The sequence below is a fragment of the Giraffa tippelskirchi genome, chromosome 2 (assembly GCF_054371585.1).
Source record: "Giraffa tippelskirchi isolate mGirTip1 chromosome 2, T2T-mGirTip1v1.2.pri, whole genome shotgun sequence".
Lineage (NCBI taxonomy): Eukaryota > Metazoa > Chordata > Mammalia > Artiodactyla > Giraffidae > Giraffa > Giraffa tippelskirchi.
In genome coordinates, this window is record NC_137276.1 from 30,029,198 (window position 1) to 30,087,961 (window position 58,764).

The 58,764-nt window shown below is 39.5% G+C and overlaps 2 protein-coding genes across 13 annotated transcripts; one reads left to right on the forward strand and one right to left on the reverse strand.

Annotated features, from left to right (window-relative positions):
- Window positions 1-5,079: 5,079 nt before the first annotated feature.
- On the reverse strand, window positions 5,080-39,079 carry CUTC (cutC copper transporter). Of its 7 annotated transcripts, none has more exons than XR_014071040.1 (9): window positions 38,905-39,079; window positions 35,011-35,082; window positions 27,839-27,898; window positions 20,263-20,472; window positions 19,577-19,612; window positions 16,689-16,822; window positions 10,220-10,247; window positions 6,370-6,589; window positions 5,080-5,578 (listed from the first exon to the last, which is right to left on the reverse strand). XR_014071040.1 is itself a non-coding variant. In XM_081549139.1 (9 exons), the coding sequence occupies exons 1-9, from the start codon at window positions 38,963-38,965 to the stop codon at window positions 5,464-5,466; spliced, it is 678 nt and encodes a 225-aa protein (XP_081405265.1). In that variant the 5' UTR covers window positions 38,966-39,079; the 3' UTR covers window positions 5,080-5,463. The 7 variants fall into 7 exon arrangements, 5 of the variants coding, with proteins under 5 accessions (XP_081405265.1, XP_081405224.1, XP_081405253.1 ...); XR_014071039.1 differs by having other exon boundaries at window positions 38,896-39,079; XM_081549139.1 differs by having other exon boundaries at window positions 6,484-6,589; window positions 20,407-20,472.
- Window positions 39,080-39,178: 99 nt separating this feature from the next.
- COX15 (cytochrome c oxidase assembly factor COX15) lies at window positions 39,179-58,222 on the forward strand. Of its 6 annotated transcripts, none has more exons than XM_081549001.1 (9): window positions 39,179-39,357; window positions 40,503-40,693; window positions 43,258-43,380; window positions 43,491-43,847; window positions 48,864-49,031; window positions 51,068-51,149; window positions 52,896-53,050; window positions 54,544-54,657; window positions 55,590-58,222. In XM_081549001.1, the coding sequence occupies exons 4-9, from the start codon at window positions 43,674-43,676 to the stop codon at window positions 55,719-55,721; spliced, it is 825 nt and encodes a 274-aa protein (XP_081405127.1). In that variant the 5' UTR covers window positions 39,179-39,357; window positions 40,503-40,693; window positions 43,258-43,380; window positions 43,491-43,673; the 3' UTR covers window positions 55,722-58,222. The 6 variants fall into 6 exon arrangements, with proteins under 6 accessions (XP_081405127.1, XP_081405102.1, XP_081405131.1 ...); XM_081548976.1 differs by having other exon boundaries at window positions 43,661-43,847; XM_081549005.1 differs by lacking the exon at window positions 40,503-40,693.
- The last annotated feature ends 542 nt before the right edge of the window (window positions 58,223-58,764 follow it).

Below are 58,764 nucleotides of genomic sequence, written 5' to 3' on the forward strand. Positions count from 1 at the left end.
AGAGTGTTTTCCAGCACAATTTGAAAGCATCGATTCTTTGGTGCTCAGCCTTCTTGATAGTCCAACTCTCACATTCATATATGACTACTGGAAAAACCACAGTTTGACTATATGGACCTTTGTTGGCAAAATGATATCTCTCCTTCCTAATATGCTGTCTAGGTTTGTCATGGCTTTTCTTCTAAGGAGCAAGAGTTTTAATTTCGTGACTGTAGCCACCATCCGCAGTGATTCTGGAGCCCAGTGAAATAAAATCTGTCACAGTTTCCACTTTTGCCCTATTTTCCATGAAGTGATGGGACAATGGCTGTCTGAGGAGGCCTTACAAATAGCTGGGAAAAGAAGAGAAGTGAAAAGCAAAGGAGAAAAGGAAAGATATTCCCATCTGAATGCAGAGTTCCAAAGAATAGCAAGGAGAGATAAGAAAGCCTTCCTCAGCGATCAATGCAAAGAAATAGAGGAAAACAACAGATTGGGAAAGACTAGAGATCTCTTCAAGAAAATTAGAGATACCAAGGGAACATTTCATACAAAGATGGGCTCGATAAAGGACAGAAATGGTATGGACCTAATAGAAGCAGAAGATATTAAGAAGAGATGGCAAGAATACACAGAAGAACTGTACCAAAAAGATCTTCATGACCCAGATAATCACGATGGTGTGATTACTCACCTAGAGCCAGACATCCTGGAATGTGAAGTTAAGTGGGCCTTAGAAAGCATCACTACGAACAAAGCTAGTGGAGGTGATGGAATGCCAGTTGAGCTATTTCAAATCCTCAAAGATGATGCTGTGAAAGTGCTGCACTCGATATGCCAGCAAATTTGGAAAACACAGCAGTGGCCACAGGACTGGAAAAGGCCAGTTTTCATTCCAATCCCAAAGAAAGGCCGTGCCAAAGGATGCTGAAACTACCGCACAATTGCACTCATCTCACACGCTAGTAAAGTAATGCTCAAAACTCTCCAAGCCAGGCTTCAGCAATACGTGAACCATGAACTTCCAGATGTTCAAGCTGGTTTTAGAAAAGGCAGAGGAACCAGAGATCAAATTGCCAACATCCGGTGGATCATCGAAAAAGCAAGAGAGTTCCAGAAAAACATCTATTTCTGCTTTATTGACTATGCCAAAGCCTTTGACTGTGTGGATCACAGTAAACTGTGGAAAATTCTGAAAGAGATGGGAATACCAGACCATCTGACCTGTCTCTTGAGAAACCTGTATGCAGGTCAGGAAGCAACAGTTAGAACTGGACATGGAACAACAGACTGGTTCCAAATAGGAAAAGGAGTACGTCAAGGCTGTGTATTGTCACCCTGCTTATTTAACTTCTATGCAGAGTACATCATGAGAAACGCTGGGCTGGAAGAAACACAAGCTGGAATCAAGATTGCCGGGAGAAATATCAATAACCTCAGATATGCGGATGACACCACCCTTATGGCAGAAAGTGAAGAAGAACTAAAGAGCCTCTTGATGAAGGTGAAAGAGGAGAGTGAAAAAGTTGGCTTAAAGCTCAACGTTCAGAAAACTAAGATCATGGCATCTGGTCCCATCACTTCATGGGAAATAGATGGGGAAACAGTGGAAACAGTGTCAGACTTTATTTTGGGGGGCTCCAAAATCACTGCTGATGGTGATTGCAGCCATGAAATTAAAAGACGCTTACTCCTTGGAAAGAAAGTTATGACCAACCTAGACAGCTTATTTAAAAGCAGAGACATTACTTTGCCAACAAAGGTACGTCTAGTCAAGGCTATGGTTTTTCCAGTGGTCACGTATGGATGTGAGAGTTGGATGGTGAAGAAAGCTGAGCGCCGAAGAATTGATGCTTTTAAACTGTGGTGTTGGAGAAGACTCTTGAGAGTCCCTTGGACTGCAAGGAGATCCAACCAGCCCATCCTAAAGGAGATCAGTCCTGGGTGTTCACTGGAAGGACTGATGTTGAAGCTGAAACTCCAATACTTTGGCCACCTCATGCGAAGAGTTGACTCATTGGAAAAGACCCTAATGTTGGGAAGAACTGGGGGCAGGAGGAGAAGGGGACGACAGAGGATAAGATGGTTGGATGGCATCACTAACTCGATGGACATGGGTTTGGGTAAACCCCGAGGGTTGGTGATGGACCGGGAGGCCTGGCATGCTGCGATTCATGGGGTCGCAAAGAGTCGGACACGACTGAGCGACTGAACTGAACTGATGGGACTGGATGCCATGATCTTAGTTTTTTGAATGTTGAGTTTTAAGTCCATTTTTTCACTCTCCTCTTTAACTCTCATCAAAAGGCTCTTTAGTTCCTCTTTGCTTTATGCCTTAGAGCGGTCTCATTCACATGTCTGAGGTTGCTGATATTCCTCTAGACAATCTTGATTCCAGGTTGTGAGTCATTCAGCCCAGCATGTCCTATGATGTACTCTGCATACAAGTTAAATAAGCAAGGTGACAAGATATAGTCTTGATGTACTCCTTTCCCAATTTTGAACCAGTCTGTTGTTCCATGTCTGGTTCTAACTGTTGCTTCTTGACCTGAATTCCAAAAACAACATCTACTCCTTCACTGACTATACTAAAGCCTTTGACTGTGCGGATCACAACAAGCTGTGGAAAATTCTTAGAGAGATAGGAATACCAGACCACCTTATCTGTCTCCTAAGAAACCTGTATGCAACTATATAGAAGATGTTTTCTTTCTTTTTTTTTTAATCTGGATGCTTATTTCTTTTTCTTGCCTAACTGCCCTGGCTATGGGCCTGCAGTACAATGTCGAGGAGAAGTGGTGAAAGTGGACATCCTGTCTTGTTCCTGATCTTAAGAAGAAAGTATTAAGTTTGATGTTAGCTATATGTTCTGCTTTTGTTTTGTTTTGTTTTTTTATAGTTGCTCTTTACCAGGTTGAGGAAGTTCCTTTCTATTCCAAGTTTGCTGAATGTTTTATTATGAAAAGGTGTTAGATTTTGTCAAATGCTTTTTCCACATTGAGATGACCATGTGATTTTTGTGCTTTATTCTATCAATGGCATATTACACCATTGATTCTTGAGTGTTATACTAGCCTTGCATTCCTGGTATAAATCCTATCAGGTCACAGTGTATAATCTCTTTTATGTTGCTGGACTCAGTTTACAGAAAAGAGTGGATCTTGATGGGGCAAACTGAAGATAAGCAGCATAGTAACCAAAGTCAGTAAGTCCTGACTCTGAAGCCAGTGCTCTTTTTCCACTAGAAAGTAAATCAATACGGATATGCAATTTGATGGTTTAAATGAGAAATGCATAAAAATATGAAGGCATGGTTCCCTAGTCACAAATTACTTGTAATATTGATGAGAGGACATATACACATAAAATAATGAGTAAATATTTTAAAATAGGACTAGGTGTAGAAAATAAAATCAAGGTAAGACGTTACCTTGGGCTTCCCTGGTGGTTCAGACAGTGAAGAATTCGCCTGCAATGCAGGAGACCTGGGTTCAGTCCCTGAGTTGGGAAGACTCCCTGGAGAGGGGAATGGCAACCGACTCCAATATTCTTGCCTAGAGAATTCCATGGTCAGAGGAGACTGGTGGGCTACAGTCCATGAGGTCGCAAAGAGTGGGACACGACTGAGTGACTAACACTTTCATTTTCACAAGTGGTTACCTTGTGCTTCATTTATATTCACGAAGTGGAGGGCACAAAATATTGGCTTCAGTACTCAATGCCTAGCTTCTTGGGAAAAACTTTTAAACTATCAAAGATTGATACTAGAAAGCTAACCTAGAAAAAAAAAACATTTAATGGGCACATACTATGTACTTGGTGTTTTAATATATTCTTAAACTAGAAACCGTAATTATTACTCCTGATTTACAAATAAAGGAATTACAGTTCAAAAAATTAAGTTAACTTAAACTGGAAGCCAGGAAATGATTTCAAGTGTGTCTGATTTGTCCAGGAATACAGCTCGCTGTGCTACATCCACATTCTAGAAGCATCCTAAAGCAGAAGACTTGGAGGTTAATAGTCTAGCATTTAAGTCTCATAAATAACATTAATTGGTTATTAAATTTTGAGCAATTCATAGCACCTCTCATATGCCTAGTTACTCTGTTTAAATAAAATAGAGATAACATACCCTGCTCTTATATCTGAAGGATCATAGAGTAAAATCCAAGCATGGCAGAGGGTTAGGCCAAAATATTAAACATGACTATGTGTGCATGTGTATGTGATACTTACATATCTGTATCTATACTCCAAAGCCAATATTAAAACTGTTAACAGAAATCACTACTAATGGAAAACACTGAGGTTACTGTTAGTTTTTAAATAGTTTATCTTTCATTTCTTATAAATTCCTTGGCAAATACTCTATGTTGACATGGTATCTGAAAAAGTGAGGAAAGGAGTTAAGATTTAAAAGTGAGGGAAACAACACATTAATAAAAAGGCAAGGTTTTCAGTATATAGTCATTAGTATCCAAATCTATGCATGCTATTTAAAGAGGCTCCATTAACTAGTTTCATGACCAAGGCCAAGTTCTCTACATTATGATTCAGTTAATCTCCTAATACAGAAACATCAGTTCTATTACCAGAGGGGTGTTGTGTAGAATGATATTATAATATGAAAGTCACAAAAAAGCTAGCAATGAATTTCACCATTTAGGACCTGTTCATAGGAAAAACATCTTTCATCACTAGAATCCATTCTCCATATCTATGGCCTCAGCTGAAAGAAACTGTTATTCTGATAACCTCCCTAACCTCCCCAGTTCTCACTACAGGTCTTTCTAAATTGTCAGATGAACCTTATGGTTAAGCCATTTCTCTTTCTGGTGACAGAGACAGAAGTAACCTGATGAACAACATGATCACTTCTGGCCTTTATAAGTCTAGGAACTTTTACATCCTACTTCCCAAGGCTGAAAATTTTTATGCTATACCATTTACTTATATCCTTTGCATCTTGCCCAGGGTAACACATCCAAAAAGTACATAATAAAAAGAGAAAATAAAATTAAAAAACAACAAAAATTCCTCCCTCTAATACTTGGCTACATATTGTATTCAGGGTATGAATAAGAGATGCTACCATAATAGAATGGCAATTTTTATTTTACAATGACAAGGCAAAATAATCGCTACTGAGTTGACCATGAAGTCATATTTGAGTTCATACCTTGCAGCTGAACTTTCCCAGTTCATCAATTAATTCCACTGAAAACAGACTTAAACCTCTGTCTGTAGAAGAAGCGTAGGCCAGATTTAACCATGATGATGGAGATGGCTGACAAAATTAAGCAAAGAAAATGACTGTACTCTGTTTCAAGTTCTTTTTCTTCTTGGAAACATTCTCCATGGTAATATAAGACTCAAAATAAAGACAGACTGTCCTGGCCAGAGGTTAAAGCTGTCATAGAGAACTGTAGACTATTCTTCTATCTTTGTCCGGTGATATCCGTGTCTCTTAGAGAGGTCTGGCTAAACGAGAATATTCTTTGCAATAGCATTCAAAGTCCTTACTTGGGTCACATCTGTAACCTTTAGAGAATATTCTGAGTTAGAAAGAGAGGCTCCCATAGCAACAGAGGAATTTCTGCAATGGAAATAATAAAGAAACAGATAATTACATAAGTTGTTAAATGAACCCTCCTACTGGCACTTCATTTTAGGGTAGATTTCATGGCTCAAGAACAAGGACCCTGAACTAACATATTTCATAAATTTTACTAATTACTTGAAACACCTAGTGTCTAAATATACCAGATAGTATATTTGATTTTATATCTGGAATTATAAAACTAAGGCTCTTGCTTCTTTTATATCTCATTTTCCCCAACTTATAAACAGAAATAATCAATTAACTATTAAATTATAGGAGTCCTCTCAAGTATGATAGAAAACACATGACAGTTTAAATTCCTTAAAAGTGATAAAATGACTAAAAATAGGGAATTCCTTGGTGGTTCAGTGGTTAGGACTCTGCTTTCATCGCCAAGGGTGTGGGTTGAATCCTTGGTCAGGGAAGTAAGATTCCTCAAGCCGTGAGGCATGGTCAAAAACAATAAAATTTTAAAAAAAAGAGAGAGTAAAAGTGAGGAAATATTCAAGTATTAACAGTAGGAAAGATAAAAAGGACTACAGCTCTTCCATCCTTATTACCATAGTTATTAACTTTGCTAAAGGAAATCATAGGTGAATGGGCACACATACATATCTACTTCATCTGAAGCTTAGTTGCTGAATTAGAGTTTACTATTAACTGGTCTAAGTTCAGAAAAGCCTTAAAGATTTGGAGGTTAGCCTATGTTCGGAAGAGCCTCCTTATTTAAGGCAGGATAAGAGCCACTATGCAGTTAAAAAACTTTAAAAATGACTAATACTTACACGCTAATCACAACATTCTATTCATTAATCATGCCATCAACTAAGGTTTTCCTATTTGGAGAAGTAAAAATTAATCCCATTCCTTTTAGTAGGAGTCAAAGGAGTCATTTTTACCGAAACTTCATTCCTGAATCTCTAGCCGACCGAGCAGAACAGTGGAATTCTGTAGCACCTGAACCCTCAAGGATCCTTTGCAGATTTCTATCTGTTATGCCACCCCCTGTTGGAAAGAATAAGTAATATAGTAAATAGAATAGATTTTCAATAAAATTTAGTGACTAATATGACTGCTAGCTCTACTTGGAATCTTCATACTGAAATTCCTCATTGATATTCTCTCCTTACTCAGCTAAAATGAATTTAGAAACAAATGATGAAAGACAAGACTGCAGACTCTGGAGAACAAAAGATAAGATCAAAGAACCTTTATGACAGAACATGCCCATTGGTTTGTATAACAACGCTCTATGTTACTGATTTTAAATCCAAAAAGATTACTCTGGGGCAAGGAAAATCATTGAGTACTCAAGTGCTGCTTCCCTTTAATTAAAGCAAAATCAAATTAAAAGGAAAGGAGGAAGGAGTCACAAAAACAAAGACTCAGAAATGTATCTCAAAGAGAAATCCTCAAAACAAAATCAAAAACAAAAACAGAACATCTCCAAGGTTCTTTCTCTGGCCCATAACACATGGATTTCACTGGAAATGGGAACAATGCAAGGTGTTACAGAGTTTATTATAATGCCAATTTTTAAATTTCATTTTACAGAATTTGATTCTACTTTAGTTTATTAAAATTGCATAATCAAGGATTTTATGACTCATCTGTTTTAAGGAACAATCTTTTAAATGTCTATATATAAAGGATTATATTCTGAACTGATATCAGATTAGATGACTGTTAAAATATGTATTTTTTACCTCAAGCTATTAAAGTTGCTTGAGATCAACTTTATTATGACCAACCTAGACAGCATATTAAAAAGCAGGGACATTACTTTGCCAACAAAGGTCCATCTAGACAAGGCTATGGTTTTTCCAGTAGTCATGTATGGATGTGAGAGTTGGAAAATAAAAAAGCTGAGAGCCAAAGAATTGATGCTTTTGAACTGTGGTGTTGGAGAAGACTCTTGAGAGTCCCTTGGACTGCAAGGAGATCCAACCAGTCCATCCTAAAGGAAATCAGTCCCGAATATTCATTGGAAGGACTGATGCTAAAGCTGAAACTCCAATACTTTGGCCACCTGATCCAAAGAACTGACTCACTGGAAAAGACTCTGATGCTGGGAAAGATTGAAGGCAGGAGGAGAAGGGGATGACAGAGGATGAGATGGTTGGATGGCATCACCGACTCGATGGACATGAGTTTGAGTAAGCTCCGGGAGTTGGTGATGGACAGGGAAGCCAGGTGTGCTGCAGTCCATGGGGTTGTAAAGAGTTGGACATGACTGAGCGACTGAACTGAACTGACTCATTAAAGTTGCTGAAATAACTTGACTTACACACTCTTTCAGACTCATTAACTTTTTTTTTTTTTTTAGTCATACAGTACAACAACAACAAATACCACTGAATCCTAAGAAAGAACAGACTGAGAGGTCAGATTTAGATTAGAATCCTGGCTTTACCACTGTGGCCCTTCACAGCTACGTGGCCTTGGATAAATTACTCAAGTCCACTGAGCCTCAATTTTTTTCATCAAAGAGGGATAATATTGCCTACTTCACAAACTTGTTGTAAGGATTAAAAGACAAATATTTGTTTTTTCCTTCTAACAAATAACAGAATATCTGGTCACTGAAATACATGTTACTCAGTTATCAGAACATAAGTAATACATTTCCCAAACATAGGTTAACAGTTGGGACTTGAAAGAACAACTAGTTCAATACCTTCTCTTTATAAAGATAAGGGAACTGGAGCCTAAATTATAAGCTTCATTATGAAAATCCCCTAGAGGGAAACTGCTATGTTTTATCTTTATATTTCCCAGAGGTGGACACTTATTAGGCATTCAGGCTGATTTACCCAGGAATTTTTACTTGGTGGTATTTATTTACATGAAATTATTGTAATTTGTTTATAGATCTACTCAGTAAGCTCCTCAAGTAGAAGGATTACTTCATATACATTTCTGTGTTTTTACATCTACCACAGAACCTGGCATATAATCAGCATTTTCTTGGGAAGGTTTGTTAAATAATCACAAATACTTTTGGATATAACATCATCTCACTTAAGACTATAAGCCTCTTGAGGAAGTAGTTTCTTATGTAATTCTGTATCCCAAGTAGTGCCTTGCACATAGCACATAACTTAATAATTATATATAATTCAAAAGCAATCTTAAGTTAACAGCTGTCTAAGTGTGGGTATTAGTCGTCAAGACTAAATACATTTAGTCTTAATGGAAATGCATCAGACACAATTAAGTCTCTTTAAGATTCCCTGATTAATCTGTTAAGGGTCTCAATTTAACAGATAATGCATGCTTTCTGTCTGCTTATGTTTCAGGAACTTGCTACAAGTCAAAGCTTTCCTAAAATTCTGACACTATACCTCTATTTGGCCTTTTTTAAAAGTTTTCTTATATCTAACCATCACCATTTTGACTCCTGGTCAGTCTTGGCATTACTGGTATTAAGCCAACCAGACATTATATGCCTTCTGATGAAACGTGAAGTATACAGAATTACTGCGAACTATTTCTACCAAAAATATTTAACCAGAATCTAATCAAGCCTGATGATCTAACTACCAGTTTATAGGAAATACAGAGACTAGGAAATACATGCTAAACAATATTGAAAGGAAACAATCCAATAAAACCAGAAATTAGGACATTTTATAGCGTAAGTGGTTCAAACTTTTTAAATGTCTTTTTTTTTAAGCAGAAAAAGAAAACTTCTAATTAAAAGATATTAAGAAAGATAACAATCAAGTGCAATCCTCATTCCTTGATTGGATCCTGGTTTGAACATATCAGCTATAAAAAACATTCTGGGAACCATTAATATTGGCTGAGTATTAAATGGTATTTTAGGGAATTAGTGTTTATTCTGATAGATGTGATACTGATATTGTTGTTAGATGCCCACGATGTGGTTAAAATGCTCCCCCCCACCCCTGGCCACCTTTTAAGAGAAGTATAAAGTGTCACAATGCCTTTAATTTAATTTAAGATGCCTCAAGATAAAAAAAGATGACACAAATGTGACAAGATGTTAAATACAGAAATTGAGTACATGAGTATTTATATGCTATTTTCTACTTTTTTTTATCTGTTTGAGAAATTTAGTAAGAAAAAATTAAGACTGTCTTTATATTCATTTCATTCTGGATCTAGGTCTGCTTATCTAATTCTTTAAAAACGACTGACTTCTAATGAGCCATTATGTACTTAATTGACCTTACAGTTATCATTAGGAGTATGTGATCCAACTGTCTGACTACAAGAATTTACTCATCAGAGATTTTTTAAAAATTGAGTATTACATTATTCAGGGATATTACCTAAACGTTTACTTATACTTTGTCACCAACTAGGACATGTGGCCCTAATCCAGTGTAGCAGCATCAAACTTGGTAAGTAAGCATCACCAGAAATGAACACCTACATTCACAAGACTGTATACTATGGGAAAGCAAATGTGGAGAAATCCCAATCTTTATCTGCTCTTCTCTGAGCTAAACCTCACACAAAGTTCTAAACTGCAGTCAGGATCTCCCAATCTTAAACATTTTAATAAAATTAAACACCATGTGCTAATACTTCTCCCCATATTGTCCTGCCTCTTTTGCTCTTCCTTCGCATTTTCAGTGTTACACTAATAAATGGATAGATACATACCTGGCATTACCACAATCCTGCCTTTGGCCTGAAAAAATAAAAAAAATTAAACAAGTAAATTTTAATATCTTTCTCTTACATGGGATAGTAAGGCAGCAAAACAGAAAAATAACTATACTAAATTACTACTAATATCTAATTTCAATAGATCTTTTCTAATTCTTTGGAATCATGCATAAGTAAAATGCTCAGCATACTAATTCCTTCTATCCAGAAAGGTTATTTTATTGTATTGCTTTAAAGACTTGTACTGTTATGAACATAAGAATAGAAGAACTAAATATAAATACTAAATAATCACATCACCTTAAGAAAAGCTATTACTGAAAAATAACACTAATTCTGAATTCTTGGCATGCAATGGAATGAAAGCAGTTGAATTTAAATAAAACTTCAGTATAAAAGAAAGCATATAGCATAACTGTAAATTACCGGGGGAAAAAATCTGTTCAAATCCTATATCCTCAAATCCTAAATATAGGAATTTATATCCTATAAATTTCCTAGCATATTATACCAATTAAAAAACACCAGAAGTCCATTTTATTGGATACTAAATAATAAAATGAACTGTAGGAATTGATTTAATTTCTGATAATTCCAGAAGATAGGTATTGAAATCTCCTTACTTTCATTCTAATTTTTATCATATTTCCTAAATAAATTTAGGTGATATATACTCAGTATTACTCAAAATCAAAAGAAAATCACCCTTTTTACAAATGTATACTCAATGGAAACACTAGTAGCAGGTAGGTAATAATGACAGAATAAAAATAACATGCTACAGCAAGCTCACTAATTTGCAGAATAAAACCCCGATCACATTGCTCTATCATGAAAAATATGAAATGTCACTTGATTCACTCCTCCATCCATCCAACAAATACAATTAAGTGCCTACCATGTACCAGACACTGTTGTAGGTATGGGGACAACTGTGATTGAAGGGCTCCAAAACATGCCTCTGTGGTATAAAAATGATTTTGAGCTGAAAGCTCAAATTCCTTACCTGTCTAAAAGCAGAGCCTCCCCAAAGAACTGAAAACAAAAACAAAAACAAAAAACCAACCTCCACTGTCATAAGTCCCCCCGGCAGGAGCAACTCATCAGCAGCGCAGCCAAATAGACATTATCAAAAAACCATCCTGTCTCCCATATGTTCTTCTAAGGATCCAATTACCTTTCCAAAAAGTCATTTGTTTTTCCATAAATGCACTTTCTCCTTTCACTTCTGAGTCCCTAAGTGCCCTCTATCCCCTCCTCTTCATCTATTAAGATGGTTTATAATAAGCCCCAAATTCTAAGCACCTCTTTGAGTCACATTTCTTTGTGAATGCCCAAATATACATACACATGTAATCACAATCTTTTTTTCTTGCTTATCTATCTTTTGTTAGTTTATTTGTTGAATCTCAAAAACTGAATGTAAGAATGTCCACTTTTTTAAAAAAAGAGGGTAAAGAAAAAGTTTTTCCTCCCTGACATGATGAGCAAGAGTAAGTTCCTACTCTCATGGGGTATTCATGTTCAACGAAAATAGACAACAGGTAGGTATATTTATAAAATCTAAATATTTAAACATACAATGAAAAAAAATTAAGCAAAGAAATAGAGAATAAAAGGGAGAGGAGGCTATTTCATAAAATTTAATAATTGTTAGAGAAATAAGTGAAACAGGCTGTTTAGTAGCCTCAAACATACTAAAGCAAAATACTCACAAAACTAAATATTTACTACCTAGAAAGCTGAAATGAGTTTAGGAGTAAAAAAGTCATATTTACTGTAACTGTTTCTTCCAACCGAAAGCTTTTCAAAATATGGACAAATGTTTGAAGAGATGAACCTTATCATTTTTGGGGGGGCTTTTCATAAAACATTATTTAGAACTATATGCTTATCTTGGGCTATCAAAGTGACTTGCCAATATAAAGCACTTACTAAGTGTCAGATGTATGCTGAAGTAATCCACAACTATTCTAGGATGTAGGCACTTTTACTATGCTAACTGGCACTCTTCATCCAACTTTGTAGGTAAAGAAACAAATTTAGGATGGTTAGGTAAACTGCCCAAGTCTATTGTTTTTTGCCCAATAAATAGCAAAACTAGGATTTAAACATAAACCTTTCTAATCCCAAATTCTATGCTTTGACCAGTATATTATACAACTACAAAACGGCTTCAAGAAGTAAAGTTGGGCTTCCTTGGTGGCTCAGTAGTGAAGAATCTGCCTGCTGATGCAGGAGACACAGGTTAGATCCCTGGTCCAGGAAGATCTGATATGCTGCAGAGCAACTAAGCCTGCGAGGCACAACTACTGAGCCTGTGCTCTAGAGCCCAGGAACCTCAACAACTGAAGCCCACACGCTGCAACTACTGAAGCCTGTGCACCCTAAAGTCCATGTTCTGCAACAAAAGAAGCCACTGCAATGAGAACCCCACATCCCACAACTACAGAGTAGCCTCTGCTTGCCCCAACTAGACAAAATCCTGCTCAGCACCAAAGACCCAGCAGAGTGAAAACTGAAAAATAAAAAAGTAAAATTAGTATGCTCTTACTTATATGTGCAAGCTAGAAGAGTAAAATACAAGAAGCAGAGAACAGAATGGTGGTTACCAGGGGTGGCGAGGTGATGGAAATGGGAAGATGTTGGTAAAAAGAGTACAAAGTTGCTACACAGGATGAATTAAGTCTAGAGATCAAATGAATAGCATGATGACTATAGTCAATATAACTGTACCGAATATTAAAACTTTGCTAAGAGTGTAGATGTCAGGTACTTTCACCAGACACGAATGCACACACGTACCACACAAGTGTACTATATGAGCAGTTGAACATGAGCTTAACTGGAACCATTTCATTCTGTATGCCTGTATGCTCAGTAGTGTCCAACTCTGTGACTCCATGGACTGTAGTCCACTAGGGTCTTCTGTCCATGGAATTTCTCGGCAAGAATACTGGAGTGAGTTGCCATTTCCTCCTCCAGGGGATCTTCCTGACTCAGGGATTGAACTATCATCTCTTGCATTGGTTGGTGGATTCTTTACCACTGAGCCACCAGGGAAGCCCCTTCATTCTGTATATGTAAATCAAAATATCATGTTGTACATAGCTGTATTAAATATTCTTATACACTAAATTTACTTTTTAAAGTAAAGATTATATGTATTTAAGGTGTACAATGTGATGTTTAGATTTACATATACAGAATATGTATTATTCTGTACATTTACAGAATGAAAATCAAAATATCACACTGTACATCTTATATAATTTTTACTTAAAAAAGTGAATTTAGTATATAAGAATATTTAACTTAGCTCTTCCTGCCATCTGACTAAACTACAAATGTATCTCTCTCTCTTTCTCACACACAACATTTTAAAATGCAACATATGACTATGACAATTATTCTCTATTCCATACTGTGTAACCATTAAAAAATGGAAACCTGATTCATCAGTTCTTCTATTTCAAAACCCTTCAGGCTTCCCCAGTGAACCAAGGATAAAATGCAAACTCTTAAATAGTTTAAAAGGCTCTGGACAGTATTCTTCTCTTCACATTCAACTTTATAGTCATTCTTTAATATCTTAATAAGTTATGCTCACTTTTGTTTCTAGGCCTTTGCATATTTTGTCTACAAGGAGCATCCCCCTGACTTTCCCTCTCCCCATTCCAGTTTAGACTGATGGCTACTAATCACCCTTTAAATGAGTAAGACATTGCAGAGTGGGGCTTCCCTGGTGGCTCAGTGGTACAGACTCCACCTGTCAATGCAGGAGACATGGGTTCGATCCCTGATCTTGGAAGATCCCACATGCTGCAGAGCAACTAAGCCCACGTGCCACAAATATGGAGCCTATGCTCAATGGAGCCCAGGGGCTGCAACTACTGAAGCCTGAGCACTCTAGAGCCTGTGTTCCATAACAAGAAAAGCCATTGCAGTGAGAAGCCTGAGCACAGGAACAAGATAATAGCTCCCTTTCTTCACAACTAGAGCTAAGTCTTTGAAGCAACAAAGATTCAGCATGTTCGATAAAAAAAGACACTCTAGTGTGGATGTCTTTTCTTCTGGGAAGGTAACTGCTGCGAATCCCAACCCCTCAAATCTGGGGTTAATTCCTCTTCAATGTGCTTCTACAGTACTTTTTTTAAAATATAGTACTCTATTAGAAGTGCCTGTTGTGCACTAGTTTGCAAGACTAGTGACTACACACACACACACACACACACGCGCCCCCTGGCCACCAGCATAGAACAAATGGCCTGTTGTTCAGTCCATAAGTTGTGTCTGTTTTCAACCCCTTGGACTGCAGTAGGCCAGGCTCCTCTGTCTACCACTAACTCCCCGAGTTTGCTCAGATTCATGTCTATTGAGTTGGTGAAGCTTTCTATCTTATCCTCTATGGTCCCCTTCTCCTTTTGCCTTCAATCTTTCCCAGCATCAGGGTCTTTTCCAACGAGTTGGCTGCAAATGCCTTGCACCTTGCGTGTGTGCTAAGTTGCTTCAGTCATGTTCAACTCTTTGCGACCCTATGGACTGTAGTCTGCCAGGCCCCTCTGTCCAAAGGATTCTCCAGGCAAGAATACTGGAGTGGTTGCCATGCCCTCCTCCAGGGGATCTTCCCAACCCAGGGACCAAACCCTCATCTCTTATGTCTCCAGCATTGGCAGGCAGGTTCTTTACCACTAGTGCTACCTGGGAAGACCCCTTGCACATTAATATATACTCAATAAATATTTATAAAGCCAGTAAGCTGCCTAGAAAAGTTTATCTGATCCTCATGTGAAATTTCTGAAAATTATTTTCATGACTATAGAAAAGTAAATATTAGTAGATGTCTACACAAAAACACTAAATATTATTACTAATAATAGCAGTAATAATAACAGACCCTTGGACTACAAGGAAGTCAACCAGTCAGTACTAAAGGAAATCAACCCTGAATATTCACTGAAAGCTCGGAAGAACTGATGCTGAAGTTCCAATATTTTGGCCACCTGATGCAAAGAGCCAATTCATTGGAAAAGACCCTGATACTGGGAAAAGACAAAAGGAGAAGGGGGCAGAAGACGAGACAGTTAGATAGAATTACCGATTCAATGGACATGAATTTGAGCAAACTCCAGGAGATAGTGAAGGACAGGGGAGCCTGGTGTACTGCTGTCCCTGGGGTCACAAAGAGTTGGATGTGACTTCACAACTGAACAACCACAAATAATAATTACAAACACTAATATGTATCATAAATCAAGCACTCTGCTAAGGCTCTTACCAAGAGCATTTCTTATCTTTCACATTATTTCTTGAAAGTAAAAGTGAAAGTGTTAGTCGCTGAGTCGTGTCTGACTCTTTGTGACTGCATGGACTGTAGCCCACCAGGCTTCTCTGTCTGTGGAATTATCCAGGCAAGAATACTGGAGTCGGTTGCCATTTCCTTCTCCAAGGAATCGTCCCCATCCAGGGATTGAATCTGGGTCTCTCACATTACAGACAGACTCTTTACCAAATGAGCCACCACGGAAGCCAAGGCTCTTACCAAGAGCATTTCTTATCTTTCATATTATGTCTTAACTCTACCACTTCTACCTTATCTCTATAAATTCTCAGAGCAACCCTATAAAGAAGATATTAAAATTATCTCAATTTCACATATGAGGCAACAGTGGCTTAAATGCTAGTAGTCCACTCAACACTACACAGAAAATGTCAAACCTCTCTCAGATCCAGACCATTCTCATCTCAAGTCCATGTTCACTCATTTAGATGTCTCTGGACTGGTGTGAGAAAACAGACATACTATTAATACAATTACAAAGCCATCTTCGGACTGTTCTACAAATGATGCGAACTCACAAGAGGAAATCACATATGAGATAAACATATTTCCTCCTACCTTGATAGTTGGGGAGAGATGAGAGAAGAATAGTTTTAGAATTTTTCTTTTTGGCTGCACTCTGAGGCACAGAGGATCTTAGTTCCCTGACCAGGGATGGAACCCATGCCCCCTGCAGTATAAGTGTGGAGTCTTAACCACTGGACTACCAAGGAAGTCCTAGTTTTAGAATTCACCTCCAAATGATAATTTTCTCAAATTTCATGCAGGAACCCCTGAGTGTACACAGATTGACAGTAAGAAGCTTAAACTGTGCAATGCTGATGGCAGAAAAAAGGTAAAATTTGCTGCGGTTATCCAAAGTAGATCAGCTGTTTGTTTAATCACTGTCTATAATTTGGTGTTAAGAGCCTTGGTTACTAAAAATGCTATGTGAAAGAAATAAAAGTTATATGTTACTGCCTGCTTGCTACAGAGTAACCCACAAAGTTAGTTAATATGTAGTTTCACAACCTCACCAAACAAAAGAATATCAGAAGTAACCACAACAGACTCTTAGGAACAACAGAATATCAGAAGTAACCACACAGACTCTTAGGAAGAAAGGAAAGAAATCATGTGTACCTGATCTATGAGTCGCTTTATTAGGGGTAGTCCTTCTAGGGCTGAACTGTCACATCCACTGGTTAATACTCGTTCAAATCCCAAAGTTAAGAGGGTCTCTAGAGCTGCCACTGGATCATGAACCATGTCAAAGGCTGAAATAAATAAAATTGACTTGAATTTTGAACAGATCTCTCTAATACAGTGCTTTCCAAAATGTAGTATACCCACAGTGGTATGCTAGACCTAGCTTGTCCTGGCTTACAAGAGTCAATTGCTAAATATTCATGAATTTTGCAAGCATGATTATTAATCCATTGCCAGCTTTAAATCAATCAAGGTGGAAGTATTTAAACCACAGAAATCAACAAATGCTATAAATCGAGGCTCTTTTTTCCTGAGAACCAGTTTACCAGTACACCATAGTCAGCATGCCACTAGTGGTATCAGGATCCTTTTATTATTTTTAAAATATTTATTTAATTTACTTATTTGTCTTAGCTGTAGTATATTGGATCTAGTTCCATGACCAGGGATGGAACCCAGGTCCCCTGCATCGGGAGCATGGACTTTTAGCTACTGGACCACCAGTGAAGTCCCTGCAGGATCATTTTAGATGGTACACATATGAACAGATACATTTACTTAAATGCAGATTAGAAGCGAAAAGCTTCCATTTTTTCATTAGTTTCTCTTTAAAATAAATTTACTTAAGATTTTAAAAATAAATTTGTACAAGTAGCCCTTGGATATGGTCAAACTGTAAATGTGACAGACAAGTGACTCACATTTGGGAAAGTCTGCTCTAAGGGTTCAAACAAACTGCACAAGCAGAATGAAAATTTTACACTCATCAGTTCTAGAAAAGGTGTTGGTTCATATTCTCTTTATTGACTAATATTTTATTCTAATCCATTTTACCCTGTGTTTTCAAGATTCATAGTATAAAGATAGTTGTTTACGACAGACTCTAGCAAGTTTCAATCCCATTCTGCTTTCTGGGAGACGGCTCTCCTCTTCATTACGGAAACTGGCACTAGGAACCCGAACAAAACGACTTCCGCTTTGACCCTCTGTGCTGCTGCCTGATACCAAATGCTGCTCTGTGGTGGGTTAGGTGGTAACCCCTTCCTTTCGCCCTTTAGTTTATGTAGGCACCCAAATCTACCACAGAGGATTTTCATTTTTTGGTGGCAGTACCTTCTCACAGCGATTATACTATCATATTATAGTAAGCCCCTACACACAAATGAGTTCCAGTCCAAGAGTATAAGTAAGTCCAAGTTTGTTCCTATATCCAACAAAGTTAGTCTCAGTACCCAACTAACATAATCAGCTATATTGAACTGTACTGTAACAGGTTTATAATACCTATCACGGCTGCCTTTACACTTACTTCCAGACATCCTGGGCTTGAAATAAAGATACTGTACTACTGTATTCTATACAGTACTGTAAAGTACACAAAGGCACAATTACCTATAGAGGATGCAAGCAGGTGACAATGTATGCTAGATACGTGAATTAACTTACATGATTAGACATGCAAAATGCATATTCCCATCTTTGAAAGTTCACAACTTGAAGGTTCATATGTAGGAGACTTACTGTATTAAACACACAAGTGAAAAAAATGTGGAATCAAGGACAATTTAACAATTAAAAAATATGGGAAGTATTTTCATTAAATTTATTGAAGGAGGAAAAGAACAGAACTCTAAAATGATTTTCTTAGTTTAAAAAAAGAAAAATATATTCTATATGGTGGGTTTATTTTGAATTATTTAGCATATCAAATTTTAAACTATATATTTTTCAGATAAATATTTACTTATTTAAATGACTTCATGTTTTAAAACTTTTTGTTTCTGGCTAGCTTCAGAGTTCTGACTTTTAACTGATCTAACATTCTTTAGTTATTGCTAGTTTATAAGAAACATTGCTAAATGGTAAGTCAAGAAAAACAGTTTTCTGGTGTTATCATTCATTTCACAAATTAACAAGGATAACAAATGTTTCATATCTAATTTCTATAAATGGATGCAAATGGTGATGTCCACTCTCATCCTAATCTTTGGACAATTACTCAAAAGGACAGATAGACATTCAATAATTTCTCATGCATATCAAATCAAAAAAAAATTGACTGAAGATTTTTCTTTTCTTTTCATGTGCAATAGCAGTGCCTTAAAGGCAAAATTCACAGTTGTTTCTCCATTTTACCAATGCTAGGCAAAAATGTATGGGAACTGTGACTGCCTGATTTAGAGATAGGAAGTATTTTTATATAAAATTATTAGACACTTTTTAGAAATCATTCTCAAGTAGACAAGCTATCAACAATGTAAAATAGTTTTGTGCACTATAGTGAACATATGTTCTTTGACTATCTATCACCTATTTCTTCTCTCCTCTTCCTAATATTATCCAATTATTCATTGGAAATCCAGCCCCTTTCTACCCACAAATTTGGGAAAGTTGACTTCACTCCGACCTCCAGAATGGTCTTAATTTGGTTTAAGTCAAGCAGTACATTTTATTTCATTGGCCACAGTGATTTATTCTTTTTGAGATTGCACATGACCTGAGGTGATGCAACAAAAATAAATCTCAAGATTCTTGCTTGGAATTCTGTGACAAGTACACACACTTGCAGGCAATGCTTACTCTTTCCCTCTATTATATCCCATCACCAGCACCTTCTGCCTTTAACAACTTTTCATAACTAAGGCTTCATATTTTCTAGAAATTGTGCATTTCTAAATTTACAACTGTTAGTCCCATGACAGGAACAAAAAAAGACCAATTGGTAACACTATAGAATTGTGTTTCATGAAAAGGTTATGGCATTTGGTGAAATGAGAAAACTGACACCGTTCAACAGAACGTCTAAAATGGAAATGACTCACCTCGGTGGAAAGTGACTGGCAGAGGACGGCAAAGAGCTATAAAAAGAAAATCATGTAACAACATGAATACTATTACTGATTACTATTTATAGAACTCTCCATGTTAGACGGGACTTTTTTATACTTTCTCTTCCTAAGTGAAGACAGTGAGCTAAAAAAAAAAATGGTAGTCTTCCAAATTTAATAGTCCTGTGTTTCCATTAATCTCTAACTTTCATATTTAAAAAAACTGTCATCCACCCCTTTGAGGCACCAAATGAAAATTACACAATCTGGCAACTATAAGGATAGCACTACATCTATCACTTACTCTTCTGAAAATCTTTAAGAAATACTCTGGCCTAGTAATATAAATACTTTGCCTCTGTGTTCTCTATGTCTCCCCATCCTTACCAACTGTAACAGGTTTTAAAGTTTTTGCTGCTATGATTAAAGAGATCAAGGTAAATTCCTCTTAAACCCTATAGGAACAGTAGCATAATCCAGTCTATTGCAGCTGAGTCAGGGGGGTTCTTTTGCACATACTGTCTAGCTAAAACATCTAAATAACTAGTGTTTAAAACAGGTGAGTATAAGTGCCTGCAGGTGTGAATGAAAATCCAGTTTTGTGATTGCGTTTTTCTGTATAGGGACTATTCAATGCAATCATCATTAGGGGTTTGTTGGTCTCTGATACAAATTCTTACCCACAAGGGACATGCACAGTTCTTTGTCAATGTGTCCATCTTCAGTCAGTGCCCCAAATACCAAACCATCAGCACCATAAAGTTTGGCAAGACGAATGTCAGCCTTCATCACCTCAACTTCACGATCTGAATATAAAAAATCACCTCCACGTGGCCGAATCATCACAAAAACTGGGATCTGGACATACTGCTTCACTACTTGAAGGACACCTATAACAATAGGGAACAGACTAATTAAAATTCAAATGTAAGCTAAAAGCTTAAGGAAGTCAATAAAATATTACTGTATTGGTCTTTTACATTTGCTCTGGTGTTATCACTTCTACAAGGAACAAGAGTTGATGGAGTAAACCACAGAAAGATGATCTAAAGGAAAAAGAAGACACTGAAAAGAAAAATGTACCTATAGTAGAAATTGACATAATAAAAAAATCAAGGGTAAAAAAAGCAATTTAGAAAATAGAAGTCACTGCATTTTAAAAGCACTGTTCAGTTATGCTTTTAAAAAATTTTTTGTTGTGCTTAACAAAAATTCTTTTACTGGAATGTGACATTTAAAAGTGTAACAACTACCAGTCTCTATGTTCTGCCAATGTATTCCCTAAGATCTGGTTTCTCCTTCCTAATGATTACAGCTCTATTTAAAACCTGCTATACAGATGGTTGCACAATTGCACTCATCTCACACGCTAGTAAAGTAATGCTCAAAATTCTCCAAGCCAGGCTTCAGCAATACATGAACCGTGAACTTCCAGATGTTCAAGCTGGTTTTACAAAAGGCAGAGGAACCAGAGATCAAATTGCCAACATCCGGTGGATCATCGAAAAAGCAAGAGAGTTCCAGAAAAACATCTATTTCTGCTTTACTGACTATGCCAAAGCCTTTGACTGTGTGGATCACAGTAAACTGGAAAATTCTGAAAGAGATGGGAATAGCAGACCATCTGACCTGTCTCTTGAGAAACCTGTATGCAGGTCAGGAAGCAACAGTTAGAACTGGACATGGAACAACAGACTGGTTCCAAATAGGAAAAGGAGTACGTCAAGGCTGTATATTGTCACCCTGCTTATTTAACTTATATGCGGAGTACATCGTGAGAAACGCTGGGCTGGAAGAAACACAAGTTGGAATCAAGATTGCTGGGAGAAATATCAATAACCTCAGATATGCGGATGACACCACCCTTATGGCAGAAAGTGAAGAAGAACTAAAGAGCCTCTTGATGAAGGTGAAAGAGGAGAGTGAAAAAGTTGGCTTAAAGCTCAACGTTCAGAAAACTAAGATCATGGCATCTGGTCCTGTCACTTCATGGGAAATAGATGGGGAAAGAGGGGAAACAGTGTCAGACTTTATTTTTTTGGGCTCCAGAATCACTGCTGATGGTGACTGCAGCCATGAAATTAAAAGACGCTTACTCCTTGGAAGGAAGGTTATGGCCAACCTAGATAGCATATTTAAAAGCAGAGACATTACTTTGCCAACAAAAGTCCATCTAGTCAAGGCTATGGTTTTTCCAGTGGTCATGTATGGATGTGAGAGTTGGACGGTGAAGAAAGCTGAGCGCTGAAGAATTGATGCTTTTGAACTGTGGTGTTGGAGAAGACTCTTGAGAGTCCCTTGGACTGCAAGGAGATCCAATCAATTCGTCCTAAAAGAGATGAATCCTGGGTGTTCATTGGAGGGTCTGATGTTGAGGCTGAAACTCCAGTACTTTGGCCACCTCGTGCGAAGGGTTGACTCACTGGAAAAGACCCTAATGCTGGGTAGGATTGGGGGCGGGAGGAGAAGGGGACGACAGAGGATGAGATGGTTGGATGGCATCACCCACTCGATGGACATGGGTTTGGGTAGACTCCGGGAGTTGGTGATGGACAGAGAGACCTGGCGTGCTGCAATTCATGGGGTCGCAAAGAGTCGGAGACGACTGAGCCACTGAACTGAACTGATACAGATGGTTACATAGTTTTAAAGCTTATGATTCCTACTAGATGAAGATGTTTAGTAAAGTCTTTTTAAATATGAGATACGTAAAAGGGAGCAATGTTGTTCTTATTTGTGATGCTAAGAGGCGATCTATGAACAAAAATGAGGCCCTTCCCTGTTGGTTCAGTGGGTAAAGAATCCACCTGCAATGCAAGAGACACAGGAGATGAAGCTTCAATCCCTGAGTTAGGAAGATCCGCTGGAGTAGGAAATGGCAACCCACTCCAGTATTCTTGCTTGGGAAATTCATGAACAAAAATAACCAAATCTGACACAATTTGTGACTAGTTCAGAAACTCTCAATGGTATAAGATCTGTGGCAGGCACCATTAGTGTTTACCTAATATGAATTTACTTCTTTTTCCTTGCTACAAGAACCCCAATTCTATATGGGACAGCAATGTGCCCATCACCAAGCAATGACTGGTGATGGACATATTATTGTTGGCTTAGCCCATTCACCAAGTCCATCATGCATGACTGCTGTTGCAAAAAACAGACTGCCCTCAAATTACAGATATGTTCTAGGTATTTCATAGAATGGCCAGGGACTGCCCTCCTTTATTTTAGTGAGAAGAGTCACTAAAAGGCCATTGCATACATAAACCTTTTATAATAAATAATGCTATCATCCATCTCAGAATAAAATAAAGGAGTCAAAAATTCATATAGGGACTTCTGCTTTTGACCAAGACAGAGCAACAGGAACTGGATTTACCCTTCCACTTATTAAAAAAAAAAAAAAAGACAAAACATATCAAACAATGGTTTGCAACAAAGGATAATGATCTGTCGGGAGCCGCGTTAGGCATTACTGACAAAATGGAGGCACGGCCCCAACCCCCTCTCCTCATCCCGCAGGCATGGTCCCGGGATGAAGGAGTTAGGTCTTGTGATTCTGACTTGTCCTTTCCTTCCTTGAGTTGGCTGGAAAGAATGTTATAATCCATAACATTAACTATTGACATTTGTTCAAGGATCTTTACAAAGAATGTTCCAGGTTGAGCATATAGGCTGCAGCCTGAGGCCATGGGAAACATTGTTATCTGAAACCTGCTTGTAAGGGAAATGTTTATGGCAAAACAAGTTTGCTGAGTTTAGGGGTTAGGAATAATTAAGAATAGTTAGAAGCTAAAAGTTTAAGGTATGTTGTAGTGTTGGCATGTTTTACTATAGCTTATGGAAACTTGGTATTTTAGAGATACTAATAGCTAAAAGCCTTTCTAGGAGATGATGAGCTTAAGTTACTAGGGGATAGCAAGATTTAGAGAGATAAGAAATAAACTGAGGAATGTGATATACAGCCCAGAGACAAACTTGAGTTACAATATTATCACAAGGACACTTAAGAGGGAACTCTGAAGGACAACAATGATTTTTGGAGACAGTAAATATGGGTGAGGGGAAACTGAAGATGTCATACCTCTGACCTAATGCTTTTGTAAAAGTATAAAAGAAAACTGGATGCTTAAAATAAACATGCAGCCCAGTGCTTTGAGCGAGAGACTGCATCATTTTCTCCACCGACCCCGTTCATCCCTTCAGTGCTTCCCTGGCTGTCGGAGCTGGACTCTGGCAATGATCCCTTAAAGATGGAAAACAAATGAGGTAAGCTCTCCTAATTACCCAGATTACTACCTTGAGATTTTTCCAGGCCACAGCATAGGGAGGTCAGGAGAGACCCTCCCCACCTGACCTCACTTCTCTCCAATACTCAACTGAGTACCAATTGATGTATGCATGCAAGGAAACTACACAAAGCCAGGGAAAGATCCACCGAAAAAAACCATAAGTAATACTGCTTGTTGTTCATACCAGGCCAGGAATGATGCCTGCTCCCACCAGCCAGACAGGAAAATTTCCAGATTCATGGGGCACTGGGTAGAGTGCAGAAAGGGTCTTGCTTCAGTAGTGGGGAATAATGAACTCTAGACTGACCACTGTTCCAGACCCACTTAACAAATTTTTAAAACATTACCCAAAAGGAACAAACTGTTTCCAAGTAACCTAACTGCTCAAGAATATTCATAGGAATACAAAAATATCCATTACCCAACAAAGTAAAATTCAAAATGCCTAACACACAATGCCTTGAGAACCCCATGAACAGTATGAAAAGGCAAGAAGATAGGACACTGAAAGATGAACTCCCCAGGTCAGTAGGTGCCCAATATGCTACTGGAGATCAGTGGAGAAATGACTGCAGAAAGAATGATGGGATGGAGCCAAAGCAAAAACAATACCCAGCTGTGGATGTGACTGGTGATAGAAGCAAAGTCCGAAGCTGTAAAGAGCAATATTGCATAGGAACCTGGAATGTTAGGTCCATGAATCAAGGCAAATTGGAAGTGGTCAAACAGGAGATGGCAAGAGTGAACATCGACCTTCTAGGAATCAGCGAACTAAGATGGACTGGAATGGGTGAATTTAACTCAGATGACCATTATTATCTACTACTGTGGGCAAGAATCCCTTAGAAGAAATGGAGTAGCCATCATGGTCAACAAAAGAGTCTGAAAGGCAGTACTTGGATGCAATCTCAAAAACGACAGAATGATCTCTGTTCGTTTCCAAGGCAAACCATTCAGTATCACAGTAATCCAAGTCTGTGCCCCGACCAATAACGTCGAAGAAGCTGAAGTTGAACGGTTCTATGAAGACCTACAAGACCTTCTAGAACTAACACCCAAAAAAGATGTCCTTTTCATTATAGGGGACTGGAATGCAAAAGTAGGAAGTCAAGAAACACCTGGAGTAACAGGCAAATTTGGCCTTGGAGTACAGAATGAAGCAGGGCAAAGGCTAATAGAGTTTTGCCAAAAGAATGCATTGGTCATAGCGAACACCCTCTTCCAACAACACAAGAGAAGACTCTACACGTGGACATCACCAGATGGTCAACACCGAAATCAGATTGATTATATTCTTTGCAGCCAAAGATGGAGAAGCTCTATACAGTCAGCAAAAACAAGACCGGGAGCAGACTGTGGCTCAGATCACATACCAAATTATTGCCAAATTCAGACTTAAATTGAAGAAAGTAGGGAAAACCACTAATCCATTCAGGTATGACCTAGATCAAATCCCTTATGAGTATACAGTAGACGTGACAAATAGATTTAAGGGACTAGATCTGATAGACAGAGTGCCTGATGAACTATGGACAGAGGTTCGTGACACTGTACAGGAGACAGGGATCAAGACCATCCCCATGGAAAAGAAACGCGAAAAACACAAAAAAGCAAAATGGCTGTCTGAGGAGGCCTTACAGATAGCTGGGAAGAGAAGAGAAGCGAAAAGCAAAGGAGAAAGGGAAAGATATTCCCATCTGAATGCAGAGTTCCAAAGAATAGCAAGGAGAGATAAGAAAGCCTTCCTCAGCGATCAATGCAAAGAAATAGAGGAAAACAACAGATTGGGAAAGACTAGAGATCTCTTCAAGAAAATTAGAGATACCAAGGGAACATTTCCTGCAAAGATGGGCACAATAAAGGACAGAAATGGTATGGACCTAACAGAAGCAGAAGATATTAAGAAGAGGTGGCAAGAATACACAGAAGAACTGTACAAAAAAGATCTTCACGACCCAGATAATCACGATGGTGTGATCACTCACCTAGAGCCAGACCTCCTGAAATGTGAAGTCAAGTGGGCCTTAGGAAGCATCACTACGAACAAAGCTAGTGGAGGTGATGGAATTCCAGTTGAGCTATTTCAAATCCTCAAAGATGATGCTGTGAAAGTGCTGCACTCGATACGCCAGCAAATTTGGAAAACTCAGCAGTGGCCACAGGACTGGAAAAGGTCAGTTTTCATCCCAATCCCAAAGAAAGGCAATGCCAAAGAATGCTCAAACTACTGCACAATTGCACTCATCTCACATGCTAGTAAAGTAATGCTCAAAATTCTCCAAGCCAGGCTTCAGCAATACATGAACCATGAACTTCCAGATGTTCAAGCTGGTTTTACAAAAGGCAGAGGAACCAGAGATCAAATTGCCAACATCCGGTGGATCATCGAAAAAGCAAGAGAGTTCCAGAAAAACATCTATTTCTGCTTTACTGACTATGCCAAGGCCTTTGACTGTGTGGATCACAGTAAACTGTGGAAAATTCTGAAAGAGATGGGAATACCAGACCATCTGACCTGTCTCTTGATGGACATGGGTTTGGGTCAACTCCGGAAGTTGGTGATGGACAGGGAGGCCTGGTGTGCTGCGATTCATGGGGTCACAAAGAGTCGGACACGACTGCGCGACTGAACTGAACTGAACACACAATGAAAAATATCAGGCAGGAAAACAAGATGTATCATGAGGTAAAAATCAAACAAAACCAACCAAAACTGATACATATGTTAGAAGTAGTAGCAAAGGCATAAAATAGCTATTGTAATCTTATTCTATATGTTCAAAAAAGTTTAAAAGGGACAAGAGATATAACAATAAAGTCAAATATCTAGTGATAAAACTATGATATGTGAGATGAAAAATATAGTAGCTAGGATTAAGAGCAATTAAACACTACAAAGATTAGTTCACTTGAAAACAAAGGAAGATTTATAGAAAATGAAACAGAGAAAAAAATACTTTTTTTAAGAGTAGTTGTGGAACAACTTTAAGCAGCCTTATGTAAGTTAGTTGAAGTCTTTGAAGAAGGGAGTGGAAGACATTAAATGTTGAAAAATTTCCAAATGTCACAAAAAGTATAAATGCACATGTCCAAGAAACATGAAGAAAACTACACTACATAATCAAATGTTCAAAACCAAGAATAAAGGAAAAAAAACTTAAAAGTAACCAAAGGACAAATTACACAGAAAAGAGCAAAGGTTTGGATGATAGCAGATTTCCTGTCAGAAACAATGCAGGCAAGAAGACAGTTGGAGAAGCATCTCTAAAGTCTTGAAAGAATAAAAGTGTCAACCTAGAAATCTACACTCAGCAAAAATATCTTTCAAAACATGGGGAAAGATGTTTTCAGATATACAAACGCTGAAAGAATTCATTACTAGCACACTTGTACTACAAAAAATGTTAAAAGAATTACTTCAGGTAGAAAGAAAATGCAACCAGACGGAAATACCAGATCTATACAAAGGAAGAGCACCAGAAATGGTAACTACACATGAGTAAATATATGATTGTCTTATTTTTTTACTCTTTATAGTATAACTGACTCTTTAAACAAAAATAATAACAATGAAGTGTGGAGTTTTTAACATATGCAAAAGCAAAGTGTATGACAATAGCACAACAAGTAGGAGGGGAGAAATGAAGACAAAAGCCAGGATACCAAGGATGCCAGAATAGAAAAGATAAGAAAACCAGGGTCCTTGACAAGCCTGCAGAGTATATGAACCAATATTGATAGTAATTTAATCTCAACTTTCTGATACCTAAAGGGAAAAAAATATCTATTTGATCACATCTACAACTGACAGGTTTATCTGCAACTAGAAACATTTCTGATACAATATCCATGGCACAGTTAACATGTTAGTAACTTGAGTAAAAGATCCCAATAACAGATTATCAATTGTCTCTAGGCTCTGTAAACTCCTATGATGAAATCCAAAAAAATGGACACTTACCCATGCTGGGTGTGGTTCCTCCTTCCAACAAGCCAGAACATAACTCTATGCGACCAGCACCTGTAATAAAAAAGCACTGCTCAGTACAATAATTTTTTTTAATTAAAAAATTTTGAAAAACATTGCTCAAAAGTATTAAACAGAAACATTTTTTTCTAAATAGAGGAACAAAGAGTCTTAGAAAGTGAAAGAAATCAAATTATAGAACTAAACTAAAATTCTACTTTTAAACCCAACTATATTCTCCAACCCACATTATGTTAACGATAAGTCAAATTTAACAGTTAATTCAAGTTAAGCTAGCTTTCTTAAAATTTTTTATTATAGGGTGGCCTATCTATGTATAAGAAAGTGACTTAGAATAAAGAAATTTCTGGACTGACCACAGTGGAATGCTAATTCTTCATTGATTACAAAAAACAGTGATCTTTTCCAAGAGAGTCTTTACTATTCTAAGCTTTAAAAAAGCACAAGTTACTTTTAAGTAGCTTAAATCAGGATAATTTTAAGAATAAGAAAATGCTGAAAGCAAAAGAACTATCAGACTACAGCATCACGTCAAAAGGTCTCAGGAGCCAGCTTGAAGAGGCTCCTACTGGTTAATAAGCATCATCACAAAGACATTTTGAGCATCAAGAAGAACAACTATACTGGATTCAAACATGTCAAATATGTCTACATCTAGGCTCATAATGATAAAACAAGAATACACTGGAGGATAGAGAACAAACACATAATCCCCAAAATCAGTAAACAAGGGAAAAAAAGCAAGCACTTATCCTGCCTTTCTTATACAAACTGAACCTCAGTATAACAAAGCAGTTGGTGAGGGAAAGTTCTTTATAGAAGCATACTGCTAATAAATGAAAAATAAATGTTAGCTATAACATAGCACCATTTTACAAACCCTACTAAAATATGAATTGCTAAAATTATTAGGTGAAAGCTGGCAGGAAAACTTATAAAGGGTGAATCAGGCTGATAATATCTGAATCCACTGATCAACCTTAGTATCATAAAAACCGAAAAAACTAAGATGTTATATCCCCTAATGAGATACAACAGGGAAATGCCATTATCTATAAAGCCTGTTATTTTTAGTTGCTAAATTGTGTTCCACTCTTTTGAGACCCCATGGACTGTGGCTCTCCAGGCTTCTTTGTCCATGGAATTCTCCAGGCAAGAATACTGGAGTGGGTTGCCACTTTCTTCTCCAAGGGATCTTCCTGATCCAGGGATTGAACCCGTGTCTTTTCCATTGGCAGGTGAGTTCTTTACCAATGAGTCAAGAGAAAAGCCCATCTATAAAGCAGTGTTATACAAAACTCAAGTCTGAATCTAATTAAGCCTTTGGGTTAACTAAAATTTTACAGGAAATACAGGGTTCAGAGGAACATAATAAATAACACTACATATACAGTCAGCAAAATATAGAATATGGAATACTTTATAAGATGAAAAAAAAAAGATGAAAATCAGTTTCTTTAACAAACTGTAGAAAGAAGAGAAAGAATTAAAGGAAGAAAAAAGGGAAACAGATTGAAACAGACATAAACAAATGACATGTTTATATCTTGATTCAAAGAACTATAAAACAAAACAAAACTGTGTGAGCCAGTTGGGGAAATCTGAAAACTAATTGGGTATTTTTGATGCTATTAAGAAATATTAATTTTAGAGATATGTTACTGCTATTGTGTTTATTATTCTTATTTTCTTAAAAGGCCTGTACCTTCATTTCACACCAGTCAGAATGGCTGCTATCCAAAAGTCTACAAGCAATAAATGCTGGAGAGGGTGTGGAGAAAAGGGAACCCTCTTACACTGTTGGTGGGAATGCAAACTAGTACAGCCATTATGGAGAACAGTGTGGAGATTCCTTAAAAAACTGGGAATAGAACTGCCATATGACCCAGCAATCCCACTGCTGGGCATACACACTGAGGAAACCGGAATTCAAAGAGACACATGTACCCCAATGTTCATCGCAGCACTGTTTACAATAGCCAGGACATGGAAGCAACCTAGATGTTCATCAGCAGACGAATGGATAAGGAAGCTGTGGTACATATACACAATGGAATATTACTCAGCCATTAAAAAAAATACATTTGAATTGGTTCTATTGAGATGGATGAAACTGGAGCCCATTATACAGAGTGAAGTAAGCCAGAAAGAAAAACACCAATACAGTATACCAATGCATATATATGGAATTTGAAAGATGGTAATGATAACCCTATATGTGAGACAGAATAAGAGACACAGATGCATAGAACAGTCTTATGGACTCTGAGGGAGAAGGTGAGGGTGGGACGTTCTGGGAAAACAGCACTGAAACATGTATATTATCATATGTGAAACAGAACACCATTCCAGGTTCGATGAATGAGACAAATGCTCAGGGCTGGGGCAATGGGATGACCCAGAGGGATGGGATGGGGAGGGAGTTGGGAGGGGGGTTCAGGATGGGGAACACATGTAAACCCATGGCTGATTCATGTCAATGTATGGCAAATACTATTACAATATTGTAAAGTAATTAGCCCCCAACTAAAATAAATAAATTTATTAAAAAAAAATAAAAAATAAAAAAATAAAATAAATAAATTTATTAAAAAAAAATAAATAAAAGGCCTGTACCTTTTCAGTTCAGTTCAGTCACTCAGTCGGGTCTGACTCTTTGCGACCCCATGAACTTCAGTATGCCAGCCCTCCCTGTCCATCGCCAACTCCTGGAGTTTACTCAAACTCGTGTCCATAGAGTCAGTGATGCCATCCAACCATCTCATCCTCTGTCGTCCCCTTCTCCTCCCACCTTCAATCGTTCCCAGCATCAGGGTCTTTTCCAGTGAGTCAGTTCTTCGCATCAGGTGGCCAAAGTATTGGAGTTTTAGCTTCAGCATCAGTCCTTTCAATGAATATTCAGGACTGATTTCCTTTAGGATGGACTGGTTGGATCTCCTTGCAGTCCAAGGGACTCTCAAGAGTCTTCTCCAACACCACAGTTCAAAAGCATCAATTCTTCGGTGCTCAGCTTTCTTTATAGTCCAACTCTCACATCCATACATGACTACTGGAAAAATCATAGCTTTGACTAGATGGACCTTAATTGGCAAAGTAACGTCTCTGCTTTTTAATATGCTGTCTAGGTTGGTCATAACTTTTCTTCCAAGGAGCAAGCATCTTTCAATTTCATGGATGCAGTCACCATCTACAGTGATTCTAGAGCCCCCAAAAATAAAGTCTCTCACTGTTTCCATTACTTCTCCATCTATTTGCCATGAAGTGACAGGACCAGATGCCATGATCTTAGTTTTCTGAATGTTGAGTTTTAAGCCAACTTTTTCTTCAATTTCACTTTTTCACTCTCCTCCTTCACTTTCATCAAGGGGCTCTTCAGTTCTTCACTTTCTGCCATAAGGGCGGTGTTATCTGCATATCTGAGGTGATTGATATTTCTCCCAGCAATCTTGATTCCAGCTTGTGTTTCCTCCCAGCGTTTCTCATGATGTACTCTGCATATAAGTTACATTAGCAGGGTGACAGTATACAGCCTTGATGTATTCCTTTCCTGATTTGGAACCAGTCTGTTGTTCCATGTCCAGTTCTAACTGTTGCTTCCTGACCTGCCTACAGATTTCTCAGGAGGCAGGTCAGGTGGTCTGGTATTAACATTTCTAAAACTTTTCCACAGTTTGTTGTGATCCACACAGTCAAAGGCTTTGGGATAGTCAATAAAGCAGAAGTAGATGTTTTTCTGGAACTCTCTTGCTTTTTCTATGATCCAACAGATGTTGGCAATTTGATCTCTGGTTCCTCTATCTTTCTAAATCCAGCTTGAATACCTGGAAGTTCATGGTTCACATGTTGTTGAAGCCTGGCTTGGAGAATTTTGAGCATTACTTTACTAGCGTGTGAGATGGATGCAATTGTGTGGTAGTTTGAGCATTCTTTGGCATTGCCTTTCTTTGGGATTGGAATGAAAACTGACCTTTCCAGTCCTGTGGCCACTGCTGAGTTTTCCAAATTTGCTGGCATATTGAGTGCAGCACTTTCACAGCATCATCTTTGAGGATTTGAAATAGCTCAACTGGAATTCCATCACCTCCACTAGCTTTGTTCATAGTGATGCTTCCTAAGGCCCACTTGACTTCGCACTCCAGGATGTCTGGCTCTAGGTGAGTGATCATACCATCATGATTATCTGGGTCGCGAAGATCTTTTTTGTATAGCTCTTCTCTGTATTCTTGCCACCTCTTCTTAATATTTTCTGCTTCTGTTACGTCCATAGCATTTCTGTCCTTTATTGTGCCCATCTTTGGTATCTCTAATTTTCTTGAAGAAATCTCTAGTCTTTCCCATTCTATTGTTTTCCTCTATTTCTTTGCACTGATCACTGAGGGAGGCTTTCTTATCTCTCCTTGCTATTCTTTGGAAGTCTACATTCAAATGGGTGTATCTTTCCTTTTCTCCTTTGCCTTTCACTTCTCTTCTTTTCACAGCTATTTGTAAGGCCTCCTCAGGCAACCATTTTGCCTTTTTGCATTTCTTTTTCTTGGGGATGGTTTTGATCCCTGCCTCCTGAACAATGTCACGAACATCCATCCATAGTTCTTCAGGCACTCTATCAGATCTAATCCCTTGAATCTATTTGTCACTTCCACTGTATAATCGCAAGGGATTTGATTTAGGTCATACCTGAATAGTCTAGTGGTTTTCCCTCCTTTCTTCATTTTAAGTCTGAATTTGGCAATAAGGAGTTTGTGATCTGAGCCACAGTCAGGTCCCGGTCTTGTTTTTGCTGACTGTATAGAGCTTCTCCATCTTTGGCTGCAAAGAATATAATCAATCTGATTTCGGTGTTGACCATCTGGTGATGTCCATGTGTAGAGTCTTCTCTTGTGTTGTTGGAAGAAAGTGTTCGCTATGACCAATGCGTTCTCTTGGCAAAACTCTATTAGCCTTTGCCCTGCTTCATTCTGTACTCCAAGGCCAAATTTGCCTGTTACTCCAGGTGTTTCTTGACTTCCTACTTTTGCATTCCAGTCCCCTATAATGAAAAGGACGTCTTTTGGGGGTGTTAGTTCTAGAAGGTCTTGTAGGTCTTCATAGAACGTTCAGCTTCAGCTTCTTCAGCATTACTGGTCCGGGCACAGACTTGGATTACTGTGATATTGAATGGTTTGTCTTGGAAATGAACAGAGATAATTCTGTTGTTTTTGAGATTGCATCCAAGTACTGCATTTCAGACTCTTTTGTTGATTATGATGGCTACTCCATTTCTTCTAAGAGATTCTTGCCCACAGTAGTAGGTATAATGGTCATCTGAGTTAAATTCACCCATTGAAATCCATTTTAGTTTGCTCATTCCTAAAACGTCGATTTTCACTCTTGCCATCTCCTGTTTGACCATTTCCAATTTGCCTTGATTCATGGACCTAGCATTCTAGGTTCCTATGCAATATTGCTCTTTATTGCATCGGACTTTACTTCCATCACCAGTCACATCCACAACTGGGTGGTGTTGTTGCTTTGGCTCCATCTCTTCATTCTTTCTGGAGTTACTTCTCCACTGATCTCCAGTAGCATATTGGGCACCTACTGACCTGGGGAGTCCATCTTTCAGTGTCCTATCTTTTTGCCTCTTCATACTGTTCATGGGGTTCTCAAGGCAAGAATACTGAAGTGGTTTGCCATTCCCTTCTTCAGTGGACTACGTTTTGTCAGAACTCTCCACTATGACCTGTCCGTTTTGGGTGGCCCTACATTGCATGGCTCACAGTTTCATTGAGTTAGACAAGGCTGTGGTCCATGTGATCAGATTCATTAGTTTTCTGTGATTGTGGTTTTCAGGGATACTTTACCTTTTAGGGATAGTGAAATACTTGATGATGAAATGACATAATGTCTGGGATTTGCTTCAAAATAATTTGGGGATGGGGAAAGAAAGGTAGGAATACAGATCAGATGGTCTGGAGGTCAAAGGCTTACAAGCTTGTTTTTATTACAGCATATAAGTTTAAAATTTTTTATGTATTTAAGAAAAACACACATATCATACAGTTTGCCCGTTTAAAGTGTACAATTCAATGGTTTTTATCATGCTCACAAAATTTGGCAACTATCTTCACTAGGCAATTTTAGAACATTTTCATCACCCCCAAAAGAAACCTCACACCCTTTATGCAGTCACTTTCTCTTCTCCCCAGTGGTCCTCAATCCTTGACAACCACGAATCTTTCAGTCTATAAAAAATTAGCCTATTCTGGACATTTCATATAAGTTGAATCATATAATATGTGTTATTTTTTTACTTTTTTCCATTTAGAATAGTGTTTCAAGATTTATCTATGTTGCAGATTGATCAGTACTTCATTCTTTTTAATTGCCAAATTAAGAATGATTTTTACCCTTTCAAAGGATTATTTAAAAAAACTAAGAAGTGGGAATTCTCTGGTGGTCCAGTGGTCAGGACTCCCACTCTTTTACTGCTGAGGGCACAGGTTCAATCCATCACGAGGAAAACTAAGACTCTGTAAGCCCTGTAGCATGACCGAAAAAAAGTATATATGACAGAGACCAAATGTAGCCAGCAAGGTCGAAATATATACTGTCTTGCTTGTTACGAAAAAGTCTGCTCACCCCTGATACAACTGAAAGATTGGCCATGTACTGAAAATAATTAAAGCTGATGGGTACGTGATGATTCATTATACTATTCTATTTTTGTATATGTTTGAAATTTTCCATAATGAAGTCTAAAAATTTTTCTGATCCTGAGATGATGGGAATTTCTATGCTTCTTATTAAAGCAAGTTAGGGTGCAAAAGAAACCTTGAGGTAAAATATATAACATTCAGAAAAAAAAAGAGAGATAATGATAAGTCTTGACAATGAAAAAAACATCAAATCTTTAAAATTAATGGCTTGGAAAAAATTATATCTTTGCTAAATTCAATTTAAAAAAAAAGCAGGTTCATAATCACTATCATGGACATTTGACTCAAAATGTAATCTACTGGGGAAGTAAGACTAGAAGACCAGTAGGTTTTCTAGTTGGTTGGTTGTTTTCTTTAGAGATCACCAAGGTTCTCAAGTTCAGTTCACAGGATTCATTTTCAAACTCTTAACAGACTGCCAACTGCCATTCATTCCATAATTACTCTTACCTCCTCTTTCTGCATTTACAGCTGATTCCACTGAATCAACACACACTTCCATGAGAAACCCATTTGCTGCTCCTAAAATACATGGAGAACGATGAAACTGCATGAGGGTACTTTCCATCCAGAGCAAGCCAAACACAAATATTTTGCATTTTGCTGCCCAAACCCAAATGTCTAGTAACAGGTAACTAGGTAAGTACACTAGGGTCCATGCATGCAATGAAATATCATATCAATGCCTGCAGAATACATTTAAACTTCTTTATAAGGTATATATGCTTAAGAGCAGGGATGGACTTCAAATCCTTACCTGACAACATATTTGTTAATATGTGATTCTAGACCAGCTACTTAGCCTAAGTTTTCCCCAAAACAGAGTAGTTTTTTTTTTTGAAAGTTGCTCAGTTGTGTCCGACTCTTTGTAATGCCACGGACTATACGGTCCATGGAATTCTCCAGGCCAGAATACTGGAGTTGGTAGCCTTTCCCTTCTTCAGGGGATCATCTCAACCCAGGGATCGAATCCAGGTCTCCTGCATTACAGGCAGATTCTTAACCAGCTGACCCATAAGGCAAGCCCAAGAATACTGGAGTGGGTAGCCTATACCTTCTCCAGTGGATCTTCCCGACCCAGGAATCTAACCGGGGTCTCCTGCCTTGCAGGCAAAATTCTTTACCAACTGAGCTAACAGGGAAGTCCCAGAGTAGGTTTTAATACTTACATCAGAGTAAAGAGGATGAGATAATTCATGTAAGTGAACAGTACCTACTAAGTGTACAGAAAGTATTAGTTGTCATTAATTAACTATACGTTATTTCCTCTACGTGTCTCCAGTTCTCTCTACATGTCTCCCTATCCCTGCTCCTGGTTATCTCCTCAATCCACAGTGCTTCCAGTTCCATCTTTGAACACAAAAATCTTCCAAGCTTCAAGTCATATCACATTTCCATGATACTTCTCTCTCCCCAGGTAGAAACTGTGTCTCCCTTTTTTGAATTCAGATAACTCTTTATAATCCAAATGTTCCTCTTTAAAACACTGTTTTCTCTTATTATTATTTATGTAGATAGGTGTCTGTTCATTCTTACTTAAACTTACTTAAGTTTCTAAGTAAGGTCTTTATGAGAGAAATCTTTATTACTCACAGTAAGCACACTGTCCAGTATGCTTATAGTACATAGCTCATAGTACACAATAGACACACAAAGATTTACTAAAGGCTGAATGATTACATGGATGTGAGAGGTGGACCATAAAGAAAGCGGAGTGCCAAAAATTGATGCTTTTGAACTGTGGTGTTGGAGAAGACTCTTGAGTGTCCCTTGGACTGCAAGGAGATCCAACCAGTCAATCCTAAAGGAAAGCAGTACTGAATATTCATTGGAAGGACTGATGCTGAAGCTGAAGCTCCAATACTTTGGCAACCTGATGCGAACAACTGACTCACTGGAAAAGACCGGGATGCTGGGAACGATTGAAGGTGGGAGGAGAAGGGGACGACAGAGGATGAGATGGTTGGATGGCATCACTGACTTGATGGACATGAGTTTGAGCAAGCTCCGGGAGTTGGTGCTGGACAGGGAAGCCTAGAGTGCTGTAGTCCATGTGGTTGCAAAGAGTCGGACACGACTGAGCCAGTGAACTGAACTGAATGATTATAAATTCATAAACATTCATGTATTTACACTAAAGAGTGTGCTGAAAACAGTTTTGAACTTTTTCTGTAAGCACATACTTTTTTTAAAAACATTAAGAATAATGAATGCATACTTCATGCAATAATATCCAGAGGAACGTTCAGCATATGCTGGTAATTGTTACTTCTAGGTGGTAGTACTTAAAATTCTTTCTACTTTTCTATACTGCTTGATTTTTTTTTTTTACCCAATGCTGTTTTTATAGTTTTTTAAAATCAACTTGCAATTTGAAAAACAAAAACCTATCATTTCCTAACATCAAACTGCAAATGCCACATTCATTTAAAAGACTATCAGCCTCAAACTGTGAAAGGGCCAAGTGACACTCTATGCTCTTAGCCAACAGTACTGCATTAATTCCGTGGGTTTCCTGATAGCTCACCCACATCAGCTGTTAGATCAATCTAACTGAACAGTGCTGTAGCAGTACCATTCCCCTCACACGGCAAGATCTTGGCAGGAATTCCCCAGCAGTCCAGTAGTTAAGGGGCTTTCCAGGAGGCTCAGTGGTAAAGAAACTGCCTGCCAATGCAGAAGATGTGGGTTCAATCCCCGGGTAGGGAAGATCCCCGGCAATAGGAAACAGCAACCCACTCCAGTATTCTTGCCAGGAAATCGCATGGACAGAGGAGCCTGGTGGGCTACAGCCCATGGAGTCTAAAGGGTCAGACACCATTGAGCAACTGAGCATGCACCAGTGGTTGAGACTCTGGTGCTTTCAACATCAGGGCCCCAAGTTGGATCCCTGGTTAGGAGACTAAAATCCCATAAGCTGCAGGCTGTGGCCAAAAAAAAGAAAAAAAAGATCTTGGCCAGGAGAGAATAAGGATGCACACAAAAGGCTATAACGAAAAGAAAAGAGTAAGGCAGTTGTCCTAAAATAGGAAGTTATTTGAAGGGATCAAAGAGGAGGTTTGTTTGGAGCAGCAGTTCTCAGTGTAGCTGTCCAGTTAACTCTGGACTAAGGGCTTCTAAGACACTTTCAGAGTCTGTACAGTGAAAATTATTTTCATAACAATACCAAGATTTTAGTTGCCTTCTTCACTCTCATTCTCTCACAGGCAGAGTGGAGTTTTTGAGAGGCTACCTGTCACACAAAGAGTCGGACACGACTGAGCGACTGAACTGAACTGAACCTGTCACACTGAATGCAAAAGCACTCCATTCTTACTGAGAATTCCATTAAGCCAGACATTAAAGAGATCTGCAAAAATATAAAACATTGGTACTATTCTATTTTTTGTTCGCTTAGGAAAATAATGATTTTTTTTTTCATAAAAAGTGTCAACATGTAATGGGCTTCTGTTTGTGAAAGAAAGAAAGTGAAAGTCGCTCAGTCGTTATTCGACTCTTTGCGACCCCTATGGACTTATCCAGGCCACAATACCGGAGTGGGTAGCTGTTCCCTTCGCCAGGGGATCTTTCCAACCCAGGGATCGAACCCAGGTCTCTCACATTGCAGGCGGATTCTTAACCTGCTGAGCCACAAGGGAAGCCCTTTCTTTTTAAAAGTCCTGTTTTAATTTCTAACATGCACGATATCAATAAATTTAACCTATATAAATAAAAGGTCTTTGAGGTTCTCAATAATTTTAGGAGGGTCAAGGCGTCCTGCGATCAAAGTTTCAGAACCGCTAGTTTGGAGGAACCAAGTTTCCGAAGGAGGGACCTGGCAAATTCCCTAGCACCTGCTATGCTAGCCGATCCTGTGGCAGCAGGAAGAACTCCTGACTTGGGGCAGCCAAGCTTTGCCACTTCGGAGCATTGTGGCTTTAGGGACAACCCCTATCCCCGCCGCAGCAGGTATAGGTTATTAAGCGGTCCCTCCAGGTCAGACACTGATCCAGCGCTGCCGTGAGGGGGTACCAGTATCCTCGTATGGCGATGGGAAACGCGAGGCTGAGAGAAGTTAACCAACTTGAACACGGTCGCACAACGAGACATAGGGGCGCCGGGATTCGAACCTACACACACATATCTGGCTCCAGAGCCGGGCCACTCTCGCCATCAGCCCCTCAGATTCCACATGTTTAAGCCAAATGACAGATTACGCCTCACGGTGGGTGTTTGTGAGGAGCAGGAGAAAGTACTTCCAGGGAAATCGCGATTAATCCACGGGCCAGAACCCCCGCCCGATCCGGCATGGCCCGCACCCCGCAGCAAAGTCGGCCACCGCCCCCATCCAGCCACCTTTCGCACCCGCCTTCCCGGATGGTATCCGCGCCCGCTTCCGCTCGGAGGAGGCCCCCTGCCTCTTCATGCTCCACGCGTTCCTCCCTCGTGCGTCTTCGGTTTCCACTCAAAGAGTCCGGGTTCCAACGCGCGCGACCAGAAAGGCGCGCCCTCCCAGCTGCGCGCATCCCTGCGCGTCCCCGACGTCCACGCCCCAGCAGCCCCCGCGAAAGCCCAGAAACTGGCGCATGCGCAGTCACTGCTCACCCCGGCCTTCCGAAGAGGAGGAGCTCGTTTGTGTGACCCGGAAGTGCTTCTTCCGTCGGTGGCGGAGAAAGGAGACCAGAGAGTACTGGGGGTTGAAGGTGGCCGTTTGGCACTGTTTATAGCATGCAGCGATTACTCTTTACGCCTTTGACGGCCTTGCTGGGGAGCCCGTGTCTCCGGCCCCTGGTTTCTAGGGTGGCGCCTAGAACACAGGTACCGCACTGCAGAGCACTGAGTCGCGGAAGCGGGCATGGGATGAAAGGGCCAAGAGATATCCTCACACATCACGTTTCTCTAGCTCCTTGAAGTTCACAAGGCATTTCATTGTGTCTAGGGCTCCTGAGTCCGGATCCGGACCTACCACTTACTAGCTGTGTGCTCTTAGCCAAGTTGGGTAACCTTTCTGTGCCTCAATTTACTCGTCTGCAAAATGGGGATAATAGCACTTCGTAAGTGTTGTATTAAATAATATACACAGAGGTTTAGCACATAGTTAAAGCTCAGTGATTTTTACCCATATGTTTGATTTCTACTCAAAGCTACTGGGTAGTCAGGTTAGGGACTGTAATTCCATTCTACAGAGAAGTAAATTGAGGCTTAATATGTCTAAAGTTACTTAGTTAACTGGGCTTCGCACATGGCTCAGTGGTAAAGAATACAGCTGCCAATGCAGAAGACTCAGGAGACTCGGGTTTGATCCCTGGGTAGGGGAAGCAAGATAAAATATCAAGTCTCCTGCCCCAGAGGAAGTCACAGTTCATTTGTTTGTAACTCATTTGTCAAATCTTTATTAAGGTCTTGTTATGTAAAGGAACCGTGTATGAAACGAAGTTTGTAGAAGCCAGACTGACCAGACACTGGTGTCCTGTAGCTCATAGCTTAGTGGGAGATAGAGACAAACCTCTGTGTACTAAATGATACATTGCCGTGTGATGGAGAGGTATAGTGTGCTGGGAGAGTGACCCAGCACACATGTGGGGGTGTCTGGGAATACTTCCTAGAGAAGGTGACATCCAAGCTGAGATCTATGATAGGTCAGTCAGGGAACAAGTAGAACCCCAGTTAGAGAAAAATCATAGAAAGAAAATAATCCTTATTTAATCCATATTTAGGTTAAGAGTTAAGTCTGGGAGAAATATGAGAGACAGAAGGTTCATGTAGTGTGGGGATGGATTGGAGACAGGCAAACCAGTTGGGGGTAGATGCAGCCCAGATAAAAGATGATGTTTTACCTGCACAGTAGCAGTGGAAATATGACCAAGGTACTTCATGCCAGACACAGTGAGACTGTGTGAGTAGCAGTGGAGTGAAGCCTTTTCCTCTTTCTCCAATTGTAATTTGTCTGTCTTGATCCTTAGTTTGGTTGCAGTTGTGGGATCAGGCGCCCCTTGAGGCCAGGGCAATACAGCACTATCTCCGATGTAGCTTTGCAACCTGGAAGGGGTACAGTGTCCCTCCCTTCAAAGGCTGCTGAGCGGGTGATGGGCCGATGGCTCCTGGTCTGCAGCGGGACAGTGGCTGGAGCAGTTATTCTTGGTGGAGTAACGAGGTGAGTAATTTGTTCATAGTCAGCTGTTTGGATCATCAGTAGACATGCAGGATGACGGAGGGGGAAGGGACCTTAGAAATCATCTAATCTAGCTCCCACATTTTAGTATGCAGAAATTGAGGCCTATAGAAGGAACATGTCTGATGGCTTGCCCTGGCATAGAACAGTTTAGGATTTTACTAATGCATGCATGCAGTAGAAGCCCTTCATAAAGACTGGTTCAGGTCTTAACTGTTAGCTGTGCATTGTTTGTGTATATTTCCCCCTACAATCAGAGTTCAGATTTGTCACAAAAATTTCTGTACAGTTTGAATTACACGCAAATAAGTTCCACATTTCACTATTGGTTCCTGTACATGCTTCGTGCTTGGTTGCTCAGTCATGTCCGATGCTTGCGACCCTTGGACTGTAGCCCACCAGGGTCCTCTGTCCATGGGATTCTCCAGGCAAAAATACTGCAGTGGGTTGCCATTCTCTCCTCCAGGGGATCTTCCCGACCCAGGGATCGAACCTGTGTCTCTTAGGTCTCCTGTATTGGCAGGCGGGTTCTTTATCACTAGCACCACCTGGGAAGCCCATGCACACTTCTTAGGTCTCTTTAAATCTATAGAGAGATGTTATAGATTTGGATTCTACTCCCTCCACCTCCCCTACTCCCTTTGCAGTTTTTTGTTGTTGAAGAAACCCAAGCCATTTGTACTTTGTAGTTTCTCATGGTCTGGATTTTGCTAATGGCATTTATGGTATGTAACATGTTCCAAAAGCTATGACAAACCTAGACAGCATATTAAAAAGCGGAGACATCACTTTGCCGACAAAGTCCCATATAGTCAAAACTATGGTTTTTCCAGTAGTCATATATGGATGTGAGAGTTGTACCATAATGAAGGCTGAGCGTCGAGGCATCAATGCTTTTGAACTGTGGTGCTGAAGAAGACTCTTGAGTGTCCCTTGGACAACAAGGAGATCAAACCAGTCAAACCTAAAGGAAATCAACCCTGAATATTCATTGGAAGGACTGATGCTGAAGCTGAAACTCTAATACTCTGGCCACCTGATGCAAAGAGCTGACTCACTGGAAAAGACCCTGATGCTGGGAAAGATTGAAGGCAGGAGAAGGGGACGACAGAGGATGAGATGATTGGATGGCATCGTCAACTGAATGGACATGAGTTTGAGCAAACTGGGAGACAGTGAAAGACAGGGAAGCCTGGCATGCTGCAGTCCATAGGATTGCAAAGAGTCAGACATGACTGAGCAACTGAACAACAACAACAACATTGTCCCCTGTGTTTCCTGTAGACAAACTTGTTGCTTGATCAGGTTCAGGTTGGGGACAGGGAGCAAAATACTTCATAGGTGACTGGATCATTCATAAATAACTGGTGTCTGTTAGAGATGTCAACAGCCCTTGATGATCATTGCCTAAATCCATTACTTCATTGGAGTTGCAAAATTGTAATTAGTATTTTATTAGCTCAACTATAAAGAAAAACTTTCTCTCATCAGTAATTTGGTTATGCTGAGGTACAACATGTTAGGAAAGGCAGGATAAACACTTAATTCCTTTCCCTTATCAACCTTCAAAATAATAAGTTGGTTCCCAAGCATTTTCCAAAAGTGACCAATAGAGTGAGTTTTTAAGTATTAATGAGCTCATAGGTTTAAATATATTTGATTTATTTCAGTCCATTGCACTGGTGATGATTTGCTCCAGTTGTCCTACCTTTAGTCAGTGGGAACCTCTTCAGATTGACTCCAGTCTTTTCTGACAGGAACCTGGTAAATTTTGATCCCTTGTTTTCTGGGTAAGATGTTCCAGGCTTGTCTTGTACACATCCTGCCTCTTGAGTGTCCCTTGGACAACAAGGAGATCAAACCAGTCAAACCTAAAGGAAATCAACCCTGAATATTCATTGGAAGGACTGATGCTGAAGCTGAAACTCTAATACTCTGGCCACCTGATGCAAAGAGCTGACTCACTGGAAAAGACCCTGATGCCGACTTCAGGTCGGCTTTTTTACTTTTGGAACCCTGACCCCTTTTGGTGAAAATACTTTCTAGTGTTATTAAAGTATGTCTTCCTCAAATTCTCTCTGCATTCCCTGTGCCCTTACCTTATGTGTTATGTAGGCTGTAATCAATAAATTTTGATTTTTATTGTCTTTAAATTCACTCAGTAACCTCAACTGATTAATATCTGTAGCAGTCTCTTCCCCTTGTGTAAATAATATTGCTTATGCACTTAGGGCACATTTCTTTGGTCTAAGGGTTGATTTTATCTGCAGAGAATGCTAGTGAAAGACGTAAGGAGGGTTTAATGAAATAGAACAAGGAGTAAAGAAATTTGTACCTGATAGCAGCTCTTTCTGACAAAATTCTAAGCAGTAAGAAGAGAGCAAGTTGTCAAAAGAGGAAACAATGAAATGATACGTTTACTTTTATAGGGGTCAAGTTCAGATCTGCATGCTACTGTAAACCATTTATGAGTAATCGAGTGTGGTGCACACACACATACACACTGAAATTTAACACACACACTCAAATTTCTTCACTATCTTAAGGTTGACAGAGTCTGGCCTCTCAATGGTAGATTGGCATTTAATAAAGGAGATGAAGCCACCCACAAGCCAAGAGGAATGGGAAGCAGAATTCCAAAAATACCAGCAATTTCCAGAATTTAAAATGTAAGTATTATAGAAAATCGGATAAACATCCCACTAGACCCACTCAATCTTTTTCTTATTTAAAACATCTCAGAACAGTAGGTTCTATTCTTTTTTGATATTTGATTTAGGTATGTTTAGCGAGCTTCCTACTCTAAACTTCCATTTCCAAAGTGATTCTGAGGTGCTGATGAGGAAGATGGCAGACTGATCAAGTTTCACAACCAAGAATGTTCCTGCATTCTATCAGGAAATAAAAGCAGATGGATCTTTCTTATTTTTGACTTCCCTTTTCACCCAGCTTGAATCATGATATGACGCTGGTGGAATTCAAGTTCATCTGGTACATGGAGTACTCACACCGAATGTGGGGTCGCCTTGTAGGCCTCGCATACATCCTGCCTGCTGCCTACTTTTGGAAAAAGGGCTGGCTCACCCGTGGCATGAAAGGACGTGTTCTTGCCCTCTGTGGTTTGGTTTGCTTCCAGGTGAGATTTACTCGAGTTTGGGAAAGCAGAAATGTTCTCAGGAGCTTCCTAGTGGCCATAGTTTTCAGTAAAGTAATCTTTGAAACAGTATAACAAAGGAGGTAAGAACATGGATTTTAGTGTCATAGGCCTGGCTTCAAGGCCCAGCTTTGTCACTTAATAGGGCATGTTGTTTAACCTCTGTAGGTTGTGCTTTCCTTACCTGTAAATGGGGAAAATAATAGACCCTAATACTTAGGTTATGTGAATATTAAAAAAGATCCTGCATGTAAAGTACTTAGTTTAGTGTCTGGAATCAGTAAGCGCTCAGTAAATAGGTTTTTGTGTCACAAGAATTAGAGTTTCTTTCCCATCATGGTGCTCTTTCTGGGTCCTTGGTCTCCTCCCTTTTTCTAACTTGCCTGCTCTATGGGGAAGTGGGATCCCTATGCTAGAATGGCTGTAGAAACAAATAGGGAAATTTCAAGAGAGAAACATTTTGTGGGATGAAGCATCTTTGAATACAGAGGTAACTGAGAGATGTTCAAATATAAATGGTGATTAAAGTTATGTAAGTTGAACTTCTCTTAAGGAAAAGAATGATTCCTACAGTTCCGGGGGTAGGGAAGCCTGAGAGCCAAGTAAAGGAATGTTAGAGAGGACACATGGGAGTATTTGGGTCAAGATATACAGGCCCTAAAGGAGAGTCTCAGAGCACTGAAGAAATATCAAAATTTGGTCAGGAGGAAGCTAATTGGTTGATTTAAATCAAAGTGGTAAGAATACCAACCCATGATTAGAAATAAAGGAGGGAGATGGAAGAGACAAAATAGAAGGGATAGAAACAGATAATAAAGTGTTAGACATTAATAAAAATCTAATAGAAACTAGGGTTGTTGGTGAAACAAAGTAAAAGTTTGTTTTAAAATTAAAAAAAAAACCACTTAAGTCAGACTTTCAGGGAGGCAAAAATTTGAAGATGGCAGATAGGGTTTTGGGAGGAAGAAAGTGGGGCTGGCAGATCACACTGTGAATGCCCTTACCTTCCAGCGTCCTCTGCAGATGAAATCAAGGTAATTAGAACATCTAGGGTAATAGTGAAGGGGGAAAGAAATAGCCAAAAAGATCTTGAGGAGCATTTATTTATATTAACATGATTCTGTTAGCTGGGGAGGGTTGGCGTGAAAGGGCTATACCTTATCTGATATGACGAGAACTGACAGTTTGGTTAAATGAAAAGTCAGTTAAACAGGGAATCGTAGAATAATAATACATACCTTAAACTTTTGCACTTAAGCATGTACTTTCATTATATTTTTTTAAAAAAGGAGTAGAAACTTAGACACTGGCAAACCAATTTGCATGAAAAACTTTACAGATTTTTATGACTTGCCCTCTCACAAACTTTGATAATTGTCTGTCCCTCCTAACATGAGAGTAATTGTTTTTAAGCAGTTATCTTTGTCACGCTTCTCCAAAGCTTTCACAGTCTAGTTCTTATCAAATCACCTGTCTTTTTACTTTCATATTTCACTGGCTTACATAATGTTAAACTATGTCAAAAATTTGTCCAAAATACACATTTGTGTACTTTTCTATATTTGGCTCTTCAGGTCAGTTCAGTTGCTCAGTCGTGTCCGACGCCTTGCGACCCCATAGACTGCATGCAGCACGCCAGGCCTCCCTGTCCATCACCAGCTCCCGGAGTTTACTCAAACATATGTCCATCGAGTCAGTGATGCCATCCAACCATCTCATCCTCTGTCGTCCCCTTCTCCTCCTGCCCTCAATCTTTCCCAGCATCAGGGTCTTTTCAGATGAGTCAGTTCTTCTCATCAGGTGGCCAAAGTATTGGCATTTCACCTTCAGCATCAGTCCTTCCAATGAATATTCAAGACTGATTTCCTTTAGGATGGACTGGTTGGATCTCCTTGCAGTCGAAGGGACTCTCAAGAGTCTTCTCCGACACCACAGTTCAAAAGCATCAATTCTTCGGCGCTCAGCTTTCTTTATAGTCCAACTCGCACATCCATACATGACTATTGGAAAAATCATAGCTTTGACTAGACGGACCTTTGTTGGCAAAGTAATGTCTCTGCTTTTTAGTATGCTGTCTAGGTTGGTCATAACTTTTCTTCCAAGGAGCAAGCATTTTTTAATTTCATGGCTGCAGTCACCATCTGCAGTGATTTTGGAGCCTAAAAAAGTAAAGTCTGTCACTGTTTCCCCATCTATTTGCCATGAAGTGATAGGACCAGATGCCATGATCTTAGTTTTCTGAATGTTGAGCTTTAAGCCAACTTTTTCACTCTCCTCTTTCACTTGCACCAAGAGGCTCTTTAGTTCTTCCCTTGCTGCCATAAGTTTGGTGTCATCTGCATATCTGAGGTTCTTGATATTTCTCCCAGCAATCTGATTCCAGCTTGTGCTTCCTCCAGCCCAGTGTTTCTCATGATGTACTCTGCATATAAGTTAAATAAGCAGGGTGACAATATACAGCCTTGGTGTACTCCTTTCTCGATTTGGAACCAGTCTGTTGTTCCATGTCCAGTTCTAACTGTTGCTTCCTGACCTACATACAGATTTCTCAGGAGGCAGGTCAGGTGGTCTGGTATTCCCATCTCTTTAAGAATTTTCCACAGTTTGTTGTGATCGTCACAGTCAAAGGCTTTGGCATAGTCAATAAATCAGAAGTAGATGTTTTTCTGGAACTCTCTTGCTCTTTCAGTGATCCAGCAGATTTTGGCAATTTGATCTCTGTTCCTCTGCCTTTTCTAAATCCAGCTTAAACATCTGGAAGTTCATGGTTCACGTACTGTTGCAGCCTGGCTTGGAGAATTTTGAGCATTACTTTACTAGCGTTTGAGATGGATGCAGTTGTGCGGTAGTTTGAGCATTCTTTGGCATTGCCTTTCTTTGGGATTGGAATGAAAACTGACCTTTTCCAGTCCTGTGGCCACTGCTGAGTTTTCCAAATTTGCTGGCATATTGAGTGCAGCACTTTCACAGCATCATCTTTGAGGATTTGATATAGCTCAACTGGCATTCCATCACCTCCACTAGCTTTGTTCGTAGTGATGCTTTCTAAGACCCACTTGACTTCATACTCCAGGATGTCTGGCTCTAGGTGAGTGATCATACCATCGTGATTATCTGGGTCGCGAAGATCTTTTTTGTATAGCTCTTCTCTGTATTCTTGCCACCTCTTCTTAATATTTTCTGCTTCTGTTACGTCCATAGCATTTCTGTCCTTTATTGTGCCCATCTTTGCATGAAATGTTCCCTTGGCATCTCTAATTTTCTTGAAGAGATCTCTAGTCTTTCCCATTCTATTGTTTTCCTCTATTTCTTTGCACTGGTCACTGAGAAAGGCTTTCTTATCTCTCTTTGCTATTCTTTGGAACTCTGCATTCAAATGGGTGTATCTTTCCTTTTCTCGTTTGCCTTTCACTTCTCTTCTTTTCACAGCTATTTGTAAGGCCTCCTCAGACAACCATTTTGCCTTTTTGCATTTCTTTTTCTTGGGGATGGTCTTGATCCCTGCCTCCTGAACAGTGTCACGAACATCCATCCATAGTTCTTCAGGCACTCTATCAGATCTAATCCCTTGAATCTATTTGTCACTTCCACTGTATAATCATAAGGGATTTGATTTAGGTCATACCTGAATGGTCTAGTGGTTTTCCCTCCTTTCTTCATTTTAAGTCTGAATTTGGCAATAAGGAGTTCGTGATCTGAGCCACAGTCAGGTCCCGATCTTGTTTTTGCTGACTCTATAGAGCTTGTCCATCTTTGGCTGCAAAGAATATAATCAGTCTGATTTTGATGTTGACCATCTGGTGATGTCCATGTGTAAAGTCTTCTCTTGTGTTGTTGGAAGAGGGTGTTTGCTATGACCAGTGCGTTCTCTTGGCAAAACTCTATTAGCCTTTGCCCTGCTTCATTCTGTACTCCAAGGCCAAATTTGTCTGTTACTCCAGGTGTTTCTTGACTTCCTGCTTTTGCATTCCAGTCCCCTATAATGAAAAGGACATCTTTTTTGGGTGTTAGTTCTAGAAGGTCTTGTAGGTCTTCATAGAACCGTTCAGCTTCAGCTTCTTCAGCATTACCGGTGGGCCTTAGACTTGGATTACTGTGATAGTGAATGGTTTGCCTTGGAAATGAACAGAGATCATTCTGTCGTTTTTGAGATTGCATCCAAGTACTGCATTTCGGACTCTTGTTGACTATGATGGAAAGAGTGAACATCGACTTTTTAGGCATCAGCGAACTAAAATGGACTGGAATCCAACTCAGATGACCATTATATCTACTACTGTGGGCAAGAGTCCCGTAGAAGAAATGAAGTGCCCATCATATTTGGCTCTACTTCAGTTCAATTAAATTCAGTCACTCAGTCGTGTCTGACTCTGTGACCCCATGGACTGCAGCATGCCAAGCTTTCCTGTCCATCACCAACTCCCAGAACTTGCTCAAACTCGTGTCCACTGAGTTGGTAATGCCATCCAACCATCTCATCTTCTGTCGTCCCTTCTCCTCCTGCCTTCAATCTTTCCCAGCATCAGGGTCTTTTCAAATGAGTCAGTTCTTCCTTTCAGATGGCCAAAGTATTGGAGCTTCAGCTTCAGCATCAGTCCTTCCAATGAATATTCAGGACTGATTTCCTTTAGGATTGACTGGTTTGATCTTCTTGAGTCCAAGGGACTCTCAAGAGTCTTTTCCAACACCACAGTTCAAAAGCATCAATTCTTCGGCTCTCGGCTTCTTTATGGTCCAATTCTCACATTCATACCTGACTACTGGAAAAACCATAGCTTTGACTATAGGCTTCTACTTCAATAAAATGTTAATCTAAACAGTGGTTAAGTATTTATGGTGGTGTATGTGGAAATTGGGTAGGTCTCAATTCCTGGGTTCCTGGGGATGTGGGAGCTTATGGAAAGGAGGGGTCAGATAGGATATTTACTTTCTCAGGGAGTCAAGTTGAATAGACTGCTTCAATCTTGTTTTGTTTACCCTTTTTCTTTGTGATTGTAGGGCCTGTTGGGATGGTATATGGTAAAAAGTGGATTAGAAGAAAAACCAGATTCCCATGACATCCCTCGAGTCAGTCAGTACCGCCTCGCTGCCCATCTGGGATCAGCCCTTGTGCTCTACTGTGCCAGCTTATGGACCTCGCTCTCCCTGCTGCTTCCTCAGCACAAGGTAAAGTCAGTCTGTATTGTTTACCACACACGTGGACAGGGTCAGAGACATGGAAATTCTGGTCCTAATGGGAAGTTCCATGTCAAAATGCATGCATTCCCTTAGCAACATCGATCAGTTTACTAGAAGCTGGATATAACCAAAATTGAGAGAAACAATGAACTCTGAGACTCCGGATAGCTTCAGGATGGCAAAGTAAAACCTGCACTTATGCTTTTGGGCAGGAGTGGCTTATTCAAAGGAGAATTAGTATAGGAGCCAAATATTTTGTCAGCATTGCCTATCAAGAAAAAGATGAAAACATGAGTTTTAGTAAAAGAAGGAATGAATACCAGCAACAAGAGACACCTCGACCACTTGACTTCTGATTCCCAGCGGGATGATGGGTGGAGAGGTGAGGAAGGCCAGAATGAGAGTTGCTTGTGGACCTTAGTGGCGTACAAAAGCCATGTTGTTTGTTCTTTCCATGGAGACCCTACCATTCAGCAGATCTGACAATATAGTAAACCATAGTGATCTTGCCTAAAAGTATTTTCTCTGTATGCTGATTAAAAGGAAATACATTTTTAAATGCATATTATTTTAGGTGTCAAAGTCATAGTTGGCCTGAATAACCTGTTCATGGAGTGAGGTTTAGGTTGATAGTAGGACTTTTAAGTAGAATCATCTAGTAGGTACCTGGAGCCAGTGATCTGGATCCCAGTAAGAACAGGAGTTGTTGACTTGGCACTCATCCCACAGGGAAGCCAGATGGGGTTGAAACATTGGTATAGTAGGTAATTCACATCTGACTAGTTCCTATTCTTCTTACTTTCAAAGCCAGACTTCTAAACTAATCTACATCTATAGCTGTACATCCTAACAACCCATTCTTTTTTTCCACTTCTTGTCATCCGACTTCCCCATCCACCCCATCCATATCCATCTACAGTTCACCCCTACACTTGCACATATCAAGTGTACAGTACTTAGTACAGTCTCCTAAGTATTCCTAACTGAATGGTACTCTTAAAGGTTACCAATGACGTTTTAATTATTAATTGTTTTTCTCTTTTTGTTTATTTATATTTCACTGATTACAGAAAGGATTTGAGACGATAGTCAACCATATAGAACTGTGCTGTCCAGCACAATAGCTCCTAGCCACTATTACTATTTAAATTCTAATTAAGTAAAAATAACTTTTTATAAACAAACTTGTTATCTACTTAAACTTTAAATAAAATTAACTTTTTAAAAAAATTTTCACTTGCTCTAGCCTCCTTTTAGATCCTCCATAGCCACATATTGGGCAGCACAGATAATAGAACTTTTCTGTCATCACAGAAAATTCTAATGGCCAGTGCTGATAAACTGTCCTATGAGATCTTAGTAATGATACCTAACTCCACACATACTAGACTGTAAATCGTTTGAAGGCAGTGCTTGGGCTTTCCTTCTTATCTTTCCTTTATGCTTGCATTTGAGCTCATTTTGCCTGTGTATAAAGTTCTGACTAAATATTTGTTGATTTACTGATTATTATCACAAGCTGGCTACAGTGAAATAAAAACAATTTACCCAAAACACTAAATGCAAGAATCTCTACTCTACTCTCTCTACAGTTTTGATTCTGATTATATTTGCTAAACACTAAATATTACACATGACATGAAAATCCAGTTCTTTACCTTAAGTCACGTCATTTTAACCATGGTGAAATGGTTTTCTCTGAACAATGCAAACCATTCCATTCCTTAACAGATGTATATTGAATACCTATATGCCATCTACCGGGCTAGGATTACTGTAGTAAGCAAGTGAGATGGCAGTTCCTGTCTTCACAAAACTTATAAGGTAGCAGGGAAGACAAACAGTAAATGTATACATTTAATAAAATTTAGATAAAGTAGAATGTCTTCTGGGAGTGCTTGACCTAGTCTAGGAGTCAGAGAAGATCTGGCCTCAGATTGTCTCTGGAGTTTGTCCTTGGAGATCTTGCTGCCTTTCCTAATTCCTGCAGTCAGTGTATCTGGCAATTTTCTTTTCTTATTTAGTTGCCTGAAACCCGTCAGCTCCTGAGGTTGAGACGATTTGCTCATGGAACTACAGGCCTGGTGTTCCTTACGGCTCTCTCAGGTAGGACTCCTCTTATCACAGGTGACCTAACTTCTTTTTATTCTTCAGGTGGGATCTCTTGCCTAATGCTTTCCTCCTGCATCTTTATATCTCCTTCTCACACCTGCCTCTCTCATACCAACCATCTTCACCCTCTTGTTTTCTATTCCTTCCTTCCCCAACTCCTGCTTTTCAGTTAGTTGAACAAAAATATTGAACATCTACTTGGATCCAAACCGTCTAGGTTCAAATCCTGGCTTTACCATCTATAAACTATATGACCTTGGACAAGCTGTGTAACCTGTCTGGGCCTCAGTGACCTCACCTATAAAATGGGGAAGATGATAATAGTTTAAGTAATATATGTGAAGTATTTAGCACCTCACATGTAGCAAAGGCTATATAAGTGTTAGCTGCTGTTATCATATAAACATTATTGTTATTACATTATACCAAGATAGGTCAGACAAAAGCCTGCCCTCAAAGATGGCCTTTAGGTAGGGAGTTTACTGGGGCAAAGAGACTAAAACAGATCTCTCTCATTCTTTAAATCACAGCTCTACCTTTCTTACTCTAGAACTGCCCTGTACAATAATCATTATCTTCATGTGACTATTTAACCTTAAGTTAATTAAAAGCAAATAAAATTTAGTTTCTCAGTCACAGTAGCCACATTTCAAGTGCTCAGTAACCACAATGGTCGCTTGCAGCTGTTGTACTGGATGGATGACAGATATAGAAGATTTCCATCATCATAGAAAGTTTGATTGGACAGCACAGCTCTAAATAAAACCATCAAACCAGTGATCCCACCCAAATCTCCACCCCCTCTTTTTTGATGGAAGAACATGAATTTTGACTTTATAAATGCAATTTAGAAAAATAAAGAATATGATTTAACATACCGGAATCTTCTGTGATCATAAATAATGGATCAGTCATCCATTAAATTCATGGATACCTTCTTTGTGTGTTTGTCCAGAGTTTAGTTTATAAGATTTTTTTGAGCACTTGGGAAAGATGGATAAAAAAACAATAAGACCCATAACATGCCAGATGATGTTGAGTGCTGCAAAGAAAATAAAGCAAGATAAGGGGATAGACGTGGGGTTGGGGAGTGCTACCTTATAGAGGATTACTGGAGAGATCTCTTTGATAAAGTGACATTTAAGTGGAAACTTGAGGACGTGAAAGAGTAAATTAACTAGTTCCAGAATAGATCAGTTGGCGGTGGGGAGGCGAGGCAGTAAGGAGAATTCATATCAGAGTCAGGAAAGGAACTTTTCCAAACTAATATGCCTCTAGAGCTTCTCATCCACCCCTCTAGGGGAGGCATGCCAGAATCTTGGGGTGGAAGTAGGTGAGGATACAAGTTTTTTTTGAAGTTTCCATGGTGTATTCCATGGTGAATACAGCAGGGTTTGAGAACCCCTGCTGTAGATCTTTCTATTCTCTGACTATTCCTTTTGTCTAACTCTGAGATAATAAACATTTTCTATGTCAGAACTTCCCTGGTGGCTCAGAGGGTAATGAATCTGCCTACAGTGCAGATCGAAACCTGGGTTCAATCCCTAGGTTAGGAAGATCCCATGGAGAAGGGAATGGTTACCCACTCCAGTATTCTTGCCTGGAGAATTCCATGGACAGAGGAGCCTGGCAGGCTACAGTCCATGGGGTCACAAAGGGAACTTTCACTTTCATGCCAGAACTAGTATTTGATCTCTTCTTTCTCTCATTTTAATAAATACTATTTACCTTGGAACCCAGGGGCTTTTGTGGCAGGGCTGGATGCTGGACTTGTTTACAACTCCTTTCCCAAGATGGGAGAATCTTGGATTCCAGAGGATCTCTTTACCTTCTCCCCTCTCCTGAGGAATGTTTTCGAGAATCCCACCATGGTGCAGTTTGATCACCGGGTTCTGGTAAGTCTGGCTGGCGGTTACTGGCTACTACACACAAGGAGCCTTTCACAGGCTCTGGGTGTCTGAAGCACTGCTAGCAACATTGAGAGTGGGTACTAGAGTTCTTTTTAAAAGAAATTTAGTACCAGTTTTCTGATGTGATGTTTTTGTCTTAACTATCCACATGCCTCTAGCCAAATTCTGACTTGCAAGATACTGCCAGCTTTTTAAAGTTAATTCTTCTCAATCCTGCACATGCAGAGAAGAGTCACTTTAGCAGAAATGAGGCCAAGTAGAGAAGAGAGTGTAAAGACAGTGGTTGCTGAACACATAGCCATCAGGGCTGAACCAAGACCCCAAGGAGCTAAGAGCATCATAAATACTACTCATCTTATTTAAGCTAATATTTATTAAGGACCTACTATGAGCCATGTTAAGATTGCTTGGTGGCCTGAGCATGATAAATCGGAGCTCAGGGGAGGGTTAGTGGCAAGGAGACCTGGGAGAAGCAGTAGTGCTATTGTAGTAATGCTGTGAGAGTGATAGGGTTCAGGGCTTCATGGTAGGACCCAGACTTGAGAAGATGAATCTGAAAGAGGTTGTTGTGAGTAGAAGACTGGCTGCAGGAACAGAAGTGAAGAAAGATCAAAGGCGATCCTAGAGTTTCTTCTGTGGCATGTTTAAAACACACCAGCAGGAATGGGACTATTGAAATGAGTGTTGAGCTAGGGACTGAGGATGTCATCAGACTGAGGTACGTTGAGCGTGAGATGACAGTAGTGCACCCAGAGAGCGGGGCCCAGGGGCCTCATATCCAGAGGGAACGCTGGGGCTAGGGCAAGTTACTTTGTGTGGAGTCAGTCCCCACTGCCGCACAGCATTTTGGAATAAGTAAAGTCTGGTTGAAATTGTCATCCTGGACAGCTATGAAGAGAAAAAGATGTGAAATTGGTATAGAAAATGATAGAAAACATTTTCCTTGATATCATGGAAGGTGGGGTCGGAAATCCTACTGCCAGCTCCAGACTCTCTTTCTAAAGAAGTGGAAATGAAAAGGAGACTTTAGATCTTTTTAACACTAGCTGGAAGCACCATCACCTCCTCTACTCACAGCCCAGGAAAACAATAACTCTTGTGCTGGGGTCAGCCTTGTTTTAAAAATACAGGATTAGAATAGAGATAAAATTAGGGATAAGTATGCAAAGAGTAATTTAAAACCTGAGGGCCACACCGGGCAGACACTCACATTGGAAGGTGGGTAAGATTGCTGAGAGACAGTCAGTGTGTATAAAGTGCAGAAACTTTTAAGTGGAGCCACGCATCCATTGCACTGAAGTGGCGAGCAGAAGAGGAGCAGGGAAGAGCTTGAGGAGTCATCAAGTGGTTCTCTGCCTGTGAGGGGAAAGTGTTTAGTGGTTACTCAGTGGATCTGGGGGAGTTAGCTGTAAGGTGAGCAGAAACCAAGGGGTAGGGCATTCTTCTTGGCACCTGATGAGACTCTTTCTACCCTACAGGGCATCACTTCAGTTACTGCCATTACAGTACTCTACTTCCTCTCCCGAAGAATTCTCCTTCCTCGAAGGACCAAGATAGCAGCCACCACTCTGCTAGCTTTGGCGTATACACAGGTATAAGCCACTTCTTTTGATTCTGAAGGTGTCCCCGAAACAAAATCTAAAAAGAAAAGTGACAAGCTAGGAGAAAATATTTGTAATAGACTAAAAGATTAACAACCAGAAAATAAGTAAAGGATATTAAGACACAATTCTCACAAGAGAAATGATGAATGGCCAGTAAATATGAAAAACTCTTTAGCCTCACTCATGATCAGAGAGGAACTAATTTAAGCTATCTGTGCCATTCTGTACCTGTCAGATTGGAAAAAAATGAAAAAAAAAAAATCAGATATTGGCATGGGTATAGGAAAACAGATACATTTGTATATCCTTGGTGAGAGCATGATTTGTTACAGCTTTTTTTTGAGGGCATTTGGCAATATTTTTTGAATTGTTAAAATGTTTAGTCCTTTGATCAAGCACATTGGCTTATTTTTGCCTGCCCTGGAGATACTCGACTGCACAAAAAGCTGTTCCCAGGAAATTCATTATGGAATTACTGTGATAGTGAAAAATTGGAAACAAACATCTATGATATAGCCATACTGTGGAATACTGTACAGCAGTTTAAAATAATAAGATCTCAAGACATTCATTGTTAAGTGAAAAAAAAAAAGCAAATGACAGAACAATATATTTTTTAAAAGCTGTATGTTTTTCTTTAAACATGTATATAAAAATACAAGTGTGAGAAACTGGTAACAGTGGCTACCTTTGGGGAAGAGAACAGGGCTAGATGAAGGATAATTAGGGGGAATTTTAGTTTTATCTAATTTGAATTTCTTTTGTTGTAAGTCTATTTCCTTGAGAAATTTTAAAATATATTCTTTAATGTTCTGATGGGAAAGTGTGGAGGGTTTGTATATCTGGTTATCCATGCCAGTCATTTCAGTTCTGAATGTGTGTTTCCTACTTGGCTTACTGCTTGCTTTTCTTTGTGACAGGTGGGCTTGGGCATTAGTACCCTGCTGATGTATGTCCCAACTCCTTTGGCTGCCGCTCACCAGTCGGGCTCCCTGGCTCTGCTCAGTGTTGCCCTATGGCTCATGAATGAACTCCGAAGAGTCCCAAAATAATTCTCGGAGGATCAGCTTCCTAGGACTGAAACTGTGTTTTTGAGAGATCATCAGAGAGCACAAGAATTTGAGCTTTTCTGAGAGGAGGACCTTGGCATACCAGGTGGTTTCCAAGTTGGTCAAGTTATTTAAATTCTTTGCCTGTTTTGAGGACAATCACTAGATCAAGCAAGTCATTAAGTGTGGTTATGCTAAAGGTTCCTTTTTAAATATGTTGAAAATCAGATTTAATGTCGAGAGAGAATTGTCTGTCATTTGCTTCTTAACAGGCTCTGTGTTAGTTTTCTTAAATGTTAACAAACTGTTGGTTCTACATGCATCATCTCTGTCTCCTTGACCTCCTGAGTCCTGGATTCTGCCTGAGTAGAAATTCTTATGATCTCAACTGTACTTCCATCAGGTAGAGATTCAAATGGATGGATTGGCATACCCTAAAGTAGCCAGATAGCCTTCAGCAAGAAATAGCTTTCTTCTAGTGTCTTGATTTTCAAAACGGGGGAAAGCACTAACCTAGTTCCTCCTGTGATAGGGCTGTTACATCACTACATGATATGAATGGAGAATAGTATAAACCAGTTCCTGAAAGGGTTTCCCAAGAGCTCATGGATAAGAAAAATACAGCCTTGATGGTGTAATACATGGACATCTCTTTGGTTATTTAAACAAATTATTGACTAATGATTTTGGCCTCTGTTGATATTTCACAGGGCTCTGTCTTACTCAACATTTTTAAATCAGCAGTTTGGATGAAGGCATCACAAAGACCATATTTGAGGATGGAGCAACCCAACATTGCTGATATAATAGATGACAATCACAAAACAGTTCCAGAGTGACAGTATCAAGATGAAATTAAACCAGTCATAAATGTAACATTTTCATTTAAATAGGTTATGTAAGTTTGGGATAGAGAAAACTAGCTTCTTATCATCTTCATATAAAAAAAACTTAGGGACTTCAGTTGGACACAGGCTCAGTATGAACCAACCATGTGATGACACTGGTAAAAACTAGTGGTGTTTAAGATTCTATGAATAGAAGTGTCACAGCCATAGTCAGAACACCACATTGCAAGTGCTGCATTTCATTCTGGGTACCACACATTTTAAGGAGGACACTCACCAGCATGTATCTATCAAGAGGCAGGAACCAGGATAGCAAGGAGTCCAGAACCTGTTTCACACTGGGAATACTTGAAAGAACTAGGAGTATTCAGCTGGAGGAGAACATTTAGAGAGACAGCAAGAATCCTGCCCTTGACAAGTTGAAGCCCCTTCTTGCAGAAGCAATGAGCTTCCTTTGTGCTGCAGAGCTGGGAGCAGTGGCTAAAAGTTGTAGAAAGTTAGTTTTTAGTTTTGTAGAAGGTAGAAGCCACCTGGACCAAATCGGATGCCTGCTAGGGCAGGCTGGTGCGAACAGCTGAGTCGGAGAGCAGGTGCCCGTCAAGGGGCTAAACCTCTGCTGAGTGCTAACCTGTTGCTGCTCTGCAGGCCCAGTTGTGAGATCTGACTTTTCAGAGAAACCAAACATCCAGGTTTTTATGTGAATGGTCTCAAGTTTTTTAGAACATTACGCAGGCTAAACAGATCTGGGAGCCATAAATGACGTTAAGATGTGCCCCTGTACAGCTGCTGGACTAATGATCAGTTCCCTTTCAACTCCAGTATCCTCTGGGTTTCAGTGTGACTAACAGTCTATCATCCTCAAGTGGTTCTTAGCAAAACAGAAGTGGCAGTTTGTCTTTGATTTTTTTATTAATAAAAATCCTGGCCAGGAAACAGCTTTTGCTGTTGCCAGCAGTGGTTCCCAGCTTCTCTCACATTAGAATCTTTCAGAATCCTGACCCCATCCTCAGCCATGATCAGTTAAATCACAATCTCTGAAAGCCATAATTAGCAAATTCCTTGGGTGATTCTGATGTGCTGACAAGTTCGGGAACCACTAGTAGCCCTAGTAGCCTACTTACCTTAGACAGTTCTGACCAGCTTATTCCCATCCCTCCAAATTTCCACCTTACCCTATCTCATTTAATCCACTGTGTTGATACTGGTTAGTGTGCAGCACAGTATCACCTCTTCCAGATAGAATTCTCTAAAGAAAAAGACCTGCAGTCACTGGACAGGTTCCCAAACTATCATCTCCTGATCCCCAAATTAAGGTTGTTCTTAGTTAATAATTGAGTCTGCAGAGGGCAGTCTGATCCAACTGCAAGAACCATATACTAATGCTGCTACTAGTCCCTCAAAAAAAAAAAAAAAACAGCACCAAATGAATTAAATAATTTCAAGTTCCAGATGTTTTACTTCATTTTTTTTCTTTTATTAAAGATGAGTAAGTTTGGAAAAACAGATCTGATTGCATTTAGTGATATAACTTTATTAATGCCCATCTATGAGCTCCTGGTGAGTGGATATTATCTGCATTATTTTGTTTGCATTATTCCCAGCACCAGACACATACCACCAAATACTGTATGAATAAATGTAAAATGGATGATTACAGACTGGTGTCCCAGACTCTGCTTTCAAATTAAGTCATCATACCCAGAAGATGAAATGAATTTCCCTTAATATTTTCAAAAGCCAACAATCCTGTCAGTTGGTTTTAAAATACCAAAGGAAATTAAAATACCTGGCTTTCTTAATTAATGCAGAATATCTTTTGTCTTTAACTTACATTGACAAATGCTGTCCACTGTGGCAAGGGTCATTATTAGCCACTGCCTAAAGTGATTCTGGGCTTCCCTGGTGGCTCAGTGGTAAAGAATCTGCCTGCCAACGCAGGAGACTTGGGTTCAGTCCCTGGGTCAGGAAGATCCCCTGGAGAAGGAAATGTTAACTCACTCCAGTATTCTTGCCTGGGAAATCCCATGGACAGAGGAGTCTGGCAGGCTATAGGCCATGAGGTTTGCAAGAGAATCCAACAACAACTTACAACAACAAAGTGATGCTGGCTGCAAAGACCAACACTGATGATCACAGTAGTAGGATAACCAGTTTATCTGCAGCAATTCTTCCAGTCCTGGCATGAATGGTGGGTTGTA

What these genes read in the sequence shown, in the direction of transcription:
- CUTC (XM_081549097.1), bottom strand. Translation starts at nt 38,965, where the DNA reads ATGAAGAGGCAGGGGGCCTCCTCCGAGCGGAAGCGGGCGCGGATACCA. An exon ending in AGGAACCACACCCAGCATGG is followed by an intron (nt 20,473 to 27,838) that starts GTAAGTGTCCAT and finishes CTATTGTTATAG; the next exon opens with GTGTCCTTCAAGTAGTGAAG. An exon ending in ACTGTGCATGTCCCTTGTGG is followed by an intron (nt 19,613 to 20,262) that starts GTAAGAATTTGT and finishes TTCTTTTTATAG; the next exon opens with CTCTTTGCCGTCCTCTGCCA.
- COX15 (XM_081548976.1), top strand. Translation starts at nt 39,268, where the DNA reads ATGCAGCGATTACTCTTTACGCCTTTGACGGCCTTGCTGGGGAGCCCG. An exon ending in GTTCCTTACGGCTCTCTCAG is followed by an intron (nt 51,150 to 52,895) that starts GTAGGACTCCTC and finishes CTTGGAACCCAG; the next exon opens with GGGCTTTTGTGGCAGGGCTG. An exon ending in AGTTTGATCACCGGGTTCTG is followed by an intron (nt 53,051 to 54,543) that starts GTAAGTCTGGCT and finishes TCTACCCTACAG; the next exon opens with GGCATCACTTCAGTTACTGC.